Here is a 72089-nt window from a genome sequence, read left to right on the forward strand (position 1 = left end):
CCTGTATCTCTTGACATAATCATTCAGATGCTCATTGTCTCGTTGGAACATTTTCCTCAAGTTTGAAAAGGTGATTTGCTCGGATACGAAGAAATACTTCTTGTAGAAAGCGGTTAACATCTCACACCAGTTGGATATGATGTTTGGTGTAATGTTGTTGTACCAGGTGTACGCTCTCCCTGTAAGTGACTTTGAGAACTCTTTCAGGAGGAAGAAATGATTGTATTCGTGCTCTCCTAATGACTCCAGAAAACGAGAGATGTGTTCACGGGCATTACCAGTTCCGTCATAAAGTGAAAATTGAGGAGAGGAGTATCCTCTTGGAAGAGTAACTCTTTGCACATCAGGAGGATAAGGAGGTTGATGTTGGTGCATGTCCACCGGGTTTTCCTTGCTTCGATTTTGGAGGAGACGCTCCAGATCCTCACGTGTGATGAAGTTGGACGGCTGATTCCTTTCTCTTGAGCACTCAGTAGCAACACGAACTTCCTCATCTATGAATGCACGCCCTGTTGAAGTGCTTGTGCCAAGAGTGTTGAAAGTACTCCTTATTGGCTCCATGGGATGACGCGGCTCTTGTGGTTGTCGTTCGGTTAGCGTCTTGAGGAAAGTGAGTACCTCTTTCTGAGTTGTGGCCATGTCCATCTGAGCCTTAGCGAGAACTTCTTGTCTTTCCATCAAATCGACAATGGTAATAGAGGGTTGGCCTCCTCTGGCTCCTCTAGTCTCTCGTCCTGATGGGGGAGTGGCATTAGCTCTAGTAACGATCGGGGGCATTACGCTCGAAGAAATATTGGGGGCGGCGGCAGCGGCCTTGGCTCTGGTGATTGGAGATGTCACGCCTAAGGGGACATTTCCTATGCCGCTGGTGTTGGTGGTTGAGGATATAGTGCCACGAGATGCGTTGATCGTGCTGGTAGGTGGTACATTAGTTTCGGCAGGGATGTAGACACCAGGGGTGTTGTCAGCACCAATAACATCGGGATTTGTCGCTGATCCAGACCTAAGATCCACCATCTTGAATTTTGAGAAAATTGAAATGAAATTGAAAGTTGATCTTGCAACCGAGAGATTAATCTCCCACTATGGTCGCCAGTTGTTTTGGGGTAAAAACTGATTCTACTGTTTTTTGGTAAATTTGGTTGTGTTGATGGGAAACGAATTCAAACCCTAAACAAATGTACTACACAGGAGTACTTTTGAGTTCGAGAGATCAATCTGTAAGACTCTGGCCTAAACCAAGAAATGGTCGTTCCAGATTCAACTCGGTCACAAGGTGAAGGAGAAGGGTTGATCTTAGGAAGGGAAGCGAAGCTAAGAAGGTGTTTGAGATCAGAATGTTGATTTATGAAGGTGTGGTTGTTTTATGACTTGTATCAGAATATGGTTTCTGGATACTTAACACTTGTGTTCTTCCTTTGTCGAAATAGATTGAAAACCTATTTATACAAGTCATTGAGGGCACCCTGATCTCATAGGAAATGGAGGAAGTTAAGTAGTGGAGAAGTGGGTTTGTGCGGAAGGTGGTGATCATCGTTTTTCCGTTATGAGGGAAGACTAATCACATGTTCACCCACTAATCTCATTAACCGTCCGTCTTTCCTGACACTTTCTCGCATTGGGCGCATTACATGCCGCACACTGTAAACCGCCAGACCAATACCCCAGTGAGCATCCCCTAATTTGTGACATGTTTGATGTCTTGAGTGAATGGGTCAAGTCATGTGACTTGCCGCTAAAATCAGCACATAGTGCTTTTAAGTTAAATAATAAATCATTTGTGAAACCAATATTTATAAAGCATTGCTTATAATCGATGTATGTAAAGCAACGCTTTCGAATAAGCATCTGAAAACAATCGATGTGTTAGAAGCATCGTTGTCAGTCACGGATTGAGCGTCTTAAAAGTAACACGTCCGGCCATCTTTGGTGATCGTTTGAGGACCCTATGGATGTGCTATGACTTGGTCGATCACTCCATGTGGAGGAAGAATGGCTGGTGATCACGATGCTGCTTTCTTAGTGTTTGAAAAATAAATCTACACCATCCAACTAGGCTGGCGAAGTTGGATGGTCGAGATGATTTGTGGCAGTTGTATACTGCTGTTGACGCAACTTTAGAGTTTAGGGGGCCGCGCGGCCATCCCTCTTTGGGAGAGCGACTCGAGGCAGTGCCTGCTAGTTCGAGCAGGTCGATCGACCTCGTGCAAAGGTGGGTTTCCGGTGAGCATGCTGACATCTTCTGGGCAACCTAAAATTAGATCTAAGCCACTCGATTCGACTGGCGAAGATGAATGGTTGTGATCGATTTGTGACAGTAGTGGGTTGCTGCAAACGCCAATTAGGGTTTAGAGACGGCCACATTCACCCTAGTTCGATCAAGCGATTCGGCGTGCCATTGACTTCCCTTGGGCAAGTCGATCGAGTGGGGACAAAATTTGGCCGGTGGTGAACTCATGTGCACCCCCTTGATCGTATGAAATGCAATCTAAGCCGTCAAATTAGGCTAGCTAAGTTGGACGGACACGATCGATTTGCGACAGTTGTATACTGCCGCGACCCAAATTAGGGTTTTGAACATAGCATGTTTGCTCGAGTTTGGGCGAACGGTTGAGCGCTCTATAGGCTTGCCGCAAGCAAGTCGATTGACAAAGGGGGAAGTTGGGCCGTCAATGAACATGTCGGTACTTCCTTAATCGTTTCTAGGAAGATCCAAGCCATCCAACTAGGCTGGCGAAGTTGGACGATCGTGATATTCCTGAGACCGTTTTGGACGGTCTAGCTCATTTGAGCTCTCCTTCAACAGAGCGATCACCCATGTTTGGGGTTGGCGTTTGATGGCGCTGGAGCGTGTTAAATGGAGTCCGACCGGTTGGGGCATTAGTGGGCCCGCCGGTGGTCAAAATGATGATTGCCTAGTTCTGCCAGGAGTGGTCTAGGCTTGCTGAAACATGCGGCCAAATTGTGCGGCCGTGATCATTTCTGAGACTGTTATTAACAATCTAGATTTTCCTTAAGGAATTTAAACATGTTCAATCGAGTTAACTTAAAAGTGTGTCGATACGAAATTCTCTTTGTCAGAGAGTGGTGGCTCTCTAAAAGAGTCACAAACTAATACCGCAAGTGCACGGCGTCGATGTAGCCAATGTGCAAGTGCGAGTCGATCCACAAGGACAAGGTGTGTGTAGTTGAATCTTAAGGTTTCACTAAAACTGAGTTGTAACAAAGAGTCTTGGTTGTGTTAAAACACACTTGAGATGATGGCAGTGACTGAACTGAAAAACAGTAGAATGTAAAGCAAGTAAACAGGAACATGCTAGGGCTTTTGAATCCACTTCTTGATCCTAAACTAAGGCAGATCCTAATCAAATCATGTTCTTGTTTCATCTCAGGGAAGATTATGGATGATTTAACTAATCTTACTAACTTACCCCTAGCATCAACTGTCTTCTCACAGTACAGCTGATCACAGGCTTGTTTGCTCAACCAGTTATCTAGCAATCCGCATTAGTGGAAGGTTAATCCCCTAAGTTCTCTAGTTCACCCCTAGCATTGAGTGTCTTCTTACAGCACACTCAATCACAGGTGCATTTGATCACTAAGTTTACTAACTTCCCTACTTCAATTAAGCACAGTCCTTCAAATGGACTGAATCCTTAGCTACTCTCACTCTTACACCCCTAGAATCAGCTGTCTTCTTACAGCATAACTGATCACAGGTGCATTCACTCCACTAGCCAATTATCAATCCTACTTAGTTTCAGCACTACAAGAACAGTGACATGAACAAGGACTATCCTAGCTTACAATTCAAGAGTATCATCTAACCCCTAACAAATGGAGTTAGAACATAATGAAATTAAATGACAATGGAATTGAAATTGTTTAAAACATTGAACTGAACTTGAACTGAAATTGAAACAACATTAACAGTTGAGGTCCTGGCTATTCCAGGCCTCTTGGTGGTGCTCTGGCTAATCCAGGCATCCAAATGGTGCTCTGGCTAATCCAGGCATGAGTTCTAATCCTCCCACACATCCCCTATTTATAGTTTACATGAGTTTCCCCCAAATACCTAATTTCACAGAATTTAGGGTTTCAAAAAAAAGTTGAAATTAAACTTTACCTAAACACTGATAGCAATCAAATTCGTCGACCCATGCTTCTTATTCGTCTTCTCCTGCTCTCCCCATGCTCCTGTGATGTGAGATGTAGTGTCGAATCATCCATACTCAATTCCTACTCCACTGTCTTCGACCTAATCGTTCCTCTGCTCTTCCTTCTCCATCTCATGTTCCAACTGCTCCTCTAGCTCGAGCTATTTTATCAATTTCTCTTCTTTCCTGTCTCTGAAACCCTAGGAGAGAAATTGGAATGATAGCTGGCTAGAAAGAAGGGGAAATAGATGGGGTTTCGTTAGGTAATAGCCATGATGGCTTTTGGTGGTGGTTGTGGCAATTGAGGAAGGTGGTGGTGATGATGGTGGTGCGGCAGGGTATGGTGGTGTTGCAGAGGGTAAGGGAGAAAGAGAAGAAGTCGATGGAAAATGGATTGGGGTGCGTTTGTTTTGGGTATAGGGTATTTGGTACTCGGGTGTTGAGATGGTTTAGCAATTGTTGATGAACGGCGAGGATGAGACGTTGGATGCGAAGATGATGGATCGATCTAACGGCGAGACAGAAGGAAGCGAGGAGCGACCGTTGGATGCGGAAGTACAACGAAACTGACGTCTCAAGATGGAGTTAGGTGCTGTAGTGTTTGACAGGAGCTTCAGACTTCGATGCACGACGATGAAGCGACCGTAGAATGCATCTGTGGATCCAATCTGACGGCTACGAGCTTAGGCAGGCTTTGGGCTTGGTCTTGGACTTAGGTTAGAGTTTGGGCTTAGACAATTCTGAGCCCACTTCTTCTTTAAGAACAAATTCTTCCTTCCAAGCCCACTTCTAGTTGATCCGGCTCTTGCAAACATCATTCTTCGCTGCCTTTCTGCGGGAGTCTTTGCCGTTTCTTTGCTCTTTTCACTTCGTGAGTTAACCAGGCTTTATTTAGTACCTAAAAATGCAAAATTAATTAAGAAAAGTATTTATTCTTGAAAACAATGAAAATACAGAATATGGGATAAAATGGAGAATTAATGCACAAAAGATGAGTTAAATGCCAAGAAAAATATATAGAAATATGCACTTTTTAGCACTCATCAGAGAGTGATGCGGCCTATGTGGGTACTTCCATGCGGATCTCAATATTGACATTTCAGGAGATTCATGCTACTCTGCTGAGAGCGAACATTTGATCATCATGTCATGTCAATAATGAGAGTTCGGCTGGGAACATAGCACGGGAAAATACTAGGCGAGTCATGCATTAATGGACAATGCTAGTAGAAGAAAGAATTCACAAAATATTTTGGGATTGCTGCTACGCGCACCATTCTGAGTGAATTTCATATATATATTGAATTGATTAATGAGCGAGGAGGGTTTTTGCACTCGTCACTTTTCAAATGGCTTTATCCCTTGCAGGGTGACAGCGCATTAAATACTTGTTTTACAATTTTAGCCTTGAACTAAAAACCACCATAGACAACATCGTACTTTTGTATGAAAGGAACAACATTGGTGTGACTGTGAAGAGAAGGTTCACAAACACGAAAATATGTATTGTTAGAGCATAGCTCGGTTGAACCCACCAAGCGTTGGTATGTCAAGTTTGGTTGTCATATTTTAGTGAATCAAAACTCATTTAAAGAGTCGCTTGATTATGTACTATAGAAAGTTTCGTATAGATTAGGCTAGAAAGACTAGGTTTATGAGACATATAAGTATTACTCAAAGACTTGAAGAATGTGAAGAAGTAACAAGCTACAACGACGACATCATCCTTCCTCTTGAGGTTAGTAATATTTGACTTGAACTGTTTCATTCCTAACGTATCTTTCAAGTCGTGCTATATTGAAAATATCACTGCGAAGCTATGAATGATTATACTCTAGTAGTAAGACATGATCACATGATCATAGTGTTAAGGAATGAAGTACATTCATGTACTTGTCTTATGAATTGAAAGGGAAATCGCTAGGCTTATTGTATGGTCTGTCGTAGGCACAAAAAAATAATAAATATATTTCCCACCAATTAACTGGTAATATATCGGTAGTAAAATACCGTTCCCACAGAGAGCCGTGTAATTGATAGGTTATTTGATCAGCAAAATAAAGTAAATAATAAAGGGGGTTTTGTTGTGAGATAAATAGAAAGACAATGAAAAAGAAAATGATGATTAAGGAATTCTTCGCCGTTACTAAACGTTAACAGGATTAGAATACTTATCTATTGTTCGTAAGAACCATTCATCACCAACCGTAGAATAACAGCTAGATCAATGTTATCCCCAAAACTCCTTTTATCACTGGGTACGGAAGTTCTCGACTACCAGATTCTATCCAACGAACCACCAAGTAGTAGATCACTCAAGCTGTAATCCAATTGAATGCCTTAAGCTTTATGAATTTAGGTTGATACCAGTAGTTAAACTTTTAGATCAAGGTTTACTTGATGGTGTTGTATTCACATACGATTGCTCCACAGAATCCCTTGGTAAGGTCTCGCGATTTCTACTTGTGTAGAGAGTTATTCGACGATTACTTATCTCATAACTTCTACTAGCGATAGAACGATCAATAGATCAATCGAGTATGCATCCCAAATCATTCTAAGAACCACTCATAAACCCTAGATATGGTAAAGACAAACGATGATGATAAAAACTCTCAATAGATTTGTATTATTAATAAAGCTTCACGCTTAGAACATTAAATTTATCCTTAATCAACAAAGGATTTAGTTTCTCATGATTACACAATTACCCGGTTTCCCCCTAAAGGGGTAAACCCTAAAATATTAATGAAGAAAAAAATATAATATGATATTTTCGATTCCATGACCTAATACCCTTTTATAGGCTTATATTGCTTGGCCATCAAGTATTTAGTTTGGTTCAAGAACCCGACCCGAAAATACGAAATAACGATCCCAAACGTGCCCTTAGGCCTTCCAAGGAGTTTATACATGTTTTCCTACTTTCTAAGTACGCGTACCTCAAATTCCAACAGAAAGTTTTGGAACTAGGGTACGCGTACCCGTACGCGTACCCTACTGTCTTCGTTATTCGATAAAAGCTTGTTTTGGCCACAACTTCTTCGTCCGAACTCGGAATGACCTCATTATTTTTGTATTATTTTTATCTTTCAATTATCTTCAAGATGGTTATGAGAAATCCTTAATTTGAATGAGTTAAGATTGGTCTTTGTCCCTTCTCTTGATTTTGAGCGTTTTGCTCCTTTTCGTCGCACTTCTTCCACTTCTCTTGGGCTTGGGCACTTGGAATACTTCTATTCGTATCCCTTTTCAGCACTTTGTAGCTACTTTTTGGATGATTCACCTAATTGAGACAAATAAGAGAAAACAAGAGTAATAATACGAATACATGCAAGAATAATAGCTAAAACAAGTATGGAATGGACACTAAAATCATATGAATTATGCACTTATCAAATTCCCCCACACTTAGATTTTGCTAGGATACGTTTACTCTTAGCATGAATAACATGCCTTTAAACCCCTAGGTGTCCCTAGTGGACGAGTTATACTCTCGTGAGGGCTTACAAGAGGTATACCCACAAAACCTACTCCAATTTCTTGCCTTGGAAGAACCACTAAGGATAGACACAAATTAGAAAGCCAAATAATTAGCTTGCATAAGTTCTTTAGCTACAAACATCCCACATACATTCTAATCATCAACATAAGAAATTACTTAAGTGTGACATTACCTGATTGCAAAACTCTACTAAGATAGTCATCGTACTCGTTGGAACGTTTGTCACAACACTCGCATACTGAAATCACATGGATAGATAAGAAAATGGAAATAGAAAAGTGAAGTATGCAAATGTTAACTAAAGTGAAAGATGTTACCCACAATACTTGTGTGAATTTCGTCAAAGGATATGTACTTATAGCGTAGTAGTTGAGAGAGGCACCCATTTAACTTGACCACATGATTAGATACTCTAAGCGCATGTTCCTTGTCAGCAAGTACATGATAGTTGTCTTGGATCCTGCGTTCCACGCTTGCTTAGGCGACGGAGACAGGGACAACGTTTCACACATACTGCTATCCAAGTGTAAATAACCTCATCAATAGTCTTTTTGACTTGCTATATAATGATGATATGGTTTTTGTTTTCATCGACTATGATTAATCCGCAATTCCAGACCTATCATTTATTAGTGTCGATAAATGAAGAGGAGCCTTTTTTTTCTCTTCTCTTTATTTGTTCTTTTTTTTCTTTTTTTTTTCGTCTCACTCTTTATTAGTGTAAGACAATTGTCTATGGGGATTTCAAATACTCAACTAATGATTACCTTGCTACAACATCCACGGCAGTATCAGAATCCCACCGAATCACCTTAGAGAAACATAAAACTGCAAAAATAAAAAGAAAGTGATTCAATAATGATTAATTGTGAGGATGAATCTTTAAAATGACTACCATATATTAGTTTCGCATTCAATTATGAACGTATATATTTAAGGATTGTGGAATGATAAAGCGGAACTCAATCTATAGCCGTAAGAACTGTTTCAACCTTAAAAAGGTTTAGAGCGTCATCCTAAATAGCTCATAATTAACTCCAAAAGATGAAGTATCAAGAATGCAAGAAATCAAAAAGTATTATTTATTTATTTTATTTTATTTTTATGCAATCCAAACATGCTTAACTACTCCCCCACACTTAAGCTCAACATTGTCCTCAATGTTCAAAACCGAAAATCTGATTTCTGACATAACAGCCCTGAAAAACTAAAAACCTGTACAAATGGGCATGGAACTAGGAAAACCATCCTTAACGAAAGTTGTTCTCCTACGTCTTTTATATAATATGTCAAAAGGGCACAGTGTTTCAATAAATGGTCTGACTTTTATGACCTCCGGACTGACTGACATGCAATCTGAAAAAGTTCTGGAAAAATACCGAAACTCAAATGTCCAGGCCTATCGCTCAAACTTAACAGACTCCAAATTCATATTTTCTTTTTTGAAAAGAAAGGTATGTCTGTCCTCTTTAAATTTGGGGTCAACCATTCAAATCGGACCCCGTATGAAGTCTCGAGAGACATTTTCGTGACAACTGTGCAATCAGAATTTTATGATGAGAATTCGTCAAAACATTCATTATAGATATTGGACTTCGTAAAATCTAAGATGGGAATGCAAGATATGATATGAAAAACTAAGAAATCTAAAAACAAAAGGGATAGAGATACAAAACCGATGGGTTGCCTCCCATGTAGCGCTTGGTTTAACGTCGTCAGCCCGACGTTATTGTTATCGTCCGTACACCAATAATCAGAAAATTTGGTAATCCTTCCAAATAACAATCTCCAATTCAAATAACAGCTTCACAAAAATATTAGCACAAAACATAAATATCGAAGCTATCACTTTATTGAAGTTTCCCCCACACTTAGTTCTTTCTACACTCGAAAGTGGATAGAGAACATAGAATTCGGGAACTTCAAAAGGTTCCTCAGCTTGGTGAACCTGCATAATTCTCGAATCAAACACATCAAGTGTTGGACACTTAGAATCAAAATAATCCGTTAAAACTTTGGAAGCACACAACTCCAATCCTAAGTGAGCTATTTTCTTAAAAGTTGGGTTAACAACTCTTTGAGAAGCTACTTCGATTAGAGGAAAAGGATCAATAGATATAGAATTAAGCAAAGGATTAGAAAAACCTTGTTTCAGATCCTCATTCGTAATTAACAGTGGATTATTTACCTCAAGTATATCATGGTCCTCTATTGAACTATTATTATCTAGCTTAATTGGGTCTTCCACGACTCCAATCAACTTGGTTTCATTCTCAGTATCAATCTCTTCAACAACCTCTTTATCGGAATCAAAATTCCTCTCCCAAAAAGTCTAGTTCATTGGTGCAAATCCTAAAATCTTCACTTTTGTACGTTACACCATTGATAACAACGGTTATGTCATATCCATTCTGTTAGAGCATTGCTTGGTCGAACCCACTAGAGTTGGTATGTCAAGCTAGTTGTCAAATTTAGTTGCCAAAACGCATTCTTGATTTAGTATACTAAAGATAGTTACGGACTAGATTAGGTCTAAGAAGAACTACTATTAAAGGATGAAGACTGAAGATTACAAGAAAACATCAACAAGGACTTTATCATCAAAGGTATGTGGTGATTGATTTCATTTGGATACTTGTTCAATTCTACCTTTCTAATCTATCGAAACAAATGCTTACTCTATGGAAAAATTCCTATGACGGTTAATATACATTTATGTATATATACTTGAGGTTATTTGAGCCAAGACTTTTGTGACAATAACCTTTATCCTTGGAAAGGTTCTCATGTTATAGTGAATGAGCTTATGAATTCAACGAGCCAAGAATCACTCAATTCCGATTTATAACGATGAAGTTATGAGTGATTTATTAAAGGTTTGTTAGTAGGAAACAATCCATGGGCTGCTTGTAATGGTTCATGGACTTGGACCCAATTACGTGACTAAAAGGCATTTTTGGTCAAATTGACGATGTTTCCTTATCTAGGCAAGATGTCTATTAATCCAAACATATTTGATTACCATATTAAAGTGTTTGTGATAACTTTTAATTCCTGCCTAAGTTAAAATGTGATTTATTCACATAAATACAATATTTGCTAATTAATTATTTATTTAATTATTTTGGCAAGAGTTGTAACTTAGAAAAGACTCCCAAAATTAGGAGAGTCTTTGTAGATGGTGGATTTTCGGCAAAGGGTATAATTGTAAAACTATACTCCAGATTCGGCAACCAGATGAGTATTGAGGCTCATGTCTCTCATCAAAGCATGAAAGCTCATGCCATAAAATCTCTGACTGAGAAGGCTATCTCTCATAGTACATGTAGATGTGTAGTCTCTCAGCTGAGGCCACGACACATCTCATGAATACTGAGCAATTTCAGTAATTACTCCGGATCCGGCAATCGGATGAGTATCGAGACTCATGTATTTATGCATGAAAGCTCATGCCACCTCTGATGGAGAAAGTCTCTCAGAGAATATGTAGATGTGTAGTCTCTCAGTTGAGGCCACATCACATCTCATACTGTATAGAATCGAAAGATTGGGCGGCTCCTAGACAACATGTCTGCTAGTATAGAGTGACAACGTCTTCGGGATGTAACCAAGTTTTCCCCAACTATGCAAGAGGAATATGACACTCCAGCAAGTTCATATTGCTCAACCCTCATATAATTAATGCTCCTAAACAGGAAGCCCTTCTAGTATAGAGCCAACAATTAATTATCTTAAATCGTCTGAATATCCAGCAATATTCTACGAGCCATCGCCTGAATATCCGGAAATATTCTACGAGTCGTCAATCAATCGCCTGAATATCCATCAATATTCTACGATTCCTCGTTATATTTCGTTACTTCAATCTGTGGTTGTTCCCAACAGAATTCCACAGGTTAGTAATAAATATTCAACGAAACAGGCATCTGAGCATCGAATAAGCCCTGACAAAAATGGTGCAAGTGTAATTAGCGGATAATGCACAGACCAGCATTTTGAATGCACGAACGAGCATTTCAAAAATACGAACGAACGAGAAATCTATGAAAAATAGGAAGGGAAAATAATAATAATAAAATATTAAGAAAAAGCGCCAGGGGACTAGGCTCACTAGCCGGCCAGTCATGTCGTGACTAGTCCCGCTCCCGCTCCCAATTTTATATTTTATAATATTTTTACTATCTTCACGATCTCATGAAAATCCTCTTGTTCGAGCAAATTTCCTTTATCTCAAAGAAATTATCTAAATCACATGATTTTATCAAAAATAATAAAATTAGGGAAAGGTGTCGCGGGACCGAGCACCAGCCGGCCATGTCTTGGACGTGGCCGGTCCCACACCTCACGTCCCATTATTTTATTATTCCTTCTCAAATTATTAAAATTCCTTGATATTATGAATTTTCCCTAAAATCATGAAAATTACCTAATTTCATGCATTTTTATCTAAATCAAATGATTTTATCAAAAATAATAAAATTACGGAAAGGTGTCGCGGGACCACCGGCCATGCCTTGTCCGTGGCCGGTCCCACACCTCACGTCCCATTATTTTATTATTCCTTCTCAAATTATGAAAATTCCTTGATTTTATGAATTTTCCCTAAAATTACCTAATTTCATATATTTTTATCTAAATTACATGATTTTATCAAAAATAATAAAATTAGGGAAAGGTGTCGCGGGACCGCCGGCCGGCCGGTCATGCCTTGGCCGTGGCCGGTCCCACACCTCACGTCCCATTATTTTATTATTCCTTCTCAAATTATGAAAATTCCTTGATATTATGAATTTTCCCTAAAATTGCCTAATTTCATGTATTTTCTCTAAAATCATGGAAAATATTAAAAAATTAGGAAAACTTGTGGGACCGGGATCTAGCCGGCTGGCCATGCCCTAGCCGGTCCCACACGCCCATTATTTTATTATTATTTGGTGTTGTTTCCTGATTTCATGTAAACTCCCTGATTTCAACAAAATATCTTGGTTTTCAACAAATCCCTTTGATTTTATGAAAATTATCTAAAATCGTCAAAATTACATAAAATTGGGAAGAGTGCCTTGGGACACGCTCCCATTGGCCGGCCGGCCATGCCACGACCATTATCGGTCCCCACACTCCCATTCCCTATTTTATATTTTAATTTATGTCTCTAATCTCATGGAAGTTCCTTAATTTCGCCAAACTCTCCAGTTTCATGGAATTTCCCTTAAATCAGAGAAAAATACATAAAATCACATAAAATTGGGAAAAGCATGTGGGACCGCGTGTCAACCGGCCGGCCATGCCCTACCCGTGGCCGGTCCCACACCTTGTGATTCCTTGTTTATTTATTATTTTCATCATCTCATGTATTTTTCCCAGTTTCAGCAAAACCATGGATTTTTCATATTTTCTCCAAATGTTGCTCAAACGTGCACCAGATAATATCAAAATTCTCAGGACTGAAGCACGGACATCATGGTGACACGGGCACGTCCCCTTGACCGACCAAGGGTGACCCTGGGGCTTGCAAACAGCTGGTCCCGCATGTTTTAATGATTTTAATCTAATTTGCTCAGTTGCTCATATTAGGTTCGAACTCTTTACAAACAATTGGAAGTTCACTCAAACGACCATCTACTGGTCCCACGACCACCAAGAGCCGGTTTCATGACCTCTTGGCCGGTCTCTCATATTTTCTACATCAGGTTTTATGATTTGTTGCTCACACGAACATTATTTCAGTAAATGATTAAATCAACATTTAATCATTCTTTCACCAACTGGTCCTCAAGAGACTTTGATATTTTTGCTCATTCGAGCATGTGGGCGTTATATGGTGAACCCGTCATCCCATGTAGCCGGTCCTTTGTGATTTGCAATAAATCATCATCTCGGTAAAATTAGGGTTTTGAATCCAGAACTCTGCAGAAACGTGATTCTGAGCAGATTCGAACACTCTGATAATTTTATGTTGATTCCATGATTAACATTCGTATTTATTTTGCTCGACTCAGCAGTCAGTAACTTAAACTAATATTTTTATTTGGTCCAGCTACCAACAATTCATCAAAAGAACAATATTTGTTCAAACTAGCAATATTTGCTCGAACTAGCAATATTCGCTCGAACCGACAATATTTACTCAATTAGCAATATTCAGACTAGCAATATTTGCTCAAATCAAAGAATATTGGTTCAACTATCAATACTCAACAATTTAGCAACACAGTTTTGCTCGTCTTAGGTTATGATGATAACTCGTCTCAGCAGACACATTAAATTCATGAGTTTCGAAACGTTTGCTAATTATGTTCAACTCAGCAATACATGGACTCATCGTCCCATAAAGTCAGCAACTGACTCCACAATCACGAGATTTCAATCGTGTCACATGGGGGGATACTAACTAGGGTTTTGGTCTGGCAGTCTACGGCACATGTGTTCACCCACGATGAGAATGTGAGCAAGTCGTGCAATCAGTTGGAAGAGTCAGCAAAGTAGTGGGTGGAAAGTTAACCAAGTCTCCGCACGATGAGTAATTGGTTTTAACACGATTTCCCCATTTCTCACTCTTTGATTCCAGCAACTGTCACACTTCATGGGATCATGGTGTTTTCAACTACGGCATTATAAAATGTCTCTGAATCCTGATTGAAAAGACAGAAGTTTTCGAACACTCGAACAACATTCTCCAAGACGAGCAATTTCTCATCAAAGTTCATACAAAAAATCTTTCGTCTACACGAACTCACAGAAATTACTCTCAATTGAGCAAAATTCAATCATTCAGATCATTTTCACGCTGAATTCACAACACACCTATAATCTCAGATCACCATTGATCTCACGTATTTCTCAGCTTCCCTCCTACAGATCAACCCATCCTCTCTTGTGACCGAATTGACTCTGGAACGACCATTGTTCTTGGTTTAGGCCGGGGTCTTACAGATTGATCTCTCGAACTTAAAGCACTCCCTTCTTGCAGTGCATCTGTGTGAGGTTCAACATTTCGCTCGGTTCAAGGAGTCTCCACACGGTCGACTCTTCAATTCCGTAAAAACCAGCAAATCGTTTTTCCCCACTCACAGATTGGCGACCACAGTGGGAGATTAATCTCTCGGTTGCAATCTCACGATTTCACAAGATGGCTGGTCTTAGGTCTGGGTTAGTTACAGGTTCCAACACAAACGACGCTAGTACTAGCAACAACAACAATGACAATCAGAATATCCCGGAAACGATTCCGGCCTCCAACACTGACGGTGGTGACATTACTCCTCCTCACGCTGAAGGTCATCCCCTCGGTCGACACCCTGAAGAAGTCAGAGGAAATCCACCACCTACCATTGCTGATCTTATCAAAGTGCAGGAGACTCTCGCAAAGAATCAGACTGACATGGCTGCTACACAGAAGGAGCTGTGTAATTATCTCAAAACTCTTACTGATAAGATGACAGAGAAGACTCAAGAAAAGGGAAAAGAGAAGGAGAAATCCTCAGATGTTGCTGATCCTGAAGTAATCCCAATCCATACAGTGGATGATGATGAAACTGGCAAAGCTGCAGATTCATCAGCAAAGGAACCATCAAATTTCATTACTCGGGAAGACGTGGAGCGCCTTCTGGAGAACCGTGGAAAAGACAAGACATCACATGTCCATCGTCACCAACCTCCTTATCCTGCCGCTACGCAGAGGATTCCCCTTCCAAAAGGTTACATTTCTCCAACTTTCACTCTGTATGACGGAACTGGCAATGCTCGAGAACATGTCTCTCGTTTTCTCGAAGCCTTGGGAGAGCATGAACATAACCATGTTGTTCGTCTCAAGAGTTTTCAAAATCCTTGAAAGGCAGAGCATACACCTGGTACAACAACATCGCACCGGGGACTATCAACAATTGGGGAGAAATGATCAACGCCTTCTACAGGAAGTACTTTTTCGTGTCAGAGCAAGTCACTCTCTCTGATCTTGGAAGAATGTTCCAGAGGGTCAGTGAGAATCCCAATGATTACGTGAAAAGATTCAGAGTCCAGGCCCTGGACTGTCATGACCCAAATGTCACAGAGCAGCAGCTGGTAGATTTGTGTATCAACGGCATGCTCCCGGTCTACAGAGCTCTACTGGAGAATCTTCGATTCCAGACTTTCTCAGAACTTCACGAAGCCGCGAAGAGATCAGCAACCACTGCACCTGCTCTGTTAGAAAGAGCAAAGTCCACAAAGACTGAGGAATCACGTGACACTCGAGGAAGCAGACGCCTGATCAACAAGCAGTACAACCTGCAGTCCTCTACAAACTGTTGCAAGGGAGCAAGCGCAAGGCTGAATCCCCGAACAAGCATGCTGCAGCTCCTCCAAAGACGCAAAAGAAGGACAAACCAGAGACACAGGCTCCTGGCCAACACAGATGCTCCTGATGATGCACCTGATTTTCCTCTCCCCATTGGAGAAGTGCTCGAACTATTAGACGCCTGGATCCAAGATGGTGCAATCAAATTGCCATACGTCAGGAGAGACCCAACTGAGGAAGACATGGAAAATCCTCGTTACTGCCGATTCCACAGGTTCGTCAATCACCCCACAAGTAGCTGCAAAGTTTTGAAACGCATATTCAGAGAAAAGGTTGAGTCAGGAGAACTTAACCTTGGAGCCGAAGGAGTACACAGAGATCCTCTTCCTGTCAGGACTTTCTCTATTTCTGAAGCACCAGTCAAGGAAGCAGTTCAGTCATTGATAGAGCATGTTTGCGAATTGCTCTATCTATCAAAAGCACAAAGAGGAGACATGTTCACAGCTTTGAACCACATAGTGTCTGGGAAACGCCTACTGATTCCAAAGTACCTCCTGAACCATCACCACCGACAAAGAAATGTATGACTGGGGACTGCTCACCACCGTGCATATTAAAGGAAATGAATTCAAAAGAGCATTTGATGTCGGCACCGCCGTCAACATCATCCCTTTGAAAACTCTCAGAGGCTGGCATTACTCGACAAGAGGCTACTCATGCTCCCATAGCAATCAGAGACCACGAAGGAATCTCCAGAGATGCATACGGCTTCATCATTCTCAAAGTCACGAGAATTTGGTCTGCACTGAGACCAAGTTTTACATAATTCGAGAAGATCCTGGATATGACATGATCCTTGGAAGAACTTGGATTCATGCTGGAAGGGTAACTTCAAAGCTTTCAACACACTCTGTCGCCGACAAAGACTCCAAGTCAGAAGAAGAAGTAGAGGACGCCCCACCGTTTGAGCATCTGGAGGAAGTAAAAACCTTGATGGGACTTACGCAAGAACCTGGGAAAAATCCACATACCTTTGTCAAAGGTTTCGAGCTCAGGTAAGTCTTATTCCTTTTCATGCTCCAATATTACCAATGTTCAAATATGATACTTTGATTCAAGGACTTCTCCCTACAAACGATTTAGCAATTACCAAAAGTTATGAATGGATAACTTCACCTCGCCAATATTATACCCAATGGTTGGGTTCAGAGCTTCTCCAAGTCGGTCATTCTATCAAGAGGTTTATTGCTGAGGACCTGGCTAAGCACGACAGACAGTATGCTGGGTACTCTCCTCTACATGAATGTCCATACGTGCCACAACCATGGAATCAACAAAATATATTCAAGGCGCGAACTACTAAACCAAACAAATTCAAGGAAGGGGATTTGGTTTTCAAGGAGGCTAAACGAGATCTCCACTCTGCAAGGAGCTCCAATTGGGAAGGACCATTTATGGTTGCTAAGTCCATAACTGGAGGATACTACAAATTGATCAACACAGATGGTAGAACCCTGCCAGTAATTCACGAGAATTGGCTTAAGGCGTTTATCTGAAATTATTAGGCATTTGAGGTACTGGGCGTTTGAGCACTCATGAGTCTGGATTTGGCATTTAGGATTTTCTTTCATTGTATTTCAATCCCTCCAAAACGTTTGCAATACTTGCAATCAGTATTTGAATTCAGCAATTTATCAGAAATTCAATTCACTTTACTTAAAGAAAATCTCTATCAAATCCAAAATCAAAGAAAATTATCAGTCACAGACTCGACACCTATCAAAGAATCAAAACCCAAATAAAATCTCACATCTCTCACAGAGTTCAATGTTCTTGATATTATGGAAAGGAAACTAAAGAAATCCATCAAAGAAAGATTTCTTCTCTTCTGCCTCCTCCAAGACTTTCAAGGCTGTCTTTTTCGCCTCCATTTTCCTGGTTAGTTCGGAAACTTCATTCATCTTCTTCAACACAGCATCACTGGTAGGGAAGGGAACATCACCCTTTACTGCTTTCCTGATAACTTCAAGTCTTTGATGGAGCCACTTCATATTGAAGCCAAGATCTTCAGCATTCTTCAAGTTTTACTCCCAATCAAAGAGTACGTCTTGGGTAACAACATTTCTGGCTGTAATGCGGATATCATTTATAACATGCAAGATGACTTCTACTTGTCTCGTCAAGAAATAACTACGTCCTGGATCCTGAGTAACAACAATGTTTCCATACATTTCCCACAGTTCCTTGTACATAGCAGCATATCCGATGGGAACGCTAAATCCTCCAACAAGCTGGTGATATGGGAGTAACTCAACAAATTGAGGATCAAAGGAAATCCATGAATTAGGATACTCTTGCACTATCATCTGGTTCTCATCTACTGGAGCAGCATCGATAATCATAGAGACGATTTCAGAGGAAGTAGCTTCTGCTATTTCGGGTTCGGGTTCCACCGTCTGAGGCACAATTGGAGTTTCTTCTACCTCCACGGCATCAACGACCAGCACTTCATCATCTTGATGCACAGATATGGAAGTATTATCATCAACAACTCCTAGATTTCCCAAACCATCATTACTGGATTCATGATTCCCAACTTCGTTGTTAGGCACCTAATGCGAAGATTACATGGGATTAGAATGATTCAAGGGGAGAAATCCAATACAATCATAAAATTAAGAGAGTAAGTGAACTAACATCATCTAAGTTCCTTATCATACATCTAATATGTGTACAAGTAGCATCAAAGTCATGAAACACGTTTTCAAAGAAACTCAGCTGAAGAAATTTTACACTGCCCTGTGTTCAATGACGAACTAGGAGCAATTGGTGTGAAGTCTAGAGTTGGGTTATATACCATTCTCTTCTTATGTAAGTCCTCTACAACATGTCAAAATTTCATGGAGATTGGGCGAACGAGCTAGGAGGTGTGATCAAAACATCGGGCAACATACAATCTGAAAAAGTTCTGAAAGTCTCCTGGAAGTTTACTATTTCGTATTTTCCAGGCCCTAAACGTGCTCAAAACTTAAAAATCTTCATTATATAAAGCTTGGAAATTTTCCGGGCTTGAATATGCATATGCAGATCATGAAAATCCGACTCCATATGAATATTTTACGGCGTTTTTGGTAAAAAACTGGGTTCTGAATTTTCTGACGACGAAGTTCGACCAAGTTTTTCGTATATACACATGGTTTCTCATTCATTCATTCATTCACAAATCAGCACTTTCATACTTCTATGAAGAGTATGCAGGGTATATACTCACTTTGGGGGTCTCCGAATTACTCAAGGAATTATGACTGTCCGTATTAATGACAAGGGGATCATTACTTCTATTTGGGTCTGAATCTTTTGAAGTGCCTTCGTCTATATTCTCAGAGGAAGATCGAACATTAGCACTTTCAATCTCCATGACGACATCCTCCTAGACATATTATCAAGTAGTTAGCATTTTCACATGAAACATTTATGTCTGATGGTAAAGGAAATTACTCACGGTGACTTCTTCTTCAACGTTCAAATCAGAAGTCGTCTGCCCAGCAGCAGAGAATCGAAGACCGTCAATACTATATGGAGCAAAGTCCTGTGACCAAATAAAAAATATTGGTTTTGAGATCCTGATAATGCGGATGGAAGAAGTCACAGCGGAAAAATATCAACAACTCACCAAAAAGGCGACTGGGGAGTTTATGGTGTTGGGAAACAACTTGCAATTCTTGATCATGCCTTCTCCACCGTGGGCCATTGCCTCCGCCTCTGAGAAATTCACTTCAATTCGAGGTCTCACAACACGACCCTCCTGCAAAAGAAATTGATGTGATAATTAAAGACGATTATACGAGTTGTATGAGGAATATGCAAAAGAATACATACCGGTGAACCTCCTGGAGATGTCTTTCGCTTGTCACCACCAGAAATATTCCTTAGTCTAGGACGAGAGGCACTCATCTTCGAAGAAGGAGGATCTTTCACTAAAGGTTGGACGGACGTCACATAATCATTAAGACGCTCAAGCTGCTGATCCCAGATTTCCATGTAGCCTGGAGTCACATACGTAGTTCGATCAGCACAAGGGAACCAATAAGTGATCCCTTCATCATGTGTGTGATCTAAGCAAGTCTTAAGTTGTTCCACTGATGGTCTTCTCCTTCTGAAGGTTGGAACACATTGGTCCATACCCATCTGACTGCGGCTCTGTCAATGTTATACTCCTCCACCGAAAAATCTCCATACGTTGCTGATATTAGATGACCGGGAGTGCAACTCAGCATGAAAGATCTTTTTCCATCGCTCAAATCAGCACCAGATTTCAAATACTTACCTTCTCCAGCATTGAAAATCGTCAATTGAGAAACGTGAGGAGGAACCACCACCCAAGGACGGAAGTTGAACTCAGACTCGTCATCTAATACGTCAATGAAGCGTGTCTTGGACTGAATTTTCTTCGTAGACCAGCGCATAATCCTAGCGTTGTCTTTCTCATGGAAGATACGTCGAGCATCAGTAGAGTTCAGACTTTGTAAGACACTACGGGGAATGGGTGCATAGTCTCCGAAACGCTCCCACATCAGAGCTTGGAGAAACAACGTGTTGGCTTAGCATTCAATCTTCACGAAGCCGTTCGAAACTATGGAGTCTACGACTAAAGAGTCCAGATTAGAATATAAAGAGCCCAAGAATAAGCTACCTAGCGGAAGTTTTTCACCTTGAGCCAGCTTAAGAGCGAAAGGAATTACAAACGGCTTCAGCAAGGTACCAGCATCTTCAAACACATCCATAGACAGCCATAAGCACAAGAAAGCAGCAATAGACAACATACCGTCGGGTTCATCAAGAGGGACGTCTCGTGGCCACTAATGTATCAACCAATGAGCGTAACAACCTTTACCAAAAACCTTGTTGATTCTCTCCATCTCAGTTGTTAAAGTTTTGGAAACTGCTTTCTCTTCCGCTGTCCAAAGTTCTTCAGGAAAGTTACCTGTAATTGGAAGATGCAATAAAGCAACTACATCTTCCAAGGTAATAGTGAACTCTCCCCAGCTGCATATAAACGTGTGAGTTGGGATGCACCAGCGAGCAAGAAGAGCTACAATACCTCGTGCATCATGAAAGATATACAAATCTCCAGATGTTTGAACGACCCTGGTAATTTGTGCTCTATCCAGCATAGCTCTAACACGAGGAAATCCTAGCATGTGTCTTGACCATCGCGAGAACTTCTCTAAGGGGAGTCGAGAAAGCTTGAATTCGATCATTAAAGCCTGGAATAGTCCTCGTTCAAGATAGAAACGAATAGCAGCACGAGGAGTCACCAATTTCTTTTGAGTGACCGTCCTGGGATTGATCAGAAGGCGATATACCGGGGACTTGAGACGATTTTCGGGCTCCGGAACTTCAAAGAATGCGTCATCTATGTTTGGGACATTCTTGACTCCAGGTGTTTCGTCTTCCTCACCAACGGAAGTCTCATCCATGCATTTTTCCTCTATGGAGATATCATCATCTGCACACCTTTCATCTCTGGAAGCATCATTGGCTGGAGAATCAGACATCCTCGCAAAGCTGCTGTAAAATCCACACAATGTTTCAGTCATCCGTGAATTCAATAAGATGATGGAATCATGAAAATTAAAACGCCGGTGTCTACAAATGGTAAATCTTGAACTCTTACCTCTTTCAATTTCACTAACAATAGTGATTGCAATACAATAGTTAACACACGAAATTAGTTCGTTCTTTGAAACCTGCAGTAACGAACAAAACTTTATTAACCTTCAAAATTGATTTTCTCATAAAATCATTTACATAATTTTCATAATGTGAACATTCACACAACTGAACTATGAAATTTACAATAAGACATGACTTCATCATAAATAAGTTTTCTAGTTTGAAGGTTACTCAAAACCCATGTCTTGATTTTACAAACCAATAATTAATGCAATTTGTTCATATAAATTTTCAGAATTTATCTAATAAGAACAAATCCATGTGAATAAAATATGTCATCATGTTTCACATAAAATATGTCACGGCTACATATATATTAAAAAAAGTCTATTTTCCTTCGTAAGCTCACACCTATTGTGATAAAATACTAATTCTTATGAAAGCTCATAAATAAAGTTTTATCACTGGACATAAATTTACATACAATATATATGTCTATTTTCCTCGAACGAGCATTATCCTTTAAAACGGAGTTTATTTCGGTTTTGTGAAAGCTCACATCTATTAAGGTAAAATCTTGGTTCACATGAAATCTCATACATTAAGTTTTATCACTGGACCTAAGTCCACATATATAAAGAAATCTCTCATAAATCAAGGATTTTTATTAGTTTTCAAAACTAACGATCGAACGAACATACGTTTGATAAAACAAGGTTTTTTCTATAAAACTCACATCAACATATACACATGTATAGAATTTTAACATGATGGAAGCATGAACACCTCATGAAATCAGAAAACTTTGAAAAAAAAAAAATTAACGCACCTGACGGCGTCGGCCGGAAATTGACCGCTGATGATCGGACGGCGTCGATTCCCGGCGATTTTCGGCGGAATTTTTTTTTTCGCTCCTGCTGAGCTCGGACGTGAAGGAGATGAAGAAGGTGGTGGACGTGTGGGAGATAAAAAAAAAGGGATTAATTCCCTTTTATACCTAATTTTATTTCCAAAACCTAATTCCATAAGGATTTCCTTTTGGGCCCGGCCCGTGAATTCTAAACCAACCAAGGTTCCACCATCGAGTCAGCGGTTCTACATCAATATATGTTTACTGGATGATGTTCTATTATGCCACAGAGGTTTCCGCTCAAACCATGGTTTGCTCATTCAGTTGAAATCCGGTAATATCTTATCTTATGACTAAGTTCAATTACTTTATTCTTGTTTGTACCTGGAAAATCACCATTCAATGCTGACTGAGGAACATGACTATTCCTGAGTAAGCAGGGGACTTAATGTAGATGGTGGATTTTCGACAAAGGGTAGAATTGTAATACTATACTCCAGATTCGACAACCGGATGAGTATTGAGGCTCATGTCTCTCATCAAATCATGAAAGCTCATGCCATAAAATCTCTGACTGAGAAGGCTGTCTCTCAGAGTACATGTAGATGTGTAGTCTCTCAGCTGAGGCCACGACACATCTCATGAATACTGAGTAATTTCAGTAATCACTCTGGATCCGGCAATCGGATGAGTATCGAGACTCATGTCTCTATGCATGAAAGCTCATGCCACCTCTGATGGAGAAAGTCTCTCAGAGAAGATGTAGATGTGTGATCTCTCAGCTGAGGCCATGACACATCTCATACTGTATAGAATCGAAAGATTGGGCGGCTCCTAGACAGCATGTCTGCTAGTATAGAGCGACAACATCTTCGGGATGTAACCAAGTTTTCCCCGACTATGCAAGAGGAATATGACACTCCAGCAAGTTCATATTGCTCAACCCTCAGATAATTAATGCTCCTAGACAGGAATCCCTTCTAGTATAGAGCCAACTATTAATTATCTTAAATCATCTGCATATCCAGCAATATTCTACGAGCCATCGCCTGAATATCCAGCAATATTCTACGAGTCGTCAATCAATCGCCTGAATATCCAGCAATATTCTACGATTCCTCGTTATATTTTGTTACTTCAATCTGTGGTTCTTCCCAGCAGAATTCCACAGGTTAGTAATAAATATTCAACGAAACAGGCATCTGAGCATCGAATAAGCCCTGACAAAAATGGTGCAAGTGTAATTAGCGGATAATGCACAGACCAGCATTTTGAATGCACGAACAAGCATTTCAAAAATACGAATGAACGAGGAACCTATGCAAAATAGGAAGGGAAAATAATAATAAAAAAATATTAAGCAAAAGCGCCAGGGCACTAGGCTCACTAGCCGACCAGTCATGCCATGACTACTCCCGCGCCCAATTTTATATTTTATCATATTTTTACTATCTTCACGATCCATGAAAATCCTCTTGTTCGAGCAAATTTCCTTTATTTCAAAGAAATTATCTAAATCACATGATTTTATCAAAAATAATAAAATTAGGGAAAGGTGTTGCGGGACCGAGCACCAGCCGGCCATGTCTTGGATGTGGCCGGTCCCCCACCTCACGTCCCATTATTTTATTATTCCTTCTCAAATTATGAAAATTCCTTGATTTTATGAATTTTACCTCAAATCATGAAAAATACCTAATTTCATGTATTTTTATCTAAATCACATGATTTTATCAAAAATAATAAAATTAGGGAAAGGTTTCGCGGGACCGCCGGCAGGCCATGCCTTGGTCGTGGCCGGTCCGACACCTCACGTCCCATTATTTTATTATTCCTTCTCAAATTATGAAAATTCATTGATTTTATGAATTTTCCCTAAAATTACCTAATTTCATGTATTTTTATCTAAATCACATGATTTTATCAAAAATAATAAAACTAGGGAAAGGTGTCGCGGGACCGCCGGCCGGACAGTCATGCCTTGGTCGTGGCCGGTCCCACACCTCACGTCCCATTATTTTATTATTCCTTCTCAAATTATGAAAATTCCTTGATTTTATGAATTTTCCCTAAAATTACCTAATTTCATGTATTTTCTCTAAAATCATGGAAAATATTAAAAAATTAGGAAAACTTGTGGGACCGGGCTCTAGCCGGCCGGCCATGCCCTAGCCGGTCCCATGCGCCCATTATTTTATTATTATTTGGTGTTTTGTTTCCTGATTTCATGTAAACTCCCTTATTTCAACAAAATATCTTGGTTTTCAACAAATCATTTTGATTTTATGAAAATTATCTAAAATCATCAAAATTACATAAAATTGGGAAGAGTGCCTTGGGACCCGCGCCCATTGGCCGGTCGGCCATGCCATGGCCATTGCCGGTCCCACACTCCCATTCCCTATTTTATATTTTAATTTATGTCTCTCATCTCATGGAAGTTCCCTAATTTCGCCAAACTCTCCAGTTTCAAGGAATTTCCCTTAAATCACAGAAAAATACATAAAATCACATAAAACTAGGAAAAGCATGTGGGACCGCGTGTCAGCCGTCCGCCCATGCCCTAGCCGTGGCTGGTCCCACACCTTGTGATTCCTTGTTTATTTATTATTTTCATCATCTCATGTATTTTTCCCAGTTTCAGCAAAACCATGGATTCTTCATATTTTCTCCAAATGTTGCTCAAACGTGCACCAGTAAATATCAAAATTCTCAGGAATGAAGCACGGACATCATGGTGACACGGGCACGTCCCCTTGACCGACCAAGGGTGACCCTGAGGCTTGCAAATAGCTGGTCCCGCATGTTTTAATGATTTTAATCTAATTTGCTCAGTTGCTCATATTATGTTCGAACTCTTTCCAAACAATTGGAAGTTCACTTAAACGACCATCTACTAGTCCCACGACCACCAAGAGCCGGTATCATGACCTCTTGGTCGGTCCCTCATATTTTCTACATCAGGTTTTATGATTTGTCGCTCACACGAGCATTATTTCAGTAAATGATTAAATCAACATTTAATCATTCTTTCACCAACTGGTCCTCAAGAGACTTTGGTATTTTTGCTCATTCGAGCATGTGGGCATTATATGGTGAATCCGTCATCCCGTGTAGCCGGTCCTATGTGATTTGCAGTAAATCATCATCTCGGTAAAATTAGGGTTTTGAATCCAGAACTCTGCAGAAACGTGATTCTGAGCAGATTCGAACACTCTGATAATTTTATGTTGATTCCATGATTAGCATTCGTATTTATTTTGCTCGCCTCAGCAGTCAGTAACTTAAATTAATATTTTATTTGGTCCAGCTACCGACAATTCATCAAAAGAACAATATTTGTTCAAACTAGCAATATTCGCTCGAACCGGCAATATTTAATCAATTAGCAATATTCGCTCAGACTAGCAATATCTGCTCAAATCAAAGAATATTGGTTCAACTATCAATATTCAACAATTTAGCAACACAGTTTTGCTCGTCTTAGGTTATGATGATACCTCGTCTCAGCAGACACATTAAATTCATGAGTTTCGAAACATTTGCTAATCATGTTCAACTCAGCAATACATGGACTCATCGTCCCATAAAGTCAGCAAGTGACTCCACAATCACGAGATTTGAATCATGTCACATGGGGGGATACTAACTAGGGTTTTGGTCTGGCGGTCTACGGCACATGTGTTCACCCACGATGAGAATCTGAGCAAGTCGTGCAATCAGTTGGAAGAGTCAGCAAAGTAGTGGGTGGAAAGTTAACCAAGTCTCCGCACGATGAGTAATTGGTTTTAACACGATTTCCCATTTCCCACTCTCTGATTCCAGCAACTGTCACACTTCATGGGATCATGGTGTTTTTTTCAACTACGGCATTATAAAATGTCTCTGAATCCTGATTAAAAAGACAGAAGTTTTCGAACACTCGAACAACATTCGCCAAGACGAGCAATTTCTCATCAAAGTTCATATAGACAATCTTTCGTTTACACGAACTCACAGAAATTACTCTCAATTGAGAAAAATTCAATTATTCAGAGCATTTTCACGCTGAATTCACAACACACCTACAATCTCAGATCACCATTGATCTCACGTATTTCTCAGCTTCCCTCCTACAGATCAACTTATCCTCTCTTGTGACCGAATTGACTCTGGAACGGCCATTGTTCTTGGTTTAGGCCGGGGTCTTACAGATTGATATCTCTAACTTAAAGCACTCCCTTCTTGCAGTGCATATGTGTAAGGTTCAACATTTCTCTCGGTTCAAGGAGTCTCCACACGGTCGACTCTTCAATTCCGTAAAAGCCAACAAATCGTTTTTCCCCACTCACAGTCTTGAAAATGGAAAATAGCTTTGTGTAGCTTCCAAGTTATTGCTCACTATAAATAAAGGGTTCTTGAGTTTACACGGTTTTCATCCCCTTTGGAAAATTGGTGTTAGCTTCATAAGATTGTTTTCCATGTCTTCTGTTCTTCGTGAACAAGAGTGAGATAAAAGTCTTTGTATTGGGATCACAAAGCCAGGTTGAATCTAATCTTCGTGATTGATTATACAACTTGTAATCTAGGTTTTTCACCTCTTGTCTATTCTAAGGTTTTCTCTTCTGATATAAAACCATTCAAGAGTTGTTGATCATAAATCCTAGGTTTTAATAGGCTTCAGTTTCCCATCGTATACCAACACTTGTTAGTCGAAATCGGAAGCTAGAAAGAAAGCTTCGACTAAGGCATCTCGTAAAAATCCTTTTGAAGTTTTAAACAAGATATCTCTAGATTTATTCTAGTTGTTCTTGTTGTAGAGTTATTAGGTTTCTCTTCTTATTTTTGAGGAGTATAATAATCCCTAATCTACAAGTTTGTTTTGATATTACTTTTACCTAGTGATTGTTTTTATCAAAATAAACACAAGATTTCCAAAACCTTGATTCACATATAAAGGGAAATCAAACCGGTGGTTTGTGCAAACAAAATATCCAATCATATCAATCGTGTTGTTGTATCTTCTAAAGAGAACCTTGGGTTCTGCTAGAAGATTTGCGTGAAGAATTTCTAAAGATAATCGGTATTCTGCTAGTGTTGAATTAGGTATTACATCTAGTACGAATAGGTAGTAGGAATTTGGCGTAACAACTTATAATCAGTGTGTGTTTATTCCAGACTAGGTCCCGGGGTTTTTCTGCATTTGCGGTTTCCTCGTTAACAAAATTTCTGGTGTCTGTGTTATTTCTTTTCCGCCTTATATTGTTTATCTTTATAATTGAAATATCACAGGTTGTGCGTAAGTTCAATCAATTGGGAATCCAACCTTTGGTTTTTGATTAAATTGATTGACACTTGGATATTGGTTTTTGATACCGTCCAAGTTATTTCTTATATCCAATCGGGCTCGCAAATTCCTATTTGTTTGATTGCGGATTGAATTGAGAAATAGATATATAACTCTTTGATATACTTTTCTTAAGATTGAGTCTCACTGTCTAGTTGATTCTCTTAAAAGTATAATGGAGTTGGTTCATACAGATTGTCAAACAAATTATTGAGTATGGTTGTTATACCCCCGCTTTTTCAGTTGGTATCAGAGCAGGAAAACACACTAAGACCTCATAAGTCTGTGTTTGAAGCAATCTGATTGTTATGGACAAAAGTGTTATCTCTATAAACGTACCACCAGTCTTCGATGACACGAACTATTTATGGTGGAAAATTGCTATGCGTTCTTTTATTCAAGAGCGAGATTTTCAATCATGGGTTCGTATTGTTAATGGCTATAATCCTCTATTAGTTACAGTAGACGGTGTAATTTTTGCAAAGGATATTGGTAATTATGATGATCTTGAGATTCTTGTTGCAAAGCAAAATTCTGAAAGATTAAACGCAATCATCCATGCCATTACCCCAGATTTTCAGCACCGCGTTACTACATGTAATAAGTCTGTAGATGGGGAAAAACGATTTATTGGTTTCTAAGGAATTGAGGAGACGACCGTACGGAGGAGACTCCTCGAACCGAGCGAAATGTTAAACCTCACACAGATGCACCGCTGCAAAGGGGGTGCTTTAGATTCGTGAGAGCAATCTGTAGTACTCCGGCCTAAATCAAGACAATGACCGTTCCAGAGTAAATTCGGTCACAAGAAAGGATGGGTTGATCTGTAGGAGGGAATCTGAGAAATGTGTGGAATCAATGATAATCAAAGATTGTGGGTGTGTGAATTCTGAATATGATAAGCTCTGAATGATTGAAATTGCTCAATTGAGAGTAGTTGCTCAATTGATGAGTTGATGATCTCGTGTTGTCAGTTTGACGTTAGATTGATGATACTGATGATGTCAATCCTTCAATCATGATTCAGAGACTTATTTATATTGCTGGAATTTTAGACACCATGATTCTATGAAGTGTGACAGTTGATGGAATCAAGGAGTGGGGAAGTGGAGATCGTGTTTGAAACCAGTTGCTCAACGTGTGGAGACTTGGTCGATTAACCACCCACTACCTCGTGAATTCCTTCAACTGATTGCACGACTTGCTCACATTCCATCGTGTGTTTGAACACACGTGCCGTAGACCGCCAGACCAAAACCCTAAGTGATATCCCCCCCAAGTGACAAGATTGACGTCTCGTGGTTTGTTAGTCAATTGATGACTTCTTGGTTTGATGGGACGATGAGTCCATGTAGTTGCTGAGTTGAACATGATGTTCTGAAACTCATGAATTGAACATGTCATGAGACAAAGGTATAATTCTTGCGATGAAGTGAGCAAGTATTGCTCATTCGATGGTTCGTTGAGTATTTATTGTTGAACCAATATTCCTTGGTTTGAGCAAATATTTATCATCTGAGCAAGTGTTGCTCATGTGATGAATTATTGAATATTTGATCGTCTGAGCATGTGTTGCTCATCTGATGGATTATTGGTAGCGTACCAAAAATATTAATTAGAATACTGGTCGTTGAACCGAGCATAATTAATAAAATTAATGACCATGAGGCCGTCGTAAAATTATTAAGGTTGGAATCTGGAATGATGATCATTGGATTCAGAAACCCTAATTTGATCAATTGATGATCAATTCATGGTTCGTCAGAAGTTTAACCATAGGATGAAGGAAGGAGCGACTACATGGGACCATGGATCAACCATGTAGTGTCCATATGCTCACGTGAGAAAATACGAACAACTCCTGAAAAGTTGACGATTTGTTGGTGGAAGAATGATTAAATGCTAGCTTATTCATTTATTCAAAATACTCGTCTGACCCTTAGGTGAGAAAACCTAATTAATTATGACGAGGCGAGGGACCGACCATGGAGTCATGAAACCGGTCCTGGGTTGTCATGTGACCTCCTGACGATCACTTCATGAAAATCCAAAGTGTTTGGAAGAGTTTTGGACCTAATACGAGCAATTGTGCAAATTAGGTCAAAACTGCGAAAATTGATGGGACCGGCTTCCGTGAGCCAAAGAGCCAATCTTGGTCGGTCAAGATAGCGTGATCGTGTCCCTAAGACGTCCGCGTCTCAGTCCTGAGAATTTTGATATTTTCTGGCGTGCAATTGAGCATCCATTCGAGAAAATATGCCAAAATTAGGGTTTCGACGAAACTGAGGAAAACACCATGAGATGATGAAAAATAATTATAAAATAAGGAATGAGGAGGCGTGGGACCGCCGTGGTCAGGGTATGGTCGGCCCGTCGTGACCACGGTCCCGTGGTGCCTTTTCCTTAATTTTATAATATTTTGATGATTTTATGAAAAATTCATGAATTTTGAGAAATTTGATGAATTTAGGGAGTTTCCATGAATTGAAGGAGTTTTCATGAGTTCATGGAAGCAAAATATTAAAATAATAAAAACATGGGCGTGTGGGACCATGGAGGCATGGCCGGACGGCTAGTGGCACGGTCCCACGAGTTTTTCATAATTTTTTAATATTTTTTAGGTATTTTTGATGATTTGAGGGAATTTTTTCCTAATTTGAGAGAAATACCATAAAATCAAGGAATTTGATGAATTCAAGGAAAAATAGGAAAAAAAATAATAAAATAATAAAGCAAAGGGCGTGTGGGACCGGCTAGGAAATTAGAGAAATAATAATAAAGCAAGGAGTTTTTCATGAAATTAGAGAAATAATAATAATAATAATAAAATAACAAGGAACCGTGGGGTGTGGGGCCGGTTGGGACCAAGACATGGCCGGTTGGCCAATGGTCACGCCCCACACTCCTTTCCTTAATTTTATATTATTTTTTATGGATTTATGGGAGTACCATGAAACCGAGGAGTTTCCTCGAGACGAAGGAGATTTGATAAAATGAGAGAATTTTCATCAAATCATGGAAAATAATAAAAATGCATTAAAAATATAAAACTGGCGTGGGATTGACCACGACACGGTCGGTCGTATGTCCGTGCTCCCAGCACCCTGGTCAATATTTTTAATTATTTATTATTTTCTTCTCTATTTTGTATAGGTTCATCGTTTCGTTGTATTTTTGAAATACTCGTTCGTGCGGTGACTGTTAGTGTATTGTCGTTGAATACACCTTCACCATTTGAATCGGGGCTTACTTAGAGGTAGCTCAGACGCCCGGTTGTTGATTATTTATTACTAATTGTGGAATTCGGTGGAGGATAATTCACAAAACTGAGCAATAAGATGTTTATTATTAATTCGTAAGATCAGATGAGGATTCGACTACGAATTCAGAATAATAAAGTGAGCATTACCATTCCATGGGATCGTAGGTTCGACCAAAGAATCGGAGTAAATCAAGAGTTATCTATTATCATTTATGAGACCAGTTGTGGATTTGATCATGAAATCGGAGTAATGAGATAATATAGTTATTGCTATTCTATGAGATCAAGCTGTGGATTCGATCATAGAATCAGAAAAATTGTTTATTGCCATTCCATGGGACCAGTCGTGGATTCGACCATGGATTATGAGCAATTGTAATTAGGAATAATTAACTTTGTGGCTTTATACTAGCAGAGCAAGCTGTCTAGGAGCATTAATTATCCCGATATGAGCTTGTCGGTAAGTCATATCCTTTATATAGTCAGGGTAAACTCGTTGTTTGTTCCTGAAGATGTTATCGCTCTATACTAGCAGAGCAAGCTGTCTAGGAGCCGTCCATCTCGTGATACTATATAGAAATAATCAGTGAAAGTATTCAGTATTCATGAGATATGCCGTTGTCCAGTCATGAGACTACATATCTACATGTACTCTGAGAGAAAGTACTCTCCATTGAGAATTCGATGAGAGACCCGTGTCTCGATACTCACGTCTGATTGCTGGATCAGAGCTTCGTATAATTATGAGTTTACGATTTTAGCCTTTGTCAAAAATCCACCATCTACATTAAGTCCCCTGCTTACTGAGGAAAGCTGTGTTCCTCAGTCAGCATTAAATGGTGATTTTCCGGCCATAAATAATAATACCAGTAATTGAACTTAGTCGTAAGTTGAGACGTTACCGGATTTAGAGAGCATGAGAAAACCAAGACTTGATGAAGGATTCAATGTCATGATTGGAGCATCGTTTGATGAGCATAAATTGGTGTTGAACCGCTGGTTTGGACGACGAGTCCGTGGTCGGTTAGGATTCGCGGGTCGGGCCCAATAAGGAAATCCTTAGAAAATTAGGTTTTGGCAATAAAAAATTGTATAAAAGGAATTAATCTCCCTTTTTTTTTATTTCACGCCCATAGCTCCATCACGCCTTCATCTTCATCATGTCCGAGCATCAGGAGTTTTTGCCGGAGTTCCGGTCGCCGCCGACTGTCGCCGCCACCGTCCGGCCGGCGCCGACCAGGTGAGCGATTTTTTTTTTATGTTTGCTGTTGTTTACATGAATTTCATGAAGTGATCATGTTGAAATCATATACATGTGTATACAATTGGTGTGAGTTTTATGAAAAAAAAACCTCGTTTTTTGAAAACGTCCGTTCGTTCGATCATTAGTTTTGAAAACTAACTATAATCCCTGATTTTTGAGAGAGATTTTTTTTTTTTAAATATGAACCTAGGTCCAGTGATAAAACTTAGTGTATGAGATTTTATGTGTACCAAGGTTCTATCATAAAAGAAGTGAATTTTCATGAAATCGGAATAATCCTTCGTTTTAAAGACAAATAACGATGACACGAAGGAAAATATGTATGATGAACTTGTGTCCAGTGATAAAATTTTGCTTATGAGCTTTCGTGTAAATACAAAACTTTATCATATGTATGAGATATGAACTTTTCACAATATTTTTTGAAATAAACCTTCGTTTTAAAGACAAATAATGACGATACGAAGGAAAAATAGGTTTTTCATATATATATATATATGCAGCCGTGACATATATTGTGCAAAATATGATGATATATTTTATTTGCATGAGTTTGTTTTCGTTAGATAAAATCCTCAAGAATTTATGTATGCAAGTTGCATTAATTGTTGTTTTTTCGAAAAATCAAAACGTGGGTTTTGAGGATTCTTCAAAGATAGACAATATATTTATGATGGAATATTGTATTGTTATGAACTTCATAGGTCAGTTGTGTGAATGCTCATATTATGAAAATTGTGTCCGTGATTTCATGAAAATCAGTTTCGAAATTAAAAAAGTTTCGTTCGTTTTTGTAGTTTTCGAAGAGACGAACGATTTTGAGGTGTTAACTCTACCGTTACTATCACTATTGTTAGTGTAAGTACAAAAGGTAAGAGTTTAGAGTTACCATTTTTGCCGTATTTCCTTGATTCATGTCTGGACAACATACTGAAGTATAATGTAATGTGGACTTTGCAGTTGTTTTAGAAAAAATGACCGATTCCCCAGCCAACGATACTTCAAGGGATGAATCGCATACTCATGATGACATTTCCAGGGATGATGCATGCATGGACTAGACCTCCATTGGTGAGGAAGAGGAGGATGCCACTGGCGTGAAGAACATTCCTAATATAGACGACGCATTCTTTGAGGAGGATCCAAAAGGAGATGAAACATATCTCAAATACCCAGTATATCGTCTTCTGATCAACCCTAGGACTGTGACTCAGAAGAAATTGGTGACCCCGAAGATGGTAATACGGCTTTGTCTCGAACGAGGGCTTTTCCTTGCATCGACCATAGAGTTTAAGCTTTCTTGACGCCCTTTGGAAAAAAAAATTCTGGATGGGCGAGGCATATGTTGGGTTTCCCTCATGTCAGGGATATGCTCAACCAGGCACAAGTGACGAGAGATATTCAAGCTCCTGGAGACTTGTCTATTAATCATGATGTGAAAAGTATTGTGTCTTTGCTGACTCGTTGGTGTGTTCCTGATAGACACATTTTTGTGTCTAATTTGTCCTCAATGTCCGTATTGTTGGAACTCTATTTTTGTACTAATATTGTGTTTTTATGTATTTTTAGGAAATAAACATTTTTGGAAAATTTGGCTCGAAAAGTTGATTTTGGCACCCGGAGGCCAAGTGTTATTCGGACTCTCGCTTTTGGATAAGGGGTAACCTAATTACTAAGGGGCACCCCCAGGGCAGATGCTATTCGCACCCCTACTCTGGATAGGGGGCTACCAGTTTCTTCCCCATTTAAAAATATTTTGGCGGGAATATTGCACCCCTACTCGGGAATATTTTGGCGGGAATATTCGTACCCCCGTTTTAGACGATGATTACGAAACCGATGATGGTTTAGAGGAACCAGTTTATCTTGAGAGTACTGTTTTCGAGTCAAACGATTTAGAAACAATAGTCTTAGATGAACTCGTGGAGATTAGCGGGGATGAACCTGACTTAGAAGAATCAATTGACCATTTCCAGGAATTTGATGACCTAGAAATTAAGGAAATTGTAGCTAGTCTATCTAGAGATACCCAAAACTCTAAGTTTGGGGGTGATTATCACCTTCCTAGTGCCTTACCTTTAACTCTCATAAAGTCCCTTCACTTAGGACTTGATATCTCTGCCTCGACAATTTTACAAAATTACCTTCATACTCGTTTTCCCGAACCTAATGATGTCCAGGAAGAAATTCAGTCGTTAGAAACCCATCCTCTGGTTTGCCCAGGCTATGATCCCCAGATTGACTTTGTTTTCCCACTAAATAGTTTTCTTCCAACTGTGGGAACGTTTATATTCCAAATGTGTCAGATATTAAGTTGTGAGACTAAACCTAAATGCTTTAGGAAATTAGAATCGACACATTTGCTTAAGAATGACCACTACTCTCATTGTGGTCAATTATGTAAGTCAAATCTTATTGACTTAGAGTATTCTCAGTTATTTAGGTTATTATTGTGCGCTTCTAAGATCATATTTGAGTTTTTCCAGACTCTAGGACCTAATGATTCGGATCCCACCTATGAAGAAACGCAGCCAATGAAAATTTTCTATTTATAACCCTTTCGTATAACCTGAACCAGAACCACAATTAGATATAAATTTCTTAATCGGGAAACTAAGTAAGGGCATGCTAGTCTTGTTCACTTTCTTGGTTCATTGCAGTTTTCCTTTGGTCAGCTCTATTTAGTTTTGAAGACCCACAATTATTTCGACTGTTATTTTATGGTTCGAGTTGACTAATCCTTTCCTAAGTCTGGCTGAAGACTTTAAACTTAGAACTTCTTGGGAGGTATCCCATGCTCATGCAACACGGTAATATCTTTCCTTAACTCTTTCGCTTCAAATGGTAACAGTTTCTCTCTTTGTTCATGCTTTTAGTTTCATCTTTAGAACATTGAGGACAATGTTAGATTTAAGTTTGGGGGTATGGGAGAAACTTTTTAGTTGCAATAAATAAACTCCAGAGCTTAGAAATTTATGCCTATTTAGGATTGCACTAACCAATCTAAGTGGATGGGAACATATTGGTTATAGGAGTTGAGGAACCAATCTGATTAGATGGAAACATCGAAAGAGTCTATTCATAAAAGCACAGAGCTCAGGTGTTAGTATAACATGATAGTTTCACCATATCTCGTTGAGTCCTTTTCATTTTTTTTATTATTTTTTTTAAACTATGTTTCTCTAAGTGATTAGGTGGGGCACACGATTCAAGTTGTTACCACTGCTAGGGTGAATTAGAGTGACTGAGTTACCAAAAAAAAAAAGACCGACCAGTTAGACCAATCGGAATAAGTATTAACACTTGGATAGCAATATGCGTGTGTTCTCCTGTTTGCGTCGCCTAAGCAAGCGTGGAATGCAGGACCCGTGGGAACTATCGTGTAATAGCTGACAAGAAGCATGCGCTTGGAGTCAAAGATCTATTCATGCCGTTAAAAAAAAATTGTTATTTTTCTGTGTAGTCAACTGCTGGTTCCCTTGTATTTGCCAGTTTGTTGATCTATATTTAAGTTATTAACCACTGGTTCCCTTGTATATGCCAGTTGTGTTGATATTAGTCAGACCGGTATCTCAGTCCATTAGGATAGGTTCATTCTGGCAGTGGCCTTCAGACAGATATGTGAAACATCGATCATTTGGTTAACATCAAAATCATTTACATTTTTCTATTTCCATCTCCTTTTTCTATCCATATGATTAGTTTGACTCCGAATATGATGTCCATAGTGCAACTATCTTAGTAGAGCTCTGTCACTTTATATGAATTTTATATGCTTGAGTGCAAACTCGTGTACAGCAATTGGAATTTCGCATCAGGGTACTTCCTCCTATAGTCAATAAGTATGCCAACCAAGGAGATTCTTTAGTGCCTTCCAAGGTTCGGCATAGATAAGCTAGGGTCTGGAGTAATGGTTTTGTGGGCACACCTCTGGTAAACCCTCTCGAGATTAACTCGGTTTTATTTATTTTTTTAGTTTTGCTCGAGGACTAGCAATAATAAGTTTGGGGGTATTTGATAGACACATTTTTGTGTCTAATTTGTCCTCAATGTCCGTATTGTTGGAATTCTATTTTTGTACTAATATTGTGTTTTTATGTATTTTTAGGAAATAAACATTTTTGGAAAATTCGGCTCGAAAAGTTGATTTTGGCACCCGGAGGCCAAGTGTTATTCGGACTCTCGCTTTTGGATAAGGGGTAACCTAATTACTAAGGGGCACCCCCAATGCAGCTGTTATTCGCATCCCTACTATGGATAGGGGGATACCAGTTTCTTCCCCATTTGAAACGATTTTGGCGGGAATATTGCATGCCAGACGCTGCAGAGATTTTGGAGTTGAATTCTCGGGTTGTTTTAACGAGATTCAATCGTTGTAAATGATTGGGCTGGACTTGTATTGATCAAACAAAGTTAGTTTGGGCAGTTTAACTAATCAAAATGGGCTGGATAATCTGTTGGAGGAAGACAGCGTCAACAGCAGGAGCGTGAACATATTTCGAAGATATGGTGATTAATCAGCAGAAGATATCATAAGATTTGCTTCTATCCTATCTTAACAAAGTTTGGAAAGTTATTAAAAACCAAATATCTGCTATTAACGAGAAATCAGAGTCCACAGGGAAAGAAATAACGGACGAGGCCGTGAAGAATAATAGAAGATATTCGGGATTAAACCAAGAGATTTTTGGGCCTGTCGAGTATAAAAAGTCTTGTGGGAGTTCAGAGAAGCTTTATCAATAGTTTGGGGAAGGTTTGGGACGCAGAGAGCGAAGAAGAAGGATTAGCAGCAATTCCCGCCTGCTGCTGCTGCTGCCATTAGAGGACCTTGAAGATCACGAAGAACAGACTGCACAGAGCAGTCTTATTTTCCGCAGCATCAACAGCAGCAGCGGAGTATCGTTACTTTACTGCAGTTCCCTGGTATCGTTCTTCTCTGGACGCTTATAGAGGGTCGTAGTTTCACTGTTTTATATTTTTCACTCTTTTAATCATATTTTGAGCATCAAGTATGTATTTTGAGAACATGATTATTATGAGTAGCTAAACCCCAATACTGGGATGATGGAGGAAGCTGTTTTTCAGCCATGTGGTTATTTAAATAATTCTTAATTCACTTTTTGCACCGATTTTAATTGATTTATGATTTCAATTAATTACTTGTGATTTTGTTTGATGTAACATGCTTAGTCCTAGGGATTCTTGATGTGCTGCTTATAATATACAAGTAATATTTTCTGGAATCTAATTTGGCAAAGATAGAGTTAATATTTGTTTTATTTTGAGCTATAATCGCCTAGGATTATTTTCTGAGCCACTTGAATATGAAACACATTGGAATCCTGAGTCCTGGTTCCTCTTGATCTTGTGACATATTTTCTGTATATATCTTTATTTTAAATCTTTACAAGTCCGAGCAACGAACTCTTATTTACCGCATTAAAACTACTACAGCAAAATGGCGCCGCTGCCGGGACTTGTATATAGATTTATTTTTAGGTTTATTTTTATTTTTTTTATTTTATTTCTTTATTATTTGTTCCTTTTTACTTTGTCTTTTTGTCTTTATTTTGCAGGTTCAAAGTGAAAACTAAGGACTTGGAGAGAAAAAGCTTAAAGCGAAAAGCGAAAAGAGAAGAAAAGAGGACAATTTTAGGATTTAATTTTTAATTCTTTTTGAGTGTGTGAGGAAAACTGTAATTTTATTTTTTTTTTTTCTTTTTGAACTTTAAATTGGACTGGACATTTGGACTTTAATTTTTAAACCCTACGGAAGGGTACCCTTAAATACAAATTGTGTGCAGGGAAGGACGGTGATTACAATATCACCTCGGCCCCTCGGGTTCGCATACGGCATATGAGTCGTGGCCCGAGTCGACGACAACGGTTCATCCCCCGTCTGGTACGGGAGGTAAGTCCAATCGAAACACTCGCGAATCTCCTGTAAGCGAGTTACTGTATTCCTTAAGGTGATCATTGATTGAGGACGAATTTGGACTATCTTTATTTTCCTAGTAAAGGGCAAGGCCTGGCCTAAACAAGATAAAGGTTCGGATTTCATCACCGCTCCCTTTTGCCCGCTTTAGGAGAACAAAACCTAAGGCGAACCCAAGCTTTAAAATATGATTAGAAAGAGACATAGGGTATCGAGCTTTTAGGAAAAAATTTCTAAGGATATTGGTTACCTTTTAAGAAACTTCAAAGTTCATGGTGACTTCTGGGAGTTGAAACAAGCCGCCTTGTAACGCCGGTGAGGCCTTGGGTACCAAAGCTCCATTGAGCTTCCCTCGCCTCAGTTTCATCTCACATTAGCTCGGATTGATCCAGAGGGGTTGCTAAAACTTTAACGAATTCCCCTTCGAGAGATAGAAGCTGGTCTAGAAACAATCTAAGTGGAGCCATCATGCTTTTTGTTTGCTAGAAATATTTAGTTTTTCTTTGGTGGAGTCGAGTCGGCCTTGTTTGTGATTGTATAGAATCCCTCTGTAGTTTATATTTCTTCGGTGATGAATCCTTTTGAGGAGACGCCACCTGCGATGACGTTGCGAGAATATATGTCTAGAAATTCTCGTTATCAAGAGACGTCTTCGGAAATGACTCTTGGTGAATATATGTGGGGCGATATATGGATACTCCAACTTTTATTGAGGAATCACCTCTAACGATCTATGAGAAATATTATAAACATAGACCATGTAGTTGGGAACAAAGCTTGAGAATTCGTGAATATCAAAAATTATATTGTGATGATGATGAGGAGGAGGATGGTAATGATGATTATAATGACATTTCTAGTTCAAATCCAAATAATTTTAATAATTATTTACCTATTCAAAAGGACGAGGATTTGACTAGAAATACCCCCGTTTTAGACGATGATTACGAAACCGATGATGGTTTAGAGGAACCAGTTTATCTTGAGAGTACTGTTTTCGAGTCAAACGATTTAGAAACAATAGTCTTAGATGAACTCGTGGATTAGCGGGATGAACCTGACTTAGAAGAATCAATTGACCATTTCCAGGAATTTGATGACCTAGAAATTAAGGAAATTGTAGCTAGTCTATCTAGAGATACCCAAAACTCTAAGTTTGGGGGTGATTATCACCTTCCTAGTGCCTTACCTTTAACTCTCATAAAGTCCCTTCACTTAGGACTTGATATCTCTGCCTCGACAATTTTACAAAATTACCTTCATACTCGTTTTCCCGAACCTAATGATGTCCAGGAAGAAATTCAGTCGTTAGAAACCCATCCTCTGGTTTGCCCAGGCTATGATCCCCAGATTGACTTTGTTTTCCCACCAAATAGTTTTCTTCCAACTGTGGGAACGTTTATATTCCAAATGTGTCAGATATTAAGTTGTGAGACTAAACCTAAATGCTTTAGGAAATTAGAATCGACACATTTGCTTAAGAATGACCACTACTCTCATTGTGGTCAATTATGTAAGTCAAATCTTATTGACTTAGAGTCTCAGTTATTTAGGTTATTATTGTGCGCTTCTAAGATCATATTTGAGTTTTTCCAGACTCTAGGACCTAATGATTCGGATCCCACCTATGAAGAAACGCAGCCAATGAAAATTTTCTATTTATACCCTTTCGTAGAACCTGAACCAGAACCACAATTAGATATAAATTTCTTAATCGGGAAACTAAGTAAGGGCATGCTAGTCTTGTTCACTTTCTTGGTTCATTGCAGTTTCCTTTGGTCAGCTCTATTTAGTTTTGAAGACCCACAATTATTTCGACTGTTATTTTATGGTTCGAGTTGACTAATCCTTTCCTAAGTCTGGCTGAAGACTTTAAACTTAGAACTTCTTGGGAGGTATCCCATGCTCATGCAACACGGTAATATCTTTCCTTAACTCTTTCGCTTCAAATGGTAACAGTTTCTCCTTGTTCATGCTTTTAGTTTCATCTTTAGAACATTGAGGACAATGTTAGATTTAAGTTTGGGGGTATGGGAGAAACTTTTTAGTTGCAATAAATAAACTCCAGAGCTTAGAAATTTATGCCTATTTAGGATTGCACTAACCAATCTAAGTGGATGGGAACATATTGGTTATAGGAGTTGAGGAACCAATCTGATTAGATGGAAACATCGAAAGAGTCTATTCATAAAAGCACAGAGCTCAGGTGTTAGTAATAACATGATAGTTTCACCATATCTCGTTGAGTCCTTTTCATTTTTTTTATTATTTTTTTTTAAACTATGTTTCTCTAAGTGATTAGGTGGGGCACACGATTCAAGTTGTTACCACTGCTAGGGTGAATTAGAGTGACTGAGTTACCAAAAAAAAAAGACCGGACCAGTTAGACCAATCGGAATAAGTATTAACACTTGGATAGCAATATGCGTGTGTTCTCCTGTTTGCGTCGCCTAAGCAAGCGTGGAATGCAGGACCCGTGGGAACTATCGTGTAATATGCTGACAAGAAGCATGCGCTTGGAGTCAAAAGATCTATTCATGCCGTTAAAAAAAAATTGTTATTTTTCTGTGTAGTCAACTGCTGGTTCCCTTGTATTTGCCAGTTTGTTGATCTATTTAAGTTATTAACCACTGGTTCCCTTGTATATGCCAGTTGTGTTGATATTAGTCAGACCGGTATCTCAGTCCATTAGGATAGGTTCATTCTGGCAGTGGCCTTCAGACAGATATGTGAAACATCGATCATTTGGTTAACATCAAAATCATTTACATTTTTCTATTTCCATCTCCTTTTTCTATCCATATGATTAGTTTGACTCCGAATATGATGTCCATAGTGCAACTATCTTAGTAGAGCTCTGTCACTTTATATGAATTTTAGTATGCTTGAGTGCAAACTCGTGTACAGCAATTGGAATTTCGCATCAGGGTACTTCCTCCTATAGTCAATAAGTATGCCAACCAAGGAGATTCTTTAGTGCCTTCCAAGGTTCTGCATAGATAAGCTAGGGTCTGGAGTAATGGTTTTGTGGGCACACCTCTGGTAAACCCTCGAGATTAACTCGGTTTTATTTATTTTTTTAGTTTTGCTCGAGGACTAGCAAATAATAAGTTTGGGGGTATTTGATAGACACATTTTTGTGTCTAATTTGTCCTCAATGTCCGTATTGTTGGAATTCTATTTTTGTACTAATATTGTGTTTTTATGTATTTTTAGGAAATAAACATTTTTGGAAAATTCGGCTCGAAAAGTTGATTTTGGCACCCGGAGGCCAAGTGTTATTCGGACTCTCGCTTTTGGATAAGGGGTAACCTAATTACTAAGGGGCACCCCCAATGCAGCTGTTATTCGCATCCCTACTATGGATAGGGGGATACCAGTTTCTTCCCCATTTGAAACGATTTTGGCGGGAATATTGCCAGACGCTGCAGATTTTGGAGTTGAATTCTCGGGTTGTTTTAACGAGATTCAATCGTTGTAAATGATTGGGCTGGACTTGTATTGATCAAACAAAGTTAGTTTGGGCAGTTTAACTAATCAAAATGGGCTGGATAATCTGTTGGAGGAAGACAGCGTCAACAGCAGGAGCGTGAACATATTTCGAAGATATGGTGATTAATCAGAAGAAGATATCATAAGATTTGCTTCTATCCTATCTTAACAAAGTTTGGAAAGTTATTAAAAACCAAATATCTGCTATTAACGAGAAATCAGAGTCCACAGGGAAAGAAATAACGGACGAGGCCGTGAAGAATAATAGAAGATATTCGGGATTAAACCAAGAGATTTTTGGGCCTGTCGAGTATAAAAAGTCTTGTGGGAGTTCAGAGAAGCTTTATCAATAGTTTGGGGAAGGTTTGGGACGCAGAGGAGCGAAGAAGAAGGATTAGCAGCAATTCCCGCCTGCTGCTGCTGCTGCCATTAGAGGACCTTGAAGATCACGAAGAACAGACTGCACAGAGCAGTCTTATTTTCCGCAGCATCAACAGCAGCAGCGGAGTATCGTTACTTTACTGCAGTTCCCTGGTATCGTTCTTCTCTGGACGCTTATAGAGGGTCGTAGTTTCACTGTTTTATATTTTTCACTCTTTTAATCATATTTTGAGCATCAAGTATGTATTTTGAGAACATGATTATTATGAGTAGCTAAACCCCAATACTGGGATGATGGAGGAAGCTGTTTTTCAGCCATGTGGTTATTTAAATAATTCTTAATTCACTTTTTGCACCGATTTTAATTGATTTATGATTTCAATTAATTACTTGTGATTTTGTTTGATGTAACATGCTTAGTCCTAGGGATTCTTGATGTGCTATGCTTATAATATACAAGTAATATTTTCTGGAATCTAATTTGGCAAAGATAGAGTTAATATTTGTTTTATTTTGAGCTATAATCGCCTAGGATTATTTTCTGAGCCACTTGAATATGAAACACATTGGAATCCTGAGTCCTGGTTCCTCTTGATCTTGTGACATATTTTCTGTATATATCTTTATTTTTAAATCTTTACAAGTCCGAGCAACGAACTCTTATTTACCGCATTAAAACTACTACAGCAAAATGGCGCCGCTGCCGGGGACTTGTATATAGATTTATTTTTAGGTTTATTTATTTATTTTTTTTATTTTTATTTCTTTATTATTTGTTCCTTTTTACTTTGTCTTTTTGTCTTTATTTTGCAGGTTCAAAGTGAAAACTAAGGACTTGGAGAGAAAAAAGCTTAAAGCGAAAAGCGAAAAGAGAAGAAAAGAGGACAATTTTAGGATTTAATTTTTAATTCTTTTTGAGTGTGTGAGGAAAACTGTAATTTTATTTTATTTTTTTTTCTTTTTGAACTTTAAATTGGACTGGACATTTGGACTTTAATTTTTAAACCCTACGGAAGGGTACCCTTAAATACAAATTGTGCAGGGAAGGACGGTGATTACAATATCACCTCGGCCCCTCGGGTTCGCATACGGCATATGAGTCGTGGCCCGAGTCGACGACAACGGTTCATCCCCCGTCTGGTACGGGAGGTAAGTCCAATCGAAACACTCGCGAATCTCCTGTAAGCGAGTTACTGTATTCCTTAAGGTGATCATTGATTGAGGACGAATTTGGACTATCTTTATTTTCCTAGTAAAGGGCAAGGCCTGGCCTAAACAAGATAAAGGTTCGGATTTCATCACCGCTCCCTTTTTGCCCGCTTTAGGAGAACAAAACCTAAGGCGAACCCAAGCTTTAAAATATGATTAGAAAGAGACCTAGGGTATCGAGCTTTTAGGAAAAAATTTCTAAGGATATTGGTTACCTTTTAAGAAACTTCAAAGTTCATGGTGACTTCTGGGAGTTGAAACAAGCCGCCTTGTAACGCCGGTGAGGCCTTGGGTACAAAGCTCCATTGAGCTTCCCTCGCCTCAGTTTCATCTCACATTAGCTCGGATTGATCCAGAGGGGTTGCTAAAACTTTAACGAATTCCCCTTCGAGAGATAGAAGCTGGTCTAGAAACAATCTAAGTGGAGCCATCATGCTTTTTGTTTGCTAGAATATTTAGTTTTTCTTTGGTGGAGTCGAGTCGGCCTTGTTTGTGATTGTATAGAATCCCTCTGTAGTTTATATTTCTTCGGTGATGAATCCTTTTGAGGAGACGCCACCTGCGATGACGTTGCGAGAATATATGTCTAGAAATTCTCGTTATCAAGAGACGTCTTCGGAAATGACTCTTGGTGAATATATGTGGGAGCGATATATGGATACTCCAACTTTTATTGAGGAATCACCTCTAACGATCTATGAGAAATATTATAAACATAGACCATGTAGTTGGGAACAAAGCTTGAGAATTCGTGAATATCAAAAATTATATTGTGATGATGAGGAGGAGGATGGTAATGATGATTATAATGACATTTCTAGTTCAAATCCAAATAATTTTAATAATTATTTACCTATTCAAAAGGACGAGGATTTGACTAGAAATACCCCCGTTTTAGACGATGATTACGAAACCGATGATGGTTTAGAGGAACCAGTTTATCTTGAGAGTACTGTTTTCGAGTCAAACGATTTAGAAACAATAGTCTTAGATGAACTCGTGGAGATTAGCGGGGATGAACCTGACTTAGAAGAATCAATTGACCATTTCCAGGAATTTGATGACCTAGAAATTAAGGAAATTGTAGCTAGTCTATCTAGAGATACCCAAAACTCTAAGTTTGGGGGTGATTATCACCTTCCTAGTGCCTTACCTTTAACTCTCATAAAGTCCCTTCACTTAGGACTTGATATCTCTGCCTCGACAATTTTACAAAATTACCTTCATACTCGTTTTCCCGAACCTAATGATGTCCAGGAAGAAATTCAGTCGTTAGAAACCCATCCTCTGGTTTGCCCAGGCTATGATCCCCAGATTGACTTTGTTTTCCCACTAAATAGTTTTCTTCCAACTGTGGGAACGTTTATATTCCAAATGTGTCAGATATTAAGTTGTGAGACTAAACCTAAATGCTTTAGGAAATTAGAATCGACACATTTGCTTAAGAATGACCACTACTCTCATTGTGGTCAATTATGTAAGTCAAATCTTATTGACTTAGAGTATTCTCAGTTATTTAGGTTATTATTGTGCGCTTCTAAGATCATATTTGAGTTTTTCCAGACTCTAGGACCTAATGATTCGGATCCCACCTATGAAGAAACGCAGCCAATGAAAATTTTCTATTTATACCCTTTCGTAGAACCTGAACCAGAAACACAATTAGATATAAATTTCTTAATCGGGAAACTAAGTAAGGGCATGCTAGTCTTGTTCACTTTCTTGGTTCATTGCAGTTTCCTTTGGTCAGCTCTATTTAGTTTTGAAGACCCACAATTATTTCGACTGTTTTTATGGTTCGAGTTGACTAATCCTTTCCTAAGTCTGGCTGGACTAAGACTTAAACTTAGAACTTCTTGGGAGGTATCCCATGCTCATGCAACACGGTAATATCTTTCCTTAACTCTTTCGCTTCAAATGGTAACAGTTTCTCCTTGTTCATGCTTTTAGTTTCATCTTTAGAACATTGAGGACAATGTTAGATTTAAGTTTGGGGGTATGGGAGAAACTTTTTAGTTGCAATAAATAAACTCCAGAGCTTAGAAATTTATGCCTATTTAGGATTGCACTAACCAATCTAAGTGGATGGGAACATATTGGTTATAGGAGTTGAGGAACCAATCTGATTAGATGGAAACATCGAAAGAGTCTATTCATAAAAGCACAGAGCTCAGGTGTTAGTAATAACATGATAGTTTCACCATATCTCGTTGAGTCCTTTTCATTTTTTTTATTATTTTTTTTTAAACTATGTTTCTCTAAGTGATTAGGTGGGGCACACGATTCAAGTTGTTACCACTGCTAGGGTGAATTAGAGTGACTGAGTTACCAAAAAAAAAAAGACCGGACCAGTTAGACCAATCGGAATAAGTATTAACACTTGGATAGCAATATGCGTGTGTTCTCCTGTTTGCGTCGCCTAAGCAAGCGTGGAATGCAGGACCCGTGGGAACTATCGTGTAATATGCTGACAAGAAGCATGCGCTTGGAGTCAAAAGATCTATTCATGCCGTTAAAAAAAAATTGTTATTTTTCTGTGTAGTCAACTGCTGGTTCCCTTGTATTTGCCAGTTTGTTGATCTATATTTAAGTTATTAACCACTGGTTCCCTTGTATATGCCAGTTGTGTTGATATTAGTCAGACCGGTATCTCAGTCCATTAGGATAGGTTCATTCTGGCAGTGGCCTTCAGACAGATATGTGAAACATCGATCATTTGGTTAACATCAAAATCATTTACATTTTTCTATTTCCATCTCCTTTTTCTATCCATATGATTAGTTTGACTCCGAATATGATGTCCATAGTGCAACTATCTTAGTAGAGCTCTGTCACTTTATATGAATTTTAGTATGCTTGAGTGCAAACTCGTGTACAGCAATTGGAATTTCGCATCAGGGTACTTCCTCCTATAGTCAATAAGTATGCCAACCAAGGAGATTCTTTAGTGCCTTCCAAGGTTCTGCATAGATAAGCTAGGGTCTGGAGTAATGGTTTTGTGGGCACACCTCTGGTAAACCCTCTCGAGATTAACTCGGTTTTATTTATTTTTTTAGTTTTGCTCGAGGACTAGCAAATAATAAGTTTGGGGGTATTTGATAGACACATTTTTGTGTCTAATTTGTCCTCAATGTCCGTATTGTTGGAATTCTATTTTTGTACTAATATTGTGTTTTTATGTATTTTTAGGAAATAAACATTTTTGGAAAATTCGGCTCGAAAAGTTGATTTTGGCACCCGGAGGCCAAGTGTTATTCGGACTCTCGCTTTTGGATAAGGGGTAACCTAATTACTAAGGGGCACCCCCAATGCAGCTGTTATTCGCATCCCTACTATGGATAGGGGGATACCAGTTTCTTCCCCATTTGAAACGATTTTGGCGGGAATATTGCCAGACGCTGCAGATTTTGGAGTTGAATTCTCGGGTTGTTTTAACGAGATTCAATCGTTGTAAATGATTGGGCTGGACTTGTATTGATCAAACAAAGTTAGTTTGGGCAGTTTAACTAATCAAAATGGGCTGGATAATCTGTTGGAGGAAGACAGCGTCAACAGCAGGAGCGTGAACATATTTCGAAGATATGGTGATTAATCAGCAGAAGATATCATAAGATTTGCTTCTATCCTATCTTAACAAAGTTTGGAAAGTTATTAAAAACCAAATATCTGCTATTAACGAGAAATCAGAGTCCACAGGGAAAGAAATAACGGACGAGGCCGTGAAGAATAATAGAAGATATTCGGGATTAAACCAAGAGATTTTTGGGCCTGTCGAGTATAAAAAGTCTTGTGGGAGTTCAGAGAAGCTTTATCAATAGTTTGGGGAAGGTTTGGGACGCAGAGGAGCGAAGAAGAAGGATTAGCAGCAATTCCCGCCTGCTGCTGCTGCTGCCATTAGAGGACCTTGAAGATCACGAAGAACAGACTGCACAGAGCAGTCTTATTTTCCGCAGCATCAACAGCAGCAGCGGAGTATCGTTACTTTACTGCAGTTCCCTGGTATCGTTCTTCTCTGGACGCTTATAGAGGGTCGTAGTTTCACTGTTTTATATTTTTCACTCTTTTAATCATATTTTGAGCATCAAGTATGTATTTTGAGAACATGATTATTATGAGTAGCTAAACCCCAATACTGGGATGATGGAGGAAGCTGTTTTTCAGCCATGTGGTTATTTAAATAATTCTTAATTCACTTTTTGCACCGATTTTAATTGATTTATGATTTCAATTAATTACTTGTGATTTTGTTTGATGTAACATGCTTAGTCCTAGGGATTCTTGATGTGCTATGCTTATAATATACAAGTAATATTTTCTGGAATCTAATTTGGCAAAGATAGAGTTAATATTTGTTTTATTTTGAGCTATAATCGCCTAGGATTATTTTCTGAGCCACTTGAATATGAAACACATTGGAATCCTGAGTCCTGGTTCCTCTTGATCTTGTGACATATTTTCTGTATATATCTTTATTTTAAATCTTTACAAGTCCGAGCAACGAACTCTTATTTACCGCATTAAAACTACTACAGCAAAATGGCGCCGCTGCCGGGGACTTGTATATAGATTTATTTTTAGGTTTATTTATTTTTTTTATTTTTATTTCTTTATTATTTGTTCCTTTTTACTTTGTCTTTTTGTCTTTATTTTGCAGGTTCAAAGTGAAAACTAAGGACTTGGAGAGAAAAAAGCTTAAAGCGAAAAGCGAAAAGAGAAGAAAAGAGGACAATTTTAGGATTTAATTTTTAATTCTTTTTGAGTGTGTGAGGAAAACTGTAATTTTATTTTATTTTATTTTCTTTTTGAACTTTAAATTGGACTGGACATTTGGACTTTAATTTTTAAACCCTACGGAAGGGTACCCTTAAATACAAATTGTGTGCAGGGAAGGACGGTGATTACAATATCACCTCGGCCCCTCGGGTTCGCATACGGCATATGAGTCGTGGCTCGGGTCGACGACAACGGTTCATCCCCCGTCTGGTACGGGAGGTAAGTCCAATTGAAACACTCACGAATCTCCTGTAAGCGAGTTACTGTATTCCTTAAGGTGATCATTGATTGAGGACGAATTTGGACTATCTTTATTTTCCTAGTAAAGGGCAAGGCCTGGCCTAAACAAGATAAAGGTTCGGATTTCATCACCGCTCCCTTTTTGCCCGCTTTAGGAGAACAAAACCTAAGGCGAACCCAAGCTTTAAAATATGATTAGAAAGAGACCTATAGGGTATCGAGCTTGTTAGGAAAAAATTTCTAAGGATATTGGTTACCTTTTAAGAAACTTCAAAGTTCATGGTGACTTCTGGGAGTTGAAACAAGCCGCCTTGTAACGCCGGTGAGGCCTTGGGTATCAAAGCTCCATTGAGCTTCCCTCGCCTCAGTTTCATCTCACATTAGCTCGGATTGATCCAGAGGGGTTGCTAAAACTTTAACGAATTCCCCTTCGAGAGATAGAAGCTGGTCTAGAAACAATCTAAGTGGAGCCATCATGCTTTTTGTTTGCTAGAAATATTTAGTTTTTCTTTGGTGGAGTCGAGTCGTCCTTGTTTGTGATTGTATAGAATCCCTCTATAGTTTATATTTCTTCGGTGATGAATCCTTTTGAGGAGACGCCACCTGCGATGACGTTGCGAGAATATATGTCTAGAAATTCTCGTTATCAAGAGACGTCTTCGGAAATGACTCTTGGTGAATATATGCGTGGGAAGCGATATATGGATACTCCAACTTTTATTGAGGAATCACCTCTAACGATCTATGAGAAATATTATAAACATAGACCATGTAGTTGGGAACAAAGCTTGAGAATTCGTGAATATCAAAAATTATATTGTGATGATGATGAGGAGGAGGATGGTGATGATGATTATAATGACATTTCTAGTTCAAATCCAAATAATTTTAATAATTATTTACCTATTCAAAAGGACGAGGATTTGACTAGAAATACCCCCGTTTTAGACGATGATTACGAAACCGATGATGGTTTAGAGGAACCAGTTTATCTTGAGAGTACTGTTTTCGAGTCAAACGATTTAGAAACAATAGTCTTAGATGAACTCGTGGAGATTAGCGGGGATGAACCTGACTTAGAAGAATCAATTGACCATTTCCAGGAATTTGATGACCTAGAAATTAAGGAAATTGTAGCTAGTCTATCTAGAGATACCCAAAACTCTAAGTTTGGGGGTGATTATCACCTTCCTAGTGCCTTACCTTTAACTCTCATAAAGTCCCTTCACTTAGGACTTGATATCTCTGCCTCGACAATTTTACAAAATTACCTTCATACTCGTTTTCCCGAACCTAATGATGTCCAGGAAGAAATTCAGTCGTTAGAAACCCATCCTCTGGTTTGCCCAGGCTATGATCCCCAGATTGACTTTGTTTTCCCACTAAATAGTTTTCTTCCAACTGTGGGAACGTTTATATTCCAAATGTGTCAGATATTAAGTTGTGAGACTAAACCTAAATGCTTTAGGAAATTAGAATCGACACATTTGCTTAAGAATGACCACTACTCTCATTGTGGTCAATTATGTAAGTCAAATCTTATTGACTTAGAGTATTCTCAGTTATTTAGGTTATTATTGTGCGCTTCTAAGATCATATTTGAGTTTTTCCAGACTCTAGGACCTAATGATTCGGATCCCACCTATGAAGAAACGCAGCCAATGAAAATTTTCTATTTATACCCTTTCGTAGAACCTGAACCAGAACCACAATTAGATATAAATTTCTTAATCGGGAAACTAAGTAAGGGCATGCTAGTCTTGTTCACTTTCTTGGTTCATTGCAGTTTCCTTTGGTCAGCTCTATTTAGTTTTGAAGACCCACAATTATTTCGACTGTTATTTTATGGTTCGAGTTGACTAATCCTTTCCTAAGTCTGGCTGAAGACTTTAAACTTAGAACTTCTTGGGAGGTATCCCATGCTCATGCAACACGGTAATATCTTTCCTTAACTCTTTCGCTTCAAATGGTAACAGTTTCTCCTTGTTCATGCTTTTAGTTTCATCTTTAGAACATTGAGGACAATGTTAGATTTAAGTTTGGGGGTATGGGAGAAACTTTTTAGTTGCAGTATGAATAAATAAACTCCAGAGCCTAGAAATTTATGCGTATTTAGGATGGCACTAACCAATCTAAGTGGATGGAAGCATTTTGGTTGTAGGAGTTGAGGAACCAATCTGAATAGATGGAAACATCTAAAGAGTCTATTCATAAAAGCACAGAGCTCAGGTGTTAGAAATAACATGATAGTTTCACCATATCTCGTTGAGTCCTTTTCACTTCTATTTTTATTTTATTTTGTTTTTAAACTATGTACTCTAAGTGATTAGGTGGGGCACACGATTCAAGTTGTTACCACTGCTAGGGTGAATTAGAGTGACTGAGTTACTAAAAAAAAAAAAAAGACCGGACCAGTTAGACCAATCGGAATAAGTATTAACACTTGGATAGCAATATGCGTGTGTTCTCCCTGTTTTCGTCGCCTAAGCAAGCGTGGAATGCAGGACCCGTGGGAACTATCGTGTAATCTGCTGACAAGAAGCATGCGCTTGGATCAAAAAGATCTATTCATGCCGTTAAGTTAAAAAAAATGGTTATTGTTCTGTGTAGTCAACTGCTGGTTCCCTTGTATTTTCCAGTTTGTTGATCTAGATTTAAGTTATTGACCACTGGTTCCCTTGTATATGCCAGTTGTGTTGATATTAGTCAGACCGGTATCTCAGTCCATTAGGATAGGTTCATTCTGGCAGTGGCCTTCAGACAAATATGTGAAACATCGATCATTTGGTTAACATCAAAACCATCTACATTTTTCTATTTCCATCTCCTTTTTCTATCCATATGATTAGTTTGACTCCGAATATGATGTCCATAGTGCAACTATCTTAGTAGAGCTCTGTCACTTTATATGAATTTTAGTATGCTTGAGTGCAAACTCGTGTACAGCAATTGGAATTTCGCATCAGGGTACTTCCTCCTATAGTCAATAAGTATGCCAACCAAGGAGATTCTTTAGTGCCTTCCAAGGTTCTGCATAGATAAGCTAGGGTCTGGAGTAATGGTTTTGTGGGCACACCTCTGGTAAACCCTCTCGAGATTAACTCGGTTTTATTTATTTTTTTAGTTTTGCTCGAGGACTAGCAAATAATAAGTTTGGGGGTATTTGATAGACACATTTTTGTGTCTAATTTGTCCTCAATGTCCGTATTGTTGGAATTCTATTTTTGTACTAATATTGTGTTTTTATGTATTTTTAGGAAATAAACATTTTTGGAAAATTCGGCTCGAAAAGTTGATTTTGGCACCCGGAGGCCAAGTGTTATTCGGACTCTCGCTTTTGGATAAGGGGTAACCTAATTACTAAGGGGCACCCCCAATGCAGCTGTTATTCGCATCCCTACTATGGATAGGGGGATACCAGTTTCTTCCCCATTTGAAACGATTTTGGCGGGAATATTGCCAGACGCTGCAGATTTTGGAGTTGAATTCTCGGGTTGTTTTAACGAGATTCAATCGTTGTAAATGATTGGGCTGGACTTGTATTGATCAAACAAAGTTAGTTTGGGCAGTTTAACTAATCAAAATGGGCTGGATAATCTGTTGGAGGAAGACAGCGTCAACAGCAGGAGCGTGAACATATTTCGAAGATATGGTGATTAATCAGAAGAAGATATCATAAGATTTGCTTCTATCCTATCTTAACAAAGTTTGGAAAGTTATTAAAAACCAAATATCTGCTATTAACGAGAAATCAGAGTCCACAGGGAAAGAAATAACGGACGAGGCCGTGAAGAATAATAGAAGATATTCGGGATTAAACCAAGAGATTTTTGGGCCTGTCGAGTATAAAAAGTCTTGTGGGAGTTCAGAGAAGCTTTATCAATAGTTTGGGGAAGGTTTGGGACGCAGAGGAGCGAAGAAGAAGGATTAGCAGCAATTCCCGCCTGCTGCTGCTGCTGCCATTAGAGGACCTTGAAGATCACGAAGAACAGACTGCACAGAGCAGTCTTATTTTCCGCAGCATCAACAGCAGCAGCGGAGTATCGTTACTTTACTGCAGTTCCCTGGTATCGTTCTTCTCTGGACGCTTATAGAGGGTCGTAGTTTCACTGTTTTATATTTTTCACTCTTTTAATCATATTTTGAGCATCAAGTATGTATTTTGAGAACATGATTATTATGAGTAGCTAAACCCCAATACTGGGATGATGGAGGAAGCTGTTTTTCAGCCATGTGGTTATTTAAATAATTCTTAATTCACTTTTTGCACCGATTTTAATTGATTTATGATTTCAATTAATTACTTGTGATTTTGTTTGATGTAACATGCTTAGTCCTAGGGATTCTTGATGTGCTATGCTTATAATATACAAGTAATATTTTCTGGAATCTAATTTGGCAAAGATAGAGTTAATATTTGTTTTATTTTGAGCTATAATCGCCTAGGATTATTTTCTGAGCCACTTGAATATGAAACACATTGGAATCCTGAGTACTGGTTCCTCTTGATCTTGTGACATATTTTCTGTATATATCTTTAATTTTAAATCTTTACAAGTCCGAGCAACGAACTCTTATTTACCGCATTAAAACTACTACAGCAAAATGGCGCCGCTGCCGGGGACTTGTATATAGATTTATTTTTAGGTTTATTTATTTATTTTTTTTATTTTTATTTCTTTATTATTTGTTCCTTTTTACTTTGTCTTTTTGTCTTTATTTTGCAGGTTCAAAGTGAAAACTAAGGACTTGGAGAGAAAAAAGCTTAAAGCGAAAAGCGAAAAGAGAAGAAAAGAGGACAATTTTAGGATTTAATTTTTAATTCTTTTTGAGTGTGTGAGGAAAACTGTAATTTTATTTTATTTTTTTTTCTTTTTGAACTTTAAATTGGACTGGACATTTGGACTTTAATTTTTAAACCCTACGGAAGGGTACCCTTAAATACAAATTGTGTGCAGGGAAGGACGGTGATTACAATATCACCTCGGCCCCTCGGGTTCGCATACGGCATATGAGTCGTGGCCCGAGTCGACGACAACGGTTCATCCCCCGTCTGGTACGGGAGGTAAGTCCAATCGAAACACTCGCGAATCTCCTGTAAGCGAGTTACTGTATTCCTTAAGGTGATCATTGATTGAGGACGAATTTGGACTATCTTTATTTTCCTAGTAAAGGGCAAGGCCTGGCCTAAACAAGATAAAGGTTCGGATTTCATCACCGCTCCCTTTTTGCCCGCTTTAGGAGAACAAAACCTAAGGCGAACCCAAGCTTTAAAATATGATTAGAAAGAGACATATAGGGTATCGAGCTTTTTAGGAAAAAATTTCTAAGGATATTGGTTACCTTTTAAGAAACTTCAAAGTTCATGGTGACTTCTGGGAGTTGAAACAAGCCGCCTTGTAACGCCGGTGAGGCCTTGGGTACCAAATCTCCATTGAGCTTCCCTCGCCTCAGTTTCATCTCACATTAGCTCGGATTGATCCAGAGGGGTTGCTAAAACTTTAACGAATTCCCCTTCGAGAGATAGAAGCTGGTCTAGAAACAATCTAAGTGGAGCCATCATGCTTTTTGTTTGCTAGAAATATTTAGTTTTTCTTTGGTGGAGTCGAGTCGGCCTTGTTTGTGATTGTATAGAATCCCTCTGTAGTTTATATTTCTTCGGTGATGAATCCTTTTGAGGAGACGCCACCTGCGATGACGTTGCGAGAATATATGTCTAGAAATTCTCGTTATCAAGAGACGTCTTCGGAAATGACTCTTGGTGAATATATGTGTGGGTAGCGATATATGGATACTCCAACTTTTATTGAGGAATCACCTCTAACGATCTATGAGAAATATTATAAACATAGACCATGTAGTTGGGAACAAAGCTTGAGAATTCGTGAATATCAAAAATTATATTGTGATGATGATGAGGAGGAGGATGGTAATGATGATTATAATGACATTTCTAGTTCAAATCCAAATAATTTTAATAATTATTTACCTATTCAAAAGGACGAGGATTTGACTAGAAATACCCCCGTTTTAGACGATGATTACGAAACCGATGATGGTTTAGAGGAACCAGTTTATCTTGAGAGTACTGTTTTCGAGTCAAACGATTTAGAAACAATAGTCTTAGATGAACTCGTGGAGATTAGCGGGGATGAACCTGACTTAGAAGAATCAATTGACCATTTCCAGGAATTTGATGACCTAGAAATTAAGGAAATTGTAGCTAGTCTATCTAGAGATACCCAAAACTCTAAGTTTGGGGGTGATTATCACCTTCCTAGTGCCTTACCTTTAACTCTCATAAAGTCCCTTCACTTAGGACTTGATATCTCTGCCTCGACAATTTTACAAAATTACCTTCATACTCGTTTTCCCGAACCTAATGATGTCCAGGAAGAAGTTCAGTCGTTAGAAACCCATCCTCTGGTTTGCCCAGGCTATGATCCCCAGATTGACTTTGTTTTCCCACCAAATAGTTTTCTTCCAACTGTGGGAACGTTCATATTCCAAATGTGTCGGATATTAAGTTGTGAGACTAAACCTAAATGCTTTAGGAAATTAGAATCGACACATTTGCTTAAGAATGACCACTACTCTCATTGTGGTCAATTATGTAAGTCAAATCTTATTGACTTAGAGGATCCTCAGTTATTTAGGTTATTATTGTGCGCTTCTAAGATCATATTTGAGTTTTTCCAGACTCTAGGACCTAATGATTCGGATCCCACCTATGAAGAAACGCAGCCAATGAAAATTTTCTATTTATACCCTTTCGTAGAACCTGAACCAGAACCACAATTAGATATAAATTTCTTAATCGGGAAACTAAGTAAGGGCATGCTAGTCTTGTTCACTTTCTTGGTTCATTGCAGTTTCCTTTGGTCAGCTCTATTTAGTTTTGAAGACCCACAATTATTTCGACTGTTATTTTATGGTTCGAGTTGACTAATCCTTTCCTAAGTCTGGCTGAAGACTTTAAACTTAGAACTTCTTGGGAGGTATCCCATGCTCATGCAACACGGTAATATCTTTCCTTAACTCTTTCGCTTCAAATGGTAACAGTTTCTCTTTGTTCATGCTTTTAGTTTCATCTTTAGAACATTGAGGACAATGTTAGATTTAAGTTTGGGGGTATGGGAGAAACTTTTTAGTTGAAATAAATAAACTCCAGAGCTTAGAAATTTATGCCTATTTAGGATTGCACTAACCAATCTAAGTGGATGGGAACATATTGGTTATAGGAGTTGAGGAACCAATCTGATTAGATGGAAACATCGAAAGAGTCTATTCATAAAAGCACAGAGCTCAGGTGTTAGTAATAACATGATAGTTTCACCATATCTCGTTGAGTCCTTTTCATTTTTTTTATTATTTTTTTTTTAAACTATGTTTCTCTAAGTGATTAGGTGGGGCACACGATTCAAGTTGTTACCACTGCTAGGGTGAATTAGAGTGACTGAGTTACTAAAAAAAAAAAAGACCGGACCAGTTAGACCAATCGGAATAAGTATTAACACTTGGATAGCAATATGCGTGTGTTCTCCTGTTTGCGTCGCCTAAGCAAGCGTGGAATGCAGGACCCGTGGGAACTATCGTGTAATATGCTGACAAGAAGCATGCGCTTGGAGTCAAAAGATCTATTCATGCCGTTAAAAAAAAAATTGTTATTTTTCTGTGTAGTCAACTGCTGGTTCCCTTGTATTTGCCAGTTTGTTGATCTAGATTTAAGTTATTAACCACTGGTTCCCTTGTATATGCCAGTTGTGTTGATATTAGTCAGACCGGTATCTCAGTCCATTAGTATAGGTTCATTCTGGCAGTGGCCTTCAGACAGATATGTGAAACATCGATCATTTGGTTAACATCAAAATCATTTACATTTTTCTATTTCCATCTCCTTTTTCTATCCATATGATTAGTTTGACTCCGAATATGATGTCCATAGTGCAACTATCTTAGTAGAGCTCTGTCACTTTATATGAATTTTAGTATGCTTGAGTGCAAACTCGTGTACAGCAATTGGAATTTCGCATCAGGGTACTTCCTCCTATAGTCAATAAGTATGCCAACCAAGGAGATTCTTTAGTGCCTTCCAAGGTTCTGCATAGATAAGCTAGGGTATGGAGTAATGGTTTTTTGGGCACACCTCTGGTAAACCCTCTCGAGATTAACTCGGTTTTATTTATTTTTTTAGTTTTGCTCGAGGACTAGCAAATAATAAGTTTGGGGGTATTTGATAGACACATTTTTGTGTCTAATTTGTCCTCAATGTCCGTATTGTTGGAATTCTATTTTTGTACTAATATTGTGTTTTTATGTATTTTTAGGAAATAAACATTTTTGGAAAATTCGGCTCGAAAAGTTGATTTTGGCACCCGGAGGCCAAGTGTTATTCGGACTCTCGCTTTTGGATAAGGGGTAACCTAATTACTAAGGGGCACCCCCAATGCAGCTGCTATTCGCATCCCTACTATGGATAGGGGGATACCAGTTTCTTCCCCATTTGAAACGATTTTGGCGGGAATATTGCATGCAGACGCTGCAGATTTTGGAGTTGAATTCTCGGGTTGTTTTAACGAGATTCAATCGTTGTAAATGATTGGGCTGGACTTGTATTGATCAAACAAAGTTAGTTTGGGCAGTTTAACTAATCAAAATGGGCTGGATAATCTGTTGGAGGAAGACAGCGTCAACAGCAGGAGCGTGAACATATTTCGAAGATATGGTGATTAATCAGCAGAAGATATCATAAGATTTGCTTCTATCCTATCTTAACAAAGTTTGGAAAGTTATTAAAAACCAAATATCTGCTATTAACGAGAAATCAGAGTCCACAGGGAAAGAAATAACGGACGAGGCCGTGAAGAATAATAGAAGATATTCGGGATTAAACCAAGAGATTTTTGGGCCTGTCGAGTATAAAAAGTCTTGTGGGAGTTCAGAGAAGCTTTATCAATAGTTTGGGGAAGGTTTGGGACGCAGAGGAGCGAAGAAGAAGGATTAGCAGCAATTCCCGCCTGCTGATGCTGCTGCTGCCATTAGAGGACCTTGAAGATCACGAAGAACAGACTGCACAGAGCAGTCTTATTTTCCGCAGCATCAACAGCAGCAGCGGAGTATCGTTACTTTACTGCAGTTCCCTGGTATCGTTCTTCTCTGGACGCTTATAGAGGGTCGTAGTTTCACTGTTTTATATTTTTCACTCTTTTAATCATATTTTGAGCATCAAGTATGTATTTTGAGAACATGATTATTATGAGTAGCTAAACCCCAATACTGGGATGATGGAGGAAGCTGTTTTTCAGCCATGTGGTTATTTAAATAATTCTTAATTCACTTTTTGCACCGATTTTAATTGATTTATGATTTCAATTAATTACTTGTGATTTTGTTTGATGAAACATGCTTAGTCCTATGGATTCTTGATTTGCCATGCTTATAATATACAAGTAATATTTTCTGGAATCTAATTTGGCAAAGATAGAGTTAATATTTGTTTTATTTTGAGCTATAATCGCCTAGGATTATTTTCTGAGCCACTTGAATATGAAACACATTGGAATCCTGAGTCCTGGTTCCTCTTGATCTTGTGACATATATTTTGTATATATCTTTATTTTTAAATCTTTACAAGTCCGAGCAACGAACTCTTATTTACCGCATTAAAACTACTACAACAGTTCCCACTCACACTTTCATATGTAGATGGGGAGAATTTACTGTTACCTTAGAATATGTGGATGCTTTGATGCATATCCCGATTACAGGTAATTTCTATGAAGGTCTTTCGGATGAGGAAAAAGTGGTTTTTGACACTCTGAAAGCTGCGATGGAAGAAGTGAACAAGGCGTCTGGTAGTAAAGGTTGTTATGCCCATTGGTTGACATGTTGGTGGCCAAGAGATGAAGTTTCTGATAGTCCCATCACTGGTATGTTACATATTTCCGCTTTCTTATGCTTATGGTTATCCAGAGACATATTTGAAGACAGTGGGCATTTTTTGAACCCTTTCGTAATCCCTTTTTCTATTAAGATTGCTCAAGGTGAGAAACTCCCAATAGGTAGCTTATTCCAGGGTTCCTTGTATTATAACTTAGACTCCTTGGTGTTAGATTCCAGCGTATCGAATGGCTTCATGAAGATTGAATGTTATGTTAACACGACGTTTCTTCAAGATTTGATGTGGGAACACTTGAAGAATTATGTGCTTATCCCACGTAATATCCTGCAAGGACCAAATACCGATGCCCGTCACATCTTCGCCGAGAAAGATAATTCCCGAATCATGCGTTGGTCTACAAAGAAGCCTTGGTCTAAAGCACGCCTCATTGATGTGTTGGATGAAGAATCGGAGTTCGACTTTCATCTGTGGGTGTCGGTTCCTGATTATGTTTCTCAACCAACGACTTTCAATACTGGAGAGAGCACGACTCTGAAATCTGGTGCTAACCCGAATGATGGTGAGAGATCCTTCATGTTGAGCTGTACTCCTGGTCACTTGTTATCCGTTATGCATGGAGAGTGGGCCGTAGAAGAATACAACATTGATAGGGCGGCTCGAAAAATGGGTATGGATCAATGTGTTCCAACTACCCGGAGAAGGAAACCATCAGTTGATCAGCTTGCGTCTCGTTTAGATCACACTCACGTGGAAGGGAGTAGTTACTGTTTTCCTGGTTCTGATAGATTTGCATATGTAACCCCAGGTTATATAGAATTCTGGCATCAATAATTTGAGAGGTTGCATGAATTCGTGACAGTTAGTCAGCCTCCAGTGAAGATTCCTCTGTCTGCTGAGATGATCTCTGGTCGACCAAGACTGAAGTACCTTTCTGGTGATAAACGAAAATTATCTCCAGGATGTTCTCAAGTAAGATTCTCCACATGTATTTTATGAAACCATGGTAACTGTATTCTGATCATGTTATTGAATTCTTTACAGGAGGGTCGTAGCGTAAGACCTCGAATCCATGCAGATTTTTCAGATATTGAAGAAGTTGTTCACGGCGGAGAAGGAAGGAACAAAAGTTATAAGTTTTTACCTAATACCATGAAGTCCCCAGTTCGTTCTTTGGGGAGTTCTCGATATTTCTCACCGTGACTTTCATTGCTATTAACATCAGAATCATGAAGCCAATATTGTTAATTTTGTTGCAGAATTTTACTCCATCAAGTCTTGAAGGTCTTCAATTTTCTGCTACTGAACAAGCAATCGCTGATTTGAGTGACGAAGAAACTGTAAGTATTTCTTCACATGTTCAAATGTGGTGCTTCATAGATGAAAATATTGATTGTAAAGGACGTGTACAGGAGGATGTTGTCATGGAGATGGAGAATTCTGGAACCCAATCATCCTCTGGGAATGGGAATGGAGGTAATTCCCAAGATTCGGAGCCGGATGGAAGTGATGTTCCTCTTGTCGTTGATGTGGACAATTCCAACCCCTTGGACACTTTGGAGACTCCTCAAGTAAGTATATATCCTGTATATTCTTCATATAAGTATAAAAGTGCTGACTTGTGAATGAATGAATGAGAACCCATGTGAATATATGAAAACTTAGTCGAATTTCGTCGTCAGAAAATTCAGAACCTAGCTTTTAGTAGAACGCTGTAGAATCTTCGTCCGGAGTCGGATTTTGATGATTTGCATGTGCAAATTCAAGCCCGGAAAATTTACAAGCTTTAGAAAATAAGCTTTTTAAGTTTTAAGCACGTTCAGAGCCTGGAAAAGGCGAAATAGTAAACTTCCAGGAGACTTCCAGAACTTTTTCAGATTGCGCATCACTTGATATTTTGGCCACATCTACTCGCTCGTTCATCGGATTGTCATGAAATTTTGACATGTCATAGTGGACATCCATACAACGATAATGGAATATGACCCATCCTCAGATTCCTTGTAGATTTCTCCCAGTTCGTCTCTTAGTACAGGGCAGAGTTCAGTTTCTTCAGACGGACTCATCGTAAAATGTGTTTTCATGACTTTCATGTTATTTGCTCGTGCCTTGAATGTAGTATGATGAACTTTGATGATATTGCCTTGCGGTATACTGTGTTTCATAATCTCCTTTGGCTTCGTGACTCTAACCTCATGTAATCTTCGTATTAGGTGCTAAATACCGAAGTTGAGGATACTGGAGCCAATGATGATAACTCTAACCCTTCCGAAGTTATTGATGAAGAGACAACCATCCCTGCACTTCGAGGCCATGAGAAGGTCGCTGCTGATGTTATGGAAAACCAGATGGTTGTTGCCTCAGTGATAGAAGAAACCGAGATAGCAGCGGGAGAATACCGAAGGAACTGTTGCTTTGGTCGTGGAAGCCGCTCCAGTGACTGAGAACCGTATAATAGTGTATGAATATCCAACTGCAGGGGTTGCTTTCGATCCTCCCTTTAACACTTCACTCCCGTATCATGAACTGGTCGGTGGATTCAGCGTTCCCATTGGATATGCACGCTTGTACGAGACGATATGGAAGAAGTTTGGCCACATGATCGTTGACAGGAACCCTGGGCGTGCTTATGCTTTAACCATGCAAGTAGGCGTTATCTTGCGTGTCGTGAGTGATATGCATACGAGACCCAGGAATACCGTGACTCCAGATATACTCTTTGATTGGGAGTTTAACTTGGAGAATTCAGAAAGACTTGGCCTCAACGTGAAATGGCTTCGTAAGCAAATAAACGTTATCAAGGATTCATGTGAGAAGAACATACCCTTTCCCAATGATGCTGTGAAGGAGAAGGAGGACAAGATTGCCAAGCTGACCGAGGAGTTGAACAAGGAGAGGGCGGCTTTGCAAATCTTGAAGGATGCTGATGAGCGAAAGCCTTTTCTTGCTGATCTCTTGAACTTCTGAACTTCTGAGAGATGTGAGGTTTATACTTGGGTTTTGATATTTAGATGGTTTTGGATTGACTGATGGTTAAGGATTTTCTTGTAGATTTGATAGAGATTTTCTTTTACGAAATATGAACTGAATTTTGATAAATTGCTGAATTCAAATACTGATTGCAAGTATTGCAAATGTTTTGGAGGAATTGAAATACAAATGAAAGAAAATCCTAAATGTTAAATCCAACGCCATGAATGCTTCGAACGCCCAATACCTTAAATGTCCAATAATTTCAGATAAACGCCTTGAGCCAATTTTCGTGAATTACTGGTAGGGTTCTGCCATCTGTGTTGATCAATTTGTAGTATCCTCCGGCCACGGACTTAGCGACCATGAATGGTCCTTCCCAATTGGAGTTCCTTGTAGAATGAAGACCGCGCTGAACTGCTTTGAGAACCAGGTCCCCTTCATGAAACTTGTTAGGCTTGGTCGATCGTGCCTTGAATATCTTCCGCTGATTCGGAATTCCCTGTTTGACGGAATTCCACGATTGTGGCACATATGGACACTCGCGCGAAGAGTATCCAGCATAGTGTTGATCATGCTTAGCCAGTCTTCAGCAATAAACCTCTCGATGGAGTGACCGATTTGAAGAAGTTCTGAACCCAACCATTGAGTGTAATATTGCTGAGGTGAAGTTACCCACTCGTATATTTTGATGACTGCTAAATTGTTCATGGGGAGAAGTCCCTGGACCATAGTAGCGTATTTGAACATTGGTAATATTGGAGCAAGGAGGAATAAGACTTGCCTGAGCTCGAAACCTTCTGACAAAGGTGTGCGGATTTCTCCAAGTTCCTGCGTAAGCCCATCAGAGTTTTTACTTCTTCCAGATGCTCAAACGGTGTGTCCTCTGCTTCGTCTTCCGACTCGGAATCCTTGTCGATGACAGGATGTGTTGAAGGCATCGTTTCCTTCCGGCATGAATCCAAGTTCTTCCAAGGACCATGTCGTATCCAGGGTCTTCCCGGATTATGAAAAACTTGGCCTCAGTGCAGATCAATCTTTCCGTAACTTTGAGAGTGATGAAGCCGTATGCGTCTCTGGAGATTCCTTCGTGGTCCCTAATTGCTATGGGAGCGTGGGTGGCTTCCTGTCGAGTAATACCGGCAGCTCTGAGAGTTTTCAAAGGGATGATGTTGACAGCGGTACCAACATCGACGAACGCCCTTTTGAACTCATTTCCTTTAATGTGCACTGTGGTGAGCAGTCCCCAGTCATACATTTCTTTGTCGGTGGCTGAAGGTTCGGTGGTGGTTTCTTGGATCAGCAGACGTTTTCCGGACACGATGTGGTTCAGTGCAGCAAACATGTCTTTCCTTTGAGCTTTCGAAAGATACAACAACTCGCAGACATGTTCGATCAGAGATTGGACCGCTTCCTTGACAGGAGGTTCAGAGATGGTAAAAGTTCTGACTGGGAGGGGGTTTTTGTGCACTCCCTCAGTCCCCAGGTTGAGCTCTCCTGATTCGACCTTTTCTTTGAATATGCGCTTCAAAATTTTGCAATCACTTGTGGGATGGCTGACGTATCTATGGAAGCGGCAATACCGAGGATTTTCCATGGCCTCTTCAGTTGGTTCCTTCTTGACATAAGGTAATTTGATTGCACCATCTTGAATCCAGGCATCGAGTAGTTCATTAACTTCTTCCATTGAACAGGGAAAATCAGGTGCTTCTGGATCTTCCGTATGCTGAGGAGGGATTTTCGAATTCTCCTTCTTGTGCCTTTGAAGGGGTGGAGGAAGTCTGCTTGTGCTTGGTTCTGCTTTTCGCTTACTCCCTTCCGCGACACATTTGTTGAAGGTTGCAGGTTGTACTGCTTGTTGATCAAACGCCTGCTTCCTCGAGTGTCTTTTGAATCCTCAGTCTTTGTAGACTTTGTCTTTCCAAAAGAGCGGGTGCAGTGGTTGCCGACCTCTTCGCAGCTTCGTGAAGCTCTGAGAAAGTCTGGAATCGAAGGTTTCTAGCAAGGCCCTGTATACCGGGAGCATGCCATTGATGCACAAGTCCACCAGTTGTTGCTCCACGACGTTTGGGTCATGACAATCCAGAGCTTGGGCTCTGAACCTTTTCACATAATCATTGGGATTTTCACCGACCCTCTGAAACATCCTTCCAAGGTCGGAGAGGGTGACTTGTTCTGACACGAAGAAGTATTTCCTGTAGAATGTGTTAACCATTTCTCCCCAATTGTTAATAGTCCCTGGTGCGATGTTGTTATACCAGGTGTATGCTCTGCCTTGCAGAGATTTTGAGAATTCCTTGAGACGGACCACATGATTGTGTTCATCTTCTCCCAGGGATTAGAGAAAACGAGAGACATGTTCCCTAGCATTTCCAGTTCCATCATATAAGGTGAAGGTTGGAGAAACGTAAACTTTGGTGAGTGGAATCCTCTGCGTAGCGACAGGATAAGGAGGTTGATGACGATGGACATGCGATGTTTTGTCTTTTCCACGGTTCTCCAAAAGGTGCTCCAGATCCTCGCGAGTGATGAAATTCGATGATCCCTTCGCTGATGAGTTATCTGCAGCAGTTTTGTGGACTTCGTCCTCTTCTACTGTATGGATTGGAATTACTTCAGTATCGTCGTCTGAGGATTTATCCTTCTCCTTTCCTTGAGTCTTTTCTGACATCTTGTCAGTAAGAGTTTTGAGATAATTACACAGCTCCTTTTGTGTAGCAGCCATGTCAGTCTGATTCTTTGCAAGAGTCTCATGCGCTTTGATAAGATCAGCAATGGTAGGTGGTGGATCTCCTCTGACTTCTTCAGGGTGTCTTCCGGACAGTGGATGACCTTCGACGTGAGGAGGAGTAATGTCACCACCATCAATTGTCTCCGGGATATTCTGATTGTTGTTGTTTCTAGTGCTAGCACGGTTTGTGTTAGGATTCGTAACAGAACCTGACCTGAGATCAACCATCTTGTGGAATTGTGAGATTGCAACCGAGAGAATGATCTCCCACTATGGTCGCCAATATGTAGATGGGGAAAAACGATTTGCTGGTCTCTAAGGAATTGAGGAGACGAACGTACGGAGGAGACTCCTCGAACCGAGCGAAATGTTAAACCTCACACAGATGCACAGCTGCAAAGGGGGTGCTTTAGATTCGAGAGATCAATCTGTAGTACTCCGGCCTAAATCAAGAAATGACCGTTCCAGAGTAAATTCGGTCACAAGAGAGGATGGGTTGATCTGTAGGAGGGAAGCTGAGAAATGTGTGGAATCAATGATAATCAAAGATTGTGGGTGTGTGAATTCTGAATATGATAAGCTCTGAGTGATTGAAATTGCTCAATTGAGAGTAGTTGCTCAATTGATGAGTTGATGATCTCGTGTTGTCAGTTTGACGTGAGATTGATGATACCGATGATGCCGATCCTTCAATCATGATTCAGAGACTTATTTATATTGCTGGAATTTTAGACACCATAATTCCATGAAGTGTGACAGTTGATGGAATCAAGGAGTGGGGAAGTGGAGATAGTGTTTGAAACCAGTTGCTCAACGTGTGGAGACTTGGTCGATTTTCCACCCACTACCTCGTGAATTACTTCAACTGATTGCACGACTTGCTCACATTCCATCGTGTGTTTGAACACACGTGTCGTAGACCGCCAGACCAAAACCCTAAGTGATATCCCTCCAAGTGACACGATTAATGTCTCGTGGTTTCTTAGTCAATTGATGACTTCGTGGTTTGATGGGACGATGAGTCCATGTAGTTACTAAGTTGAACATAATGTTCTGAAACTCATGAATTGAACATGTCATGAGACAGAGGTATAATTCTTACGATGAAGTGAGAAAGTATTTCTCATTCGATGGACCGTTGAATATTGATTGTTGAACCAATATTCCTTGGTTTGAGCAAATATTTATCATCTGAGCAAGTGTTGCTCGTGTGATGAATTGTTGAATATTTGATCGTCTGAGCATGTGTTGCTCATCTGATGGATTATTGGTAGCGTACCAAAAATATTAATTACAATACTGGTCGTTGAACCGAGCATAATTAATAAAATTAATGACCATGAGGTCATCGTAAAATTATTAAGGTTGGAATCTGGAATGATGATCCTTGGATTCAGAAACCCTAATTTGATCAATTGATGATCAATTCATGGTTCGTCAGAAGTTTAACCATGGGACGAAGGAGGGAGCGACTACATGAGACCGTGGATCAACCATGTAGTTTCCATATGCTCACGTGAGAAAATACGAAGAACTCCTGAAGAGTTGACGATTTGTTGGTGGGAGAATGATTAAATGCTGGCTTAATCATTTATTCAAAATACTCGTCTGACCCTTAGGTAAGAAAACCTAATTAATTATGACGAGGCGAGGGACCAACCATGGAGTCATGAAACCGGCCCTGGGTTGTCACGTGACCGCCTGACGATCACTTCATGAAAATCCAAAGTGTTTGGAAGAGTTTTGGACCTAATACGAGCAATTGTGCAAATTAGGTCAAAACTGCGAAAATTGATGGGACCGGCTTCCGTGAGCCAAAGAGCCAATCTTGGTCGGTTAAGATAGCGTGCTCGTGTCCCTAAGGCGTCCGCGTCTCAGTCCTGAGAATTTTGATATTTTCTGGCGTGCAATTAAGCATCCATTCGAGAAAATATGCCAAAATTAGGGTTTCGACGAAACTGAGGAAAACACCATGAGATGATGAAAAATAATTATAAAATAATGAATGAGGAGGCGTGGGACCGCCGTGGTCAGGGCATGGTCGGCTCGTCGTGACCATGGTCCCGTGGTGCCTTTTCCTTAATTTTATAATATTTTGATGATTTTATGAAAAATTCATGAATTTTGAGAAATTTGATGAATTCAGGGAGTTTCCATGAATTGAAGGAGTTTTCATGAGTTCATGGAAGCAAAATATTAAAATAATAAAAACATGGGCGTGTGGGACCATGGAGGCATGGCCGGCCGGCTAGTGGCCCGGTCCCACGAGTTTTTCATAAATTTTTAATATTTTTTAGGCATTTTTGATGATTTGAGGGAATTTTTTCCTAATTTGAGAGAAATACCATAAAATCAAGGAATTTGATGAATTCAAGGAAAAATAGGAAAAATAATAATAAAATAATAAAGCAAAGGGCGTGTGGGATCGGCTAGGGCATGGCCGGCCGGCTAGTGGCCCGGTCCCACAAGTTTTTCATTATTTTATTTTATTTATTATTATACGATGATTTGTGCAAAAATACCATGAAATCAAGGAGTTTTTCATGAAATTAGAGAAATAATAGTAATAATAATAATAATAAAAAAATAACAAGGAACCGTGGGGTGTGGGGCCGGTTGGGACCAAGGCATGGCCGGTCGGCCAATTGCCACGCCCCACACTCCTTTCCTTAATTTTATATTATTTTTTATGGATTTATGGGAGTACCATGAAACCGAGGAGTTTCCTCGAGACGAAGGAGATTTGATAAAATGAGAGAATTTTCATCATATCATGGAAAATAATAAAAATGCATTAAAAATATAAAAGTGACGTGGGATTGACCACGACACGGTCGGTCGGTCGTGTGTCCGTGCTCCCAGCACCCTGGTCAATATTTTTAATTATTTATTATTTTCTTCTCTATTTTGTATAGGTTCATCGTTTCGTTGTATTTTTGAAATACTCGTTCGTGCGGTGACTGTTAGTGTATCGTCGTTGAATACACCTTCACCATTTGAATCGGGGCTTACTTAGAGGTAGCTCAGACGCCCGGTTGTTGATTATTTATTACTAATTGTGGAATTCGGTGGAGGATAATTCACAAAACTGAGCAATAAGATGTTTATTATTAATTCGTAAGATCAGCTGAGGGTTCGACTACGAATTCAGAATAATAAAGTGAGCATTAGCATTCCATGGGATCGTAGGTTCGACCATAGAATAGGAGTAAATCAAGAGTTATCTATGAGTAATGAGATAATATAATTATTGCTATTCTATGAGATCAAGTTGTGGATTCGATCATAGAATCAGAACAATTGTTTATTGTCATTCCATGGGACTAGTCTTGGATTCGACCATGGAATATGAGCAATTGTAATTAGGAATAATTAACTTTGTGGCTCTATACTAGCAGAGCAAGCTGTCTAGGAGCATTAATTATCCCGATATGAGCTTGTCGGTAAGTCATATCCTTTATATAGTCAGGGTAAACTCATTGTTTGTTCCTGAAGACGTTATCGCTCTATACTAGCAGAGCAAGCTGTCTAGGAGCCGTCCATCTCGTGATACTATATAGAAATAATCAGTGAACGTATTCAGTATTCATGAGATATGCCGTTGTCCATTCATGAGACTACATATCTACATGTACTCTGAGAGAAAGTACTCTCCGTTGAGAATTCGATGAGAGACCCGTGTCTCGATACTCACGTCTGATTGCTGAATCAGAGCTTCGTATAACTATGAGTTTACGATTTTAGCCTTTGTCGAAAATCCACCATCTACAAAGTCTAACGATGCTTGGGATATCTTAGAAACCGTATTCGAAGGGAACGCCACAGAGAAAGAAGCAAGGCTTCAAAATCTAGCTTCTGATTGGGAAAACCTTCACATGTCTGATGATGAAACCTTTGATGATTTTAACCAAAGACTTTCTCAAATAGTTAACTCCTCATATTCATTAGGAAGAACTATTCCAGAGAAAGTTATTGTGTGCAAAATTCTCAGTCTCTACCATCAAGATACGAGTCTAAGAAACATGCCATTGAAGAAGCAAACGATCTTTCTACACTCTCCAGAAATACTCTTGTTGGAAAGTTAAAGATCTTTGATAATGAACACGCTTCTAGAAGAGAGGTGATTTCTCTTAAAGCTGCAAACAATTCTGAATCCTCTAAGGATAAATCTGGTTCGCCAGATACTAAGGATGTTACTCCACGGCAATTTATAAAACTCTTGAGAGACAGGAAAAATAGTTTTTCTAAAGCTACAACATCTCCTAATGAATATGTACAATGCTATAACTGTCGTGGTTTCGGGAACCTTTATTCAGTATGTCCTAGATGGAGCCGTAGACAATCGGCATATGCAGCAGCTTTGCCTACACTTAATGATGGACCCGAACATTATGATCTCCAAGAGTACGCAGGCGAGGTTGCATTAGCTTCTGGAAAAATTATTTCGGATACTGATTCTGATTCTGACGAAGAAGTGTTCCATGTTGATCCAGTTGCTAATAATCTTCTTAAGGAATGTCATCAGAAACTCTCAGAAGCTGAAAGCACCATCTTCAGTGAGAAAGTTAAAAATGACACACTTCGTAGTCGAAATAAAGACTTGCAAGACCAACTTGATTCTATTGGTGCAAGAGATTATCTCAACGAAATACGAAAGCTTAAAGAAGAAATTGTCGATGGTCGTGATGGGGAAATTATTCTTCAAGCAAAGATAGATAACTTGCAGAACATTGAGATGAACTTGTTATTTGATTCGGAACGAGAAGATCTCAAAGTTCAATGTGAATCATCCAAGAATGATCTAGTTATTGCGCTTGAGAAGGTCAAAAGTTTGGAAGAAGAAAACTTGAGATTGAGAGTTTGTCTAAAAATAACAGCTCAGATAAATAACCTCGATATTGGGAGCATGTAGAATTCATCATGATACACGAGAATTGGGATATGAAGGAATAGACGCTCCTGGTATTTGTAAAGAGGTAAAATTTGTCAAAGCTAAAGATTCTTCTCAACCAAAACCTTCCACGGTTGACAAAAATAAAGTATCTCTATTAATTGCTGATAACGAAAAGAGGAAATCCTGTCAAGTTCCAAAGCAAGCACATACACATTCAGGTAACACTAAATATAACTTTTTCCATTCTACTAAACGTTGTTTCTATTGTGGAAAACCAGGTCACTTGCAAAGGAATTGCAGATTTCTTAAACGAGATAAAACCAGATCTGATTTCGTTAATATGACAAGATCTGATGTTCCAAACTGGAGAAAAACTGAGTCTCATAATATCAGTTTTTCCAGTATTACCCCCAAGAAGTTTCATAATTATATTGGGGAGAAAAATAAATACCTTGATCCAAAAGCTACTCAGAAATGGGTACCAAAAAAGATCAATAAAGCAACAATTACTATTAAGAAGGATCTCCCAGACAAGAGTTCGATAAGGGATAACATCTTAAAAAGGTATGGAACAGTTATTGAAAGTTTCAAGGAAGCTGTTAAATTCCTAGAGTCTATACATGATTTTGTTTCGTATACCTGTGGTGAGCAAGATTTTGTTCACCTCAACACAACCTGATTGTGTTGAAAGTGCATCCTCACCAAGAAGCCCTAGTAAATGCGGTGAGGATTGCAAAAGAATTGGGGTGTACACATTATGTTTGGTAATTTTTGAATATGTGGAACAATTTATTCTTTCGAGCTGAGTGTAACTCGCTTACATATTTCTCTAAATATATGTGGAAACTTTTTTCTTTAACCATTTTCATCTTTACCCGTGACGAAAGTCATGATGACGTTTCAATCTTGAAAATAGCTTTGATGACGATAGTCGATTCTTTATGTCTAACGACTATTATAACATTATAGAAGAATGTTTCAATGATTGAAATGTAGAGTTGAGATTACGTAACCAACTATGGATATAAGCATATATAGTGTGTTCGCACATTAGTGTATAAATCCATGTGCCGGAAACCAAGTGCGTACATATGTGTGCATGCGGTATTGGTGAAGGAGACAGGTTAGGTACGCGTACTGGTGGAAATTTTCATACCGAAAATTTCTGTTGTAGTTTGCAAACTGAAAACCAGACACCTAGGTATGCGTACCCGTACGTGTACCCACGGAAGTTTTCAAACCGAAAATTTCTGATGAGTTTTCAATCTCAAGTCTGGTTACTATGGTACACGTACCCGTACGCGTACATAAGCTTTTTATATCTCTCAAATCGGTAGTTTCATGAACTTAAACAATAAATCAATAAGGAATGCCAATCTTTCCAAACCATGGCTATATTGTTCATGAATTGATTCAAGTGAATCAAACCGATTTTGTTTCAATTGTGTCTATGCATAAAGATCTAAGCAATTGAATAACTCTTGAACTAGTTCTTATGAGTCATTTGAACTAGTTATGAGAAAGATGAGTATGGATAAATACTACATGTATGATTCTTAATTACCTAACTTGATTTGTGATTGAAATTTTTAAGTATAACAGGTTAGAAGCAATAATCAAAGTCATTGGACGTTGGTTTTTATTATCAAAGAAACTTTTTCATACACTTATGGTAACTATTCTTGGTGTAAATCCTTGTTGAAAAGGTTATTCTTCCCTCTAAGCATATCAATTCTTGTTTATGCAAGTTCGTATCTTAGAAAAGATGATCACAATACTTTATCTTTATGATTACATATTGTGTATTGTTACCATGAGATAGTTCTAATTTTTTAGTAATACAATCTCATGAGAGACTTCCAATGATTGGTTCTCAAATCATATCGCCTTGTGGGATTTTTAAAAATCCAATATATAAATCCTTCTCCCTGGAGTAAGGTCACTCTTGTTGTTCTTTAGGTAATGACATTTTATGGGGGAGAGTTTTTAAATGAACTTGTGATTAATGGTCATATCTTTGTAGAGAGAAGCGGGTTTGGAACATGCAGGGGTTAACTTTTATCTTAATAAACTCCTTGATGAAGTCATTAAGTTTCGACTCAGTGATATCATCTAAAGTAAAGTTGATATATTTTCCTTTGGTTAAGAAGTTCCTCTATGAAAATTTCATTAGGATCCCACCAGTTTTCATACCTTTGCCAATTTATATTGACAAAAAGGGGGAGAATTATTTTGTAATTCACACTACAATACATATGGTTTACGGATCATTATGTAAGGGGGAGTGGTTTTCATTGTGAAATGAAGTATTGACTAAGGGGAAGTGATACATATCACCATAGTATTATTGTAAAAGTTGTGATACAATTGAACTTTGATGTTGTGTAATAATACTATGATGGATCTTCAACAAGTACAGGATGAACACACGCATAGTTGGAGAACCAAGGAAATCAAGCATGTTGGGTTTTGGAGCATTAATGCTTTTATTTGTTTAAATCCATATGTAAAATGGTTTTGTCACTAAAATTGACAAAGGGGGAGATTGTTAGAGCATTTCTTGGTCGAACCCACTAGCGTTGGTATGTCAAGCTAGTTGTCAAATTTAGTTGCCAAAACGCATTCTTAATTTAGTATACTAAAGATAGTTACGGACTAGATTAGGTCTAAGAAGAACTACTATTAAAGGATGAAGACTGAAGATTACTAGAATACATCAACAAGGACTTCATCAACAAATGTATGTGGTGACTGATTTCATTTGGATTCTTGTTCAATTCTAACTTTCTAATCTATCGAAACAAATGCTCACTCTATGGAACAATTCCTATGACGGTTAATATACATTTATATATATATACTTGGGGTTATTTGAGCCACGACTTTTGTGACAATAAACTTTATCCTTGGAAAGGTTCTCATGTTATAGTGAATGAGCTTACGAATTCAACGAGCCAAGAATCACTCAATTCCGAGTTATAACGATGAAGTTATGAGTGATTTATTAAAGGTTCGTTAGTAGGAAACAATCCATGGGCTGCTTGTAACGGTTCACGGACTTGGGCCCAATTACGTGACTAAAAGGCATTTTCGGTCAAATTGCTGATGTTTCCTTATCTAGGCAAGATGGCTATTAATCCAAACATATTTGATTACCATATTAAAGTGTTTGTGATAACTTTTAATTCCTGCCTAAGTTAAAATGTAATTTATTCACATAAATACAATATTTGCTAATTAATTATTTATTT

The sequence above is a fragment of the Papaver somniferum genome, unplaced genomic scaffold (genome assembly GCF_003573695.1).
Source record: "Papaver somniferum cultivar HN1 unplaced genomic scaffold, ASM357369v1 unplaced-scaffold_35, whole genome shotgun sequence".
Lineage (NCBI taxonomy): Eukaryota > Viridiplantae > Streptophyta > Magnoliopsida > Ranunculales > Papaveraceae > Papaver > Papaver somniferum.